At 37.3% G+C, this 67,628-nt stretch overlaps 10 protein-coding genes and 1 pseudogene across 12 annotated transcripts; 5 read left to right on the top strand and 6 right to left on the bottom strand.

The window, feature by feature from the left end:
• Positions 1–4,444: 4,444 nt before the first annotated feature.
• LOC103339516 (uncharacterized) lies at positions 4,445–8,264 on the bottom strand. Its single transcript, XM_008242809.3, has 3 exons — positions 8,172–8,264; positions 6,481–6,597; positions 4,445–6,387 (listed from the first exon to the last, which is right to left on the bottom strand). The coding sequence occupies exons 2-3, from the start codon at positions 6,503–6,505 to the stop codon at positions 4,634–4,636; spliced, it is 1,779 nt and encodes a 592-aa protein (XP_008241031.3). The 5' UTR covers positions 6,506–6,597; positions 8,172–8,264; the 3' UTR covers positions 4,445–4,633.
• A 1,048-nt stretch (positions 8,265–9,312) lies between these two features.
• LOC148914742 (protein VACUOLELESS GAMETOPHYTES-like) lies at positions 9,313–10,071 on the bottom strand (annotated as a pseudogene).
• Positions 10,072–14,829: 4,758 nt separating this feature from the next.
• LOC103339433 (squamosa promoter-binding-like protein 9) lies at positions 14,830–18,460 on the top strand. The gene is made up of 4 exons (XM_008242731.3): positions 14,830–15,219; positions 15,598–15,716; positions 17,354–17,490; positions 17,615–18,460. The coding sequence occupies exons 1-4, from the start codon at positions 14,962–14,964 to the stop codon at positions 18,250–18,252; spliced, it is 1,152 nt and encodes a 383-aa protein (XP_008240953.2). The 5' UTR covers positions 14,830–14,961; the 3' UTR covers positions 18,253–18,460.
• Positions 18,461–18,920: 460 nt separating this feature from the next.
• On the bottom strand, positions 18,921–21,434 carry LOC103339434 (D111/G-patch domain-containing protein). Its single transcript, XM_008242732.2, has 4 exons — positions 21,300–21,434; positions 20,499–21,053; positions 19,705–19,770; positions 18,921–19,547 (listed from the first exon to the last, which is right to left on the bottom strand). Exons 1-4 carry the CDS (start codon positions 21,384–21,386, stop codon positions 19,488–19,490), a joined length of 768 nt encoding a protein of 255 aa, XP_008240954.2. The 5' UTR covers positions 21,387–21,434; the 3' UTR covers positions 18,921–19,487.
• Positions 21,309–27,667, top strand: SRF2 (STRUBBELIG-receptor family 2). Its single transcript, XM_089043026.1, has 17 exons — positions 21,309–21,437; positions 22,027–22,136; positions 22,805–22,937; positions 23,030–23,101; positions 23,195–23,260; positions 23,373–23,444; positions 23,521–23,592; positions 23,880–23,951; positions 24,071–24,136; positions 24,226–24,291; positions 24,373–24,710; positions 25,258–25,502; positions 25,606–25,871; positions 26,149–26,296; positions 26,399–26,538; positions 26,634–26,790; positions 27,056–27,667. The coding sequence occupies exons 2-17, from the start codon at positions 22,043–22,045 to the stop codon at positions 27,236–27,238; spliced, it is 2,190 nt and encodes a 729-aa protein (XP_088899152.1). The 5' UTR covers positions 21,309–21,437; positions 22,027–22,042; the 3' UTR covers positions 27,239–27,667.
• On the bottom strand, positions 27,605–31,433 carry LOC103339519 (CDK5RAP3 protein homolog). Its single transcript, XM_089043027.1, has 10 exons — positions 31,273–31,433; positions 31,039–31,173; positions 30,827–30,921; positions 30,632–30,726; positions 30,379–30,514; positions 30,135–30,284; positions 29,470–30,000; positions 29,100–29,308; positions 28,349–28,481; positions 27,605–27,990 (listed from the first exon to the last, which is right to left on the bottom strand). The coding sequence occupies exons 1-10, from the start codon at positions 31,325–31,327 to the stop codon at positions 27,859–27,861; spliced, it is 1,671 nt and encodes a 556-aa protein (XP_088899153.1). The 5' UTR covers positions 31,328–31,433; the 3' UTR covers positions 27,605–27,858.
• A 114-nt stretch (positions 31,434–31,547) lies between these two features.
• Positions 31,548–34,937, top strand: LOC103339435 (outer envelope pore protein 16-3, chloroplastic/mitochondrial). The gene is made up of 3 exons (XM_089043028.1): positions 31,548–31,689; positions 32,353–32,725; positions 34,610–34,937. The coding sequence occupies exons 2-3, from the start codon at positions 32,386–32,388 to the stop codon at positions 34,756–34,758; spliced, it is 489 nt and encodes a 162-aa protein (XP_088899154.1). The 5' UTR covers positions 31,548–31,689; positions 32,353–32,385; the 3' UTR covers positions 34,759–34,937.
• Positions 34,938–36,719: 1,782 nt separating this feature from the next.
• Positions 36,720–38,685, top strand: LOC103339436 (Rhodanese/Cell cycle control phosphatase superfamily protein). Its single transcript, XM_008242735.3, has 6 exons — positions 36,720–36,879; positions 37,149–37,405; positions 37,529–37,679; positions 37,978–38,063; positions 38,157–38,261; positions 38,361–38,685. Exons 1-6 carry the CDS (start codon positions 36,827–36,829, stop codon positions 38,429–38,431), a joined length of 723 nt encoding a protein of 240 aa, XP_008240957.2. The 5' UTR covers positions 36,720–36,826; the 3' UTR covers positions 38,432–38,685.
• A 126-nt stretch (positions 38,686–38,811) lies between these two features.
• LOC103339437 (Tubulin binding cofactor C domain-containing protein) lies at positions 38,812–46,176 on the bottom strand. 2 transcript variants are annotated; one of them, XM_008242737.3, is made up of 9 exons: positions 45,497–46,176; positions 43,779–43,919; positions 42,530–42,910; positions 41,702–41,806; positions 41,326–41,466; positions 40,313–40,516; positions 39,918–40,010; positions 39,689–39,797; positions 38,812–39,311 (listed from the first exon to the last, which is right to left on the bottom strand). In XM_008242737.3, the coding sequence occupies exons 1-9, from the start codon at positions 45,971–45,973 to the stop codon at positions 39,268–39,270; spliced, it is 1,695 nt and encodes a 564-aa protein (XP_008240959.2). In that variant the 5' UTR covers positions 45,974–46,176; the 3' UTR covers positions 38,812–39,267. The 2 variants fall into 2 exon arrangements, with proteins under 2 accessions (XP_008240959.2, XP_008240958.2); XM_008242736.3 differs by having other exon boundaries at positions 39,689–39,800.
• Positions 46,177–60,010: 13,834 nt separating this feature from the next.
• On the top strand, positions 60,011–63,928 carry LOC103339438 (Calcium-dependent lipid-binding (CaLB domain) plant phosphoribosyltransferase family protein). 2 transcript variants are annotated; one of them, XM_008242738.3, is made up of 3 exons: positions 60,011–60,404; positions 60,809–60,841; positions 61,144–63,928. In XM_008242738.3, exon 3 carries the CDS (start codon positions 61,255–61,257, stop codon positions 63,577–63,579), a length of 2,325 nt encoding a protein of 774 aa, XP_008240960.1. In that variant the 5' UTR covers positions 60,011–60,404; positions 60,809–60,841; positions 61,144–61,254; the 3' UTR covers positions 63,580–63,928. The 2 variants fall into 2 exon arrangements, with proteins under 2 accessions (XP_008240960.1, XP_088898363.1); XM_089042237.1 differs by having other exon boundaries at positions 60,093–60,404; positions 60,809–60,878.
• Positions 63,929–66,207: 2,279 nt separating this feature from the next.
• On the bottom strand, positions 66,208–66,923 carry LOC103339439 (defensin Ec-AMP-D1-like). Its single transcript, XM_016796494.2, has 2 exons — positions 66,770–66,923; positions 66,208–66,639 (listed from the first exon to the last, which is right to left on the bottom strand). The coding sequence occupies exons 1-2, from the start codon at positions 66,831–66,833 to the stop codon at positions 66,446–66,448; spliced, it is 258 nt and encodes an 85-aa protein (XP_016651980.1). The 5' UTR covers positions 66,834–66,923; the 3' UTR covers positions 66,208–66,445.
• Positions 66,924–67,628: the final 705 nt, after the last annotated feature.

Here is a 67,628-nt window from a genome sequence, read left to right on the forward strand (position 1 = left end):
AAAAGTAAGATAAATTAAAGACATAAAAAAAAGAGTGGTAATTTCTCCACTCCATTTTTTTTAACTAAAAAAGGAGTGTAAGTGGATAAAATTGGAGTGGGGAAATCATTAAAAAAAAAAAAAGTTCCAGAAAGAATAACTCTCTATGGATGCTATGATGCACATCACTTGTGATTTATCAGTTGTTTAGTATGTTATATCTTATGGAACATCCAAACACCAATCCTTCCCAAGGTTTACCACACAACTGACAAGGAAGAATGCTCTCTCTCTATCTCTCTCTCTTTCTCTCTCATATCTAACATAATTATAATAAATTTGAACTAGCCACAGGGCACTTTCTTTTTCTTATTCTTCTTTCTTCTTTCTTCTTCATCTTGACTCCGGGAAGTTTCCAAACAGTTAACTCAAACAATTTCCTTTTCGGTGAATGTTTACATTACGCTCAGAACATTCAAACACCAATCCTTTGCAAGGCTTACCACACTTCTTGGCAAGGAAGAATGTTCTCTCTCTTATCGAAAGGAATGACACTCTTTCTCTTATCAACAAGAGTTCCAAGGTGTTCATGCGCATCATGCTTGTAACTGCTGCCTAACTTAACTTGCGGATACCTCCCCAAAATGTAATGAGGATGGCATTCAAAGGTTTAATTCGAAGTCAAAGTGAGAGAGAGAGTAGAAGTGGCTGTATTGACACTGGAAGCTATCACTCAAAACTAGGAGGAATGAAAGATGGAGAGGAGTCTGCAACAACCCAAAAAGATAAGAAGGATTAAAAATGAATGAAGGTGGATGACATTGATATGTGTATGCACACATGGAGAGAAATGGATGAATATTTTAGGGAGTTTTACTAAAACACGGGAGCTGAAATTATAAAAAAATCCAACACTCAAAACACTTTATAAACACACTCAAAACCATTATTATACACACTCAAAACTCATTTATAAACACACTCAAAAAATATATAATTGTTGGCTTTGAGGTTGATTTTGGGTGTGTTTCTATGTTTAAATAGTGTTTAAATTTTTTTCATAAATACATGTCTAGAATTGGGTTTATTTATAAATTTGTAAATATTTTATAGATAAGGCGAATTCGAGAGGTGTTGAAAAGAAGAGGCATATAGTGCAAAACAAGTCAATAAAATAAAGGAGAAAAGGAAGCCAAATTATTGGCGTGAAAGAGAAGAGGCACCAAATTTAATTACAAGCAGGTAACTGGTGCCATTAATGTTTTAATTAGTATCCTTCAATCCCCATACAATCACACAGTCCTCAAGAATACCACGTCCAACAAACCCATCCAAATATGCTGGTTTGTGTACCCAAAGCCTGAAACTTGCAGCTGCAGTCTCCACAAGCCTCCACAAGTCAAGCTAATATTTCCTGCTTTCACACTTCCAACATTCATTGCTTTCACACACAAACTAAGCATCAACAATGATACTATCTATTTTTTAGCTAAAATTTAGCTAAAAATATAATAAAATTATTTTAGAAGCTCCCTTAAAAAATTTCAAGTCCAACCATACTTCATAATTTAGAGAGTCATAAATACTATAATTCATTTTTGATTGGTCCATATTTATTAAAAAATAAAAATAAAAATAATTAGCATTAAATAAAGGTTTGAAATACTCATTAAATAAAGCAGCATTAAATTATAGGAAACCACTAGGAAGTCCTTTCTCTCTCCTCAGATTTAGGAGCTCATAGAGAACTCCCTATTTTAGGAGGTGGATATTGAGCACAGTTAGAGTTGCATTTTTACAATTCCTCCCTAAAATTTGTCTAAAGAGGTGGTTTAGGAAGCCCATTGTAGATGCTCTAACAGAATTTGCTGCTAAGCCATCTCTCTTTCCATCACTAATAAGTTGGTCAGGTCGTTCATTAATCAATCACAAAATTAAAAACAAATGAAATATGTACGTGTATATATATATATATATATATATATATATCACAAGAGTTTTTCCGTACCTTACTTAAATTAAGGATGAATAGGGAATTGCATAAGACTTATAGCTCAAGTGATTAAGAGTAGTTATTCTTGTCACCAACATCATGTGTTACAATCCACCCTCCATAGTATTTTTTGTATAAACTATAAAAAAGAGAGGAAATGAATGAACTGCGAATTCTGCACGGTTAAGCAAATCAATGGGTGTGAAGAGAGAAAAATGTAGAAGTAGCTGTTATAGCAACAAGAAGGAGAGACAGACAGAAAGAAAGGAAGCTCACTCTCTCAATAAAACATCCCTGTTGCTTTCTTGCTTTATAGGTAATGGAATTTTTATAGTAATTTTGTTCAAATTGTTGTGTCTTCGTCGTCTTATTCTACAAAGAAGCTCATACAAAGTTGTGTAACTTTTAGTTTGCATAATACCTTGTTTGAGATTTATTCCAATGGAAAATGCAAGACAAACCGATTTTCTTGGAAGACATGCCACAATCTTGCATGCATAGGCTAGAGAAAGCAGAACCTCAAAGAGAGCCTAAAGATTTTGCATAGTCGAACTTCGGACCAGTTTCGCTTTCCTCCAATGTAATCAGGATCCTACGTTGTGTTCAGTTTGGGTTTGATCTTATGCAAAGTCAATTGAACATAGTTGTGCCTTCGATCTATATGGAACATAGTTACTTCTTACTTGGACTCACCTTTAGAAGTTAGAATTTCGTCATTTCTACCCACACCTCTGGAACGTGGAGTGAACTTGTCCAAATATGAAGATGGAGCTGAAAAGGAGAACCCTACTATTTTCAACAGTTTTGTAGGAAGTTTGCAATATTTAACTTGCACATGACCATATATCGGTAACTAACAATTTTATTTTATATCCCTGTTTAAAAACTTATACCGCAAGTACAAAATATGAAACCAGAATAAATTCATTTGAAAAATTAGACATTAAAATTTGCACTTTTCCAGTGTAATATTAGTCGTTGTCATCGTCACCGTCCTCATCCTCGTCATCTTCGTTATCGTCACATTCTATATATGTGGAAATTTATATTACACTTAGAACATTCAAACACCAATCCTTCACAAGGTTGACTACACTTCTTACAAGGAAGAATCCGCTCTCTCTTATCGGAAGGAATTTCACTCTTTCTCTTGTCAACAAGGGTGACAAGGTGTGGGTGAGTCGGATGCTTGTAACTATCTCCTAACTTGACTTGCGGATACCTCCCGAGAATGCAATGAGGATAAATATCAAAGTCACAATCCGAGCAGGAGTAGAACCAGAGTTCGGGATCTCGTTTGCCTTAGCATATTTCACAATAATATTCATCTAACTCGTTTTTCACTCTATTATAGGTGAGCTTGAGAGGATGATTGTCGTACTTGTGCCTAGCTGTTGGAGGTAATTTAACACATGAAATACAGAGATGGAAGTCGTAAAAAAATTACGGGTCCGCTATTGCTTTGGCATTCATGTAGCTTATTGTTGCTTGTGCATCACCTTCCAATACTACTTGTCGACGCTCGAAATCCATCATGTTATATAGATCCTTACTGGTGAATCCCACTTTCATGTATCCACCTGCTTGGTCAACCATGTAGCCGTATATCCGATTGGTTTTAATAGAGGCTTTTTTCTTATACATAGATTGTGCCATGTCAGATTCCGTAACACACCAGTGTGAATGAAGAAAAGGCACCTCACGTGAATTAGCAAGTCGGTGGCTGTGCTTCTTTACAAATTTAGTCACAATATAAGCATCCCATTTAGGACAATACTTCACAGCAAATGTAGCGTGAAAATTCTCTCTAGTCTCTTTCCTTGGTGTATGAACTATATTATCTCTATTCATCCATTTCTTCGATCTACTCCCTTATTTTGAGCACACCCATTGTCTTCCCATCACAACCCCACCCTCACTATGTCTCAAACGACTTCTTCTTATGCTAAAACCAATTGCAAGAGCATACTTGCAGTAAAATCTTTCTGCTTCCTCAAATTTTGCAAACTCTTTCTCCGCTAAATCAGCAATGCTCATATTTTGGAAGTTTAACCCATCATACTGAAACTATCCGCTTTTCTCAGTAATTTCTTCTGTTCTACTGTCCAAAATCTGTAAAAATGAGACATTTTCAATTTCTTCAAGTGACTCAGCCTTTGCAAAATAACCTTCACTCTTAGGTACAAAGTTTTGGCCCTGAATTCCATTCGTTTTACTTGCTTCTGCATCCATTTCCTGAAAATAGGCAACATGTCTTTCATGGTATAATTAATATGAAAATAAATGGATACACATCAATTGCATTTAGTAGAAATATAAACATACAATTAAATTATGAAGGATTAGTCCTTACTGAGAGATTCTACAATTCATAATTGTGCACATATAATGGCAATTGCGCGACAAGAATGCAAAGAGACTGTTCTGTTTGTCAATTGCAAAACTATAATGCAATTAAAAGTAACTGTTTGTCAATTGCATTGACAAATCACATATGTTCTCAAAATTTAAGAGGCTACCAATAACATGGCAATATGGATACAATAATTGCAAAATAGGACTACCCAATTGGTAATTGGATTCAAAATGAAATATTGAAGTACCTCTTACATTTCCATTACCAAAATGCAAGGCTACAAATATCATGGCTTTGCATTACAATTAAAGAATTCTACAAAAACCATGTATGTCGTTACTGTCCTCATCCTTGTCATCGTCACATTTTCTGTGGAAATTTATATTACACTTAGAACATTCAAACATCAATCCTTCACAAGGTTGACTACACTCCTTACAAGGAAGAATCTGCTCTCTCTTATCGGAAGGAATTTCACTCTTTCTCTTGTCAACAAGGGTGACAAGGTGTGGGTGAGTCGGATGCTTGTAACTATCTCCTAACTTGACCTGCGGATACCTCCCGAGAATGCAATGAGGATGACTATCAAAGTCACAATCCGAGCAGGAGTAGAACCAGAGTTCGGGATCTCGTTTGCCTTCGCATATTTCACAATAATATTCATCTAACTTGTTTTTAACACTGTTATAGGTGAGCTTGAGAGGATGATTGTCGTACTTGTGCCTCGCTGTTGGAGGTAATTTAACACATGAAATACAGAGATGGAAATTGCATCTCCTACAACTGAACCAATACCTTTTTTTAGGGGTGCCACAACCCCTACATTTATAAGTGCTTCCATCTTGTAAGTTGAACTGGAGGGTGTGAACATGAGCCTCATGTTTAAGAGCCTTCTGCTTGGATAGAATAGCGCACTGAAGGTCCACGCCCGAAGTTGATTTAATATTTTTTCTAAGGTATATGAAGCCTTGGCTAAACGTAGAGCATATTGAACACTTGAACACCCCACCAATCGAATGATCCCTTGGATGGAGTTCCCACGGGGCAATGGTATTTGCGAAATGCATCTTTTTAGGTGACTGTGCACAAGCTGTATGTAGAAAGAAAGGGCACGACTCTTGTTTTGTACAGCTATAAAAGGCATCAATTTTGGTGATGGGTCGCATGCAGCCATTACAAGTGATTATTCTATCATCATCATCACCATTATCTTGATGATCACTATTGATGAGGGCTAAGACATGTGGATGGCTGAAGTGATCGATTTGCAACTGAATTTGATTGTTGATTATTCTATCATCATCAGCAGCAGCACTATCTTCAACTGCATCATAACGTCGTGTTGCGCAGTCACTGTGGGCGACATAACTGCAACATTCATGTTCACAATAATAAACTGCACGGCTTTTGTCCATGTTTTTATAACAGAGGTCACAGAAATTTTGGATTTTCGGGAAAGTATCTTCAAACCACCAGGTGAGCTTTAGGCGGTGTTGGTGCTGGGCCGTTTTGATGTGGGTTGGTAACCTAGAACAACATCCATGGACCAGGAGCTGGCAGATGCTGCAGAGGTACATAGCGGTGCCATATTTACTGTTAGTACTACTAGTACTAACACTTTTTTTGCCGCAGGCTTCACAAGGTAATTGCGCTGGCTTCCTATGAAGGGTGAATTTGTGGTCATGAAAGTCAAGAATGTTGCGCCAATTGGAAGCACATTGGAGGTCAATGTTGAACTCACATTGGAAACAACTGTAACTGAACCTCGAGATGCAACCTTGATGACATGCACTGCAACTATTTTTCCTGGCGCTTGTGTCAAGAGTAAGCGGGTGCTTGCGGTGGATCGGGTGGTGGATCTCACCCGTTAGCTCGGCACATGATTTATGGAGATCGAAGCCACTGCTACTCTCTTCGTAACAAATGTTGCAAGTGTAGCTAGGCCCAAGCACTGGGTCACCGCACCCATCGCAGTAAAAACGTTTACCATCATTCTTCCTCTGCACTTCCATCATGGGATGCTGGTGATTCAAATGTTGATTCTGATCAATCTTTCTCCCTGTCATCAACAAATTTAAACTTCTTGTTATAAATTTTGACAGCCATTGACCTGACCAGAATATATATTACTATTGTTATTCCGTATCTCTACCTGGATTAATCGGACTCAGAGCCATTTCGCCACGCCTCCGCACCTTCGGCCCAACTGCTAGCCGCACCACCAAATTGGCAGATCCCCAAATAATTCTTAATAAAGCCACCAAATTCTCTGACCAAAAAAAAAAGCCACCAAATTTTGAGATAAACTCCGAATAGCTTTTTGATTTATTTTATCAAAAGCCCTTTTGACAATTCCAAGTCCTTCAAGAATATGAAATGAAATCTCAAGGATCCATTTTGATTTTTTTTAAAATAAAATAGATAGCCAATTGGGCAATTGGATTTTCGAACAATGGAGGAGGAGGTTGCTTATAAGTCTCATGACCCGAAGATATAACGTTTCAACAAAGTATTAAATTTTCTTCTTGGAAGAGAATTCCACAAGTCCGCCGTGGGCGATGGATTTGGGAGAAGTTGAGAGAAAATTGAAAAGTTGAAAACAAATATTCATTAAGTTAAAAATGTTAAAAATAAAATTTAAAAATCGGTGTCCATTTTAAATGACATGGCATGTGATTGTAAATTAATAATTTTTTAAATTGAAAAATATTTAGAAACTCAAGGATCCATTTTAAGTGACATGGCATATTAAAAATTATATATATAAGTATTTACCTATAAAAATTTATAAAATGCTCATTCGGTGACACAATAGTGGAAAAATTGATGAAAAACAAAGTGCACCCAGTTCGATTCACGTAATAGACAATCTTGAGACAACATAATATATTATTCCCCTCTCACCCTCCCTAGCGAATGACAAAAAAATTATAAAATAAGGATATAATAAATTAATAATTTTTTGAATTGAAAAATATTTAGAAACTAGAAAATATGACGCCCACATTTCCTTAAAAGAAGGAAACTATTTCCCTTCAAATAAGACAGCCATATTCACCTCTTGCCACGACTCTTCGATTTATAAATCGATTGTTGGATCAATGCATATTTGGTATTTATTTGAATTCAACCTTTTAAATTTAAAAACAGAATTTGAGTCCAAAATACAAAAAATCTGTTTGGTAGACCAAGTTTTGAAAACCTAAACTAAAAAACACCAAAATACTTGAAAACACAAATCCCAACCATTTATTATTTTAGATATTCCCTCAAAAATATCACTACTAAGATTGGAAAGCTAAGTTTATAAATCATGTGCTGCTAAGATTCACTCCATCGAGAGTGAGGTATCTTAGGGAGAGAGATGAGAAAGCCAATTCAAAATTTTGGAATGTATTTCGAATGAGGAGAGATACCCAAAAGAAGAAGAATTGAGCTCAAGATAGTTTAAATATATTTATAAATACTAAATCTGTAGGCCACTGGGTCTTTTGACTCTTTAATATTATTAATCACATAAAATATGTTATATTAATATATTAAAACATTATGCCGTTGGTACACATTTTGTTTGGAGGTGGATATATATATATATATATTTTAAAGAATAGCATCAATATATTATTAAAGAGGAGGTAACTAGTAAAAAATAGACTAAGATTTAGAGGATTAGGCGAACATCCCTACATATAACATAAAGTTTGGAGGTGGATAAGAGCAAGTTAAAACAAATAAATAATATATATATATAATAAAATTGTAATTTGGAGACCTAGCTACTTAAAATTGGGGCCCTAAATGAAAGATGAATTGAGTATGAAGTAAAGTTCTTTTCATTCATACCTTAATTAAGCAAGAATCGCAGATTGTGGATGGATCAGAAATGGATGTTGTTCGGGAAGTCGACACCAGATGAGGTAGCAAGCTCAAAGTAAAAGATGGAGAGAGAGATGTATGTGCATGCGTCTGGCTACTTGTTGGTATATATATATATATATATATATATATGAAACAAAGATAGCTAGAGAGGAGAAGAAATCCTGAACATCTCAAAAAAGAAACAAAGATCCATTTCTTTCTTTGGCTCCTTCTTGTTCAGGGTCAGATGCTTTCGTGCTTTCAAATAAACTTTACCAAACCCATATTCCAAAACTCTACTCTACTCAAGAATGTAATATCCAAACTAAAACTGAGATTCCGTAGCAGTTTCTATTGAATTCTTCCCACATCACAATCTATCGCCCTTTTTAGAAGTTGTTGATACTCTTTTTCGGAGAGGGTCAACTTAGAGATAGGGGTTTGTCTTTAGCAAGAGAAGGGCATGGGCCTTTAGTAAAAGACTAGCCTACAGAAGACAAAACAGGAGAAGCGATCGTTAAGCTTGGCGGGTCTGAAGGTAGTCCCTTAGTCCCCAAGTTTGAAAACTAGAAGACACCTTTTTTTTTTTTTTTTTTTTTTGGGCCGGTCATGGGGTGCTGAAGGTGGCCTTGGAAGGTATGACGTCACGGGTACCTTCCGAAGGGAAGGTGTGACGTCATCGCGAGTTGCGAGTTCTTTCCAAGCTTCAAGGAGCCTTCCAAGGGAAGTTGTGATGTCATCGGCGTGTCGCGAGTCCTCGGAAGGAGCCCGAAGGGAAGGTGTGACGTCATCGCGTGTAGGAGGTTTCCTTCCAAGCTTGGAAGGAAGCCTTCCGAATGGAAGTTGTGACGTCATCATGCCTTCGAAGGAAAGTGTGGCGTCATCGCGTGTCGCGAGTCCCTCAAAGGAGCCTTGGGAAGTTGTGATGTCATCATGCCTTCCGAAGGGATGGTGTGATGTCATCGTGTGACGCGAGTCCTCCTTGCTTCGAAGGAGCCTTCCGAAAGGAAGTTGGGACGTCATCGCGGGTTGCGATTCCACTCAAAACATTCTTTTTCTTTTTCTTCTTTCTTCTTTCTTCTTGACTCGAGAAGTTTCCAAACAGTCAACTCAAACAATTTCCTTCTCAGTGAATGTTTACATTACACTCAAAACATTCAAACACTGATCCTTCGCAAGGAAGAACATTCTCTCTTTATCAAAAGGAATGACACTCTTTCTCTTATCAACAAGAGTGCCAAGCTGTTCATGAGCGTCATGCTTGTAACTGCTGCCTAACTTAACTTGCGGATACCTCCCCAAAATGCAATGAGGATGGCATTCAAAGTCACCATCCGCAGAGCTATAGAACCAATGAGTAGGATCTCGTTCTCCTTCACATATTTCACAGTAATACTCACCTAGCCCGTTTTTAACGGCACAGTACGCGAGCTTGATAGGATTATCGCCGTACTTGTACCTAGCCGTAGGAGGTAGTTTAGCACATGGAACACACTAATGGAACTCACATTTGATGCAACTGAAGCGGAATTTAGTGAGAGAAATACTGCAATCCCTTGCACCGGTCCTCTCTTGGAGGAGAGTTCAAGTAAGAGGGTGTTCATGAGCGTCATGTGAAAGAGAGTCGGAAAGAGACATGCATTGGAAGTCCAGGTATGAGTCACATTTGTTACAATAGTAACAGAAGCCTTGGCTCAAGCACTCGCACATATGACACACACTCTGTCAAATGAATTAGCTTCTTTGGAGACGAGTGGTGTAGGTGAAGCGGGTGAATCGTTGTACTAGGTAATTCAACACATGTTTTGTGGACAAAGAAATGACATTGTTGTTGGCGGACACGACGATAAAAGGCCTTGCTACTGATGGTGGTGATGGGTCCCATGCAAGCGTCACAAGTAATTGTACTTCCTCGTTATCGAGGACGAAGAGATGTTGTTCGAGGATAGAGTGCTTCAGCAGTTTCTCCACTTCTTTTTTTATAGTATTTTATCAGCTCCGCCATGGCCGACCGCACCACGAGTTGATATTTTCCTTGATTTCATGTGCTCGGGCGTCTGGTTCAACAGCTCTTTCAGATCCTGCTCCTTTAACAGATGTTTGTAGTATTCATCTTCATTAAAATCAGCATCAATATCATCAACATCAACAAGAAAATGACAATCAAACGCCTTATTTGTTTTGTCCCTGTTGAATATAGTGTGGGCAATGTAATTGCAACTATCACAATGATCTTTGGTCAGCTTTGAACTGATTGTTTGTATTGGGAATCTGTTTGATTGGTTGGTTGGTTGGGTGTCCGTTCTCTAGTCCAGGTACTCTTGTATTTATAGGAGTAAATGTGATGATGGATAATCCTGGATATTTTCTGATTTTGGACTAATCCCTCATCAATGCTCAAGTGGTAAAAAGATTTGTTAGCCGTAATTTTCAACTAAAGCAAGTCTGACTTTACTTTCCAGTTTTCATGGTCATCCAATTTATTTGGAGTCTAGTTACCAACAATGAGGAGCCATTTTAACATACCTTAACAGCTAAGAAACTATGAACTTTGGGCTAAAACTAATTCAAATAATTTGGTCCTTGGATTAAATCACCGTTGGTAGTAACTTATTTCTCAATTATCAAAATAATGTGAATTTATTTAATTTAATCCACTTTTGTTGAATAGTATGGGTCATTCACCATTTTTGGTAGACAAAGCTCAATACCATTTTGGAAAGTGAACCAAATGCTTATTTCGGGTTGGCACGCAAATTTCGGGCCCAAACGAAGAGATCTTGTAGTTTTTTTAATTGAGAGAGAGAGAGAGAGAGAGAAAGAGAGAAGGGGGAAGGGGCTGCAGGCAGTGCGAGTAGAGTAAGGGGGATTGGATTGGAGTGGGTGGTGGTTATGGCACCTTTTTTCTTTGTTTCTAAAATTATATTCTTAACGTAAATAATGAATTTTAAATCCAGCTTGTAAAAAGGTTTTTTTTTTTTTTTTGGAGGACTTTCCTATTGAGAGGGGTAATAGTATACTAAACTCACACACACTATACTGATGCTAGGACTCGAACCCAATAACTCTTTGTAAATTAGATTAATTTAGAGTAGTTTAGATATCGCTTTTAACAACAAGAAGAAATTATGATTGTGATTTTGTAAAAAAAAATTATTGAGAGAGGCATTCGAACTTGGACATATTTCATGATTAGAAAGAGAAATATCACTAAACCAAAAGTTGTTCAGTTATGTTGTGTTTTAAAAAAGAATGCTACTTGTCCGAACTTTTTCTCTAAACTTTTTCCCAACCCAATATGACCTATGTGGTAGGAAGACAAAAAGAATAAGCAAATAAATAAATAAAAACTTTCCTACACCGAGGATATATTTTAGCAATCTTTCTTCCTCACGCATCATGTTGCACATCAAATCATTGGATTAAAAGAACAACATTATAGTACCCACTTTGTGAGAAATGCCTCATAAGATAAGTAGTTATAACAAGTAAACCAACCAACCCCCTTTCTTCTGATGTCCCAATGAGGAAGCATGCTTCACCTGCTGACTGCTCAACTGCTATTAACATATTTGACCTCAAAGGACATTCACCTGCCACACCATTAACAATTAATCCCCATTATGAAATCAACCAAATATTTATTCCTGCTTTTAGGTGGAAGAGGGCAGACAGACAGCTAAAAATGAAGTGGGTCATTTGCTGATGAGTGATTCTGATAGCTTTATTTGCCCTTTTCTTCCTTCTTTTTTTTTTGTAATGGTAAGTGAAGGCTGGCTTGTTGGAGTATGCTACTGAGAATAATGGCTTCAAGTCCAACCAAACCAAACTAACAAAAACTGCAACCTTGAAATGGAACCCTTGTTGAATGCCATCAAGTTTCCACTTTTCCAAACACAGCTCTTATTTCAAGTAATTTCAATGGAAAATAATTCAGAGACCTCATGGTTCAGAAGTCCAGAGTAAGATTCTTGCCAAGATATTTGCGAAGCAGTACCTGCATGCATGTGTTCCCTAGGGTTCGGAAATGTAGGGTATGAAAAAATAATAATAATAATAATAATAATAAAGAAAATGCCAAATGCCTCACATGCCGACACCCTAAAAATGTCACATCCTATTGTACCAAAAAAAATAAAAATAAAACTGTCACTTCCTTCTCCAGCTCTGGAGTTTTCAAATTCGAATAAGTAGCAAGTCTGAAATGGAACAAACAACTCAGAGCTGAGCGCAGATTGACTAGTTTCAAATCGATATAGACAATTTCACCCTTCTTTTAACATTGGTTTTCTCATTGGAACTACAATATGTTATGAGCCTCCTTCCTTGGTAGCAGTAAATTAACGGGGCACTCAAGGCTGAGGAGATTGACTACTTCAAACGAGAGACAGGTGTGCCCTTCTTTAAGGTAACTTGTACCTTTGTTTTGTCATTGGAATAATATTTGAGCTTTTCAACAATTTCAACGTACATCTATAATTCAAGGTGAAATATTAAATCTCAATGTTGAATTATTAGATATGTCCTGTTGTGTGAGGAAGCAGTGATGATGTGGGGTGAAGGAGGGCCTTGCGTGTCCTTATATCATCCGTTGCTCTCACCTTTTAGCATAAAAATTTGTGTGAGGCGGGAATAACATTCTTTTGTTATTTTTGATCAATTACAAATTGTTACGTAAAAAAGTTATCACGAGTAGCAAATGGTGATTGACTAAGAATAGCAAAACAGTGTTATTTCTATTTTCCTCAAGTGTTTCCCCACCTTATGGGGTTTATTTTACATTAAATTTCAATAATCCAACCGGTTTACATTTTAAGTCTTTATTAATAGATCATGGTGAAATAAATAGACAACCACAATATTTTCAAAAAACATTAAAATGACTGCCTTCTAATTAAATGGTTATAAGTTTTCTGATTTTGGTGATTTTTTGCTCCAAATCATTGAACACAATACAGAGGGGTCCTAAAAAGTTGTCTCTCAAAGACATTTACTCGAGTAATCCATCAATGGAAACTCAACACCACATATATATATATATATATATCTTGTAAATGATGTATTGGGATATTCCTGGTATTATTTATATTAAAAAAGTAAAAAAGTGCATAGTCCAAACATGAAAACCAGGTTGTATGAACTGGCCCCACATGGATGGATGAACTGAAACAGCATGAATATTCACACATATGTAGCTCCATGAAGAAGGAAAAAGTGTTTATAACAGGAAGTACAGGCATTCTAGACCTACTAAAGCTGTGGCATATCAGGTGAGGCAATTCTCCTCAGAGCCCTTTTCTTCCAACTTGGATAACATAATATTCTATAATTAGAAAATTCAACCTAACTAAACTACATGCTTAATTTTATTTTTGCTAAGCCTCCCAATTGCAGTACATGGTTTGGTTTTTCCTAATCAAAATAGTTGTCTAATTTTTGTACACATTATCTTGCAATATTTGTGCACGATTGATTACGCTTTCTAATTTTCTGTATTGCAAGAATCTCCATTGAAGTTGTGTTCTTTCTGTTTATATCATGAATTTTTGCCCTATCGATATATCAATGAATTTAACTACTTTACAAAATTATATCATGAGTTTTTTCCCACTATTTATAGACTAGGTCTGCTGTGCGTAGATTCTAAAACCTATTATCTTTTATTTTCTTTAATTAACCAACTAATAACTTGCCCGAATCACTCAACTACCCACCCTATTGTACTTGTACCTAATAATAAGTAGAAAAATAAAACTCTTCTTTCTTGACTACTTGTGATTAAATTAATAGTGAAGTTTAAAAGAGATTACGTTTTTAGAGTACATTAGTGAACCACGTTGAAATCTACTAATTAAATCATTTGTACTAATGATTATTGTGATTTTTAGTGGTATAGTCCACAAACATATGGTCCCCTGCTGGATTAAAGTTCTCTTTTGGGAGTTGGTATTGACAAAATGAGGGGAAGTGAAAGCATAAGAGAACTCTTTTCTTAGTTAATCAAGAAGGGGGTAAAATCTACTAAATCATAATGTAAAACACATTAACCAAGAAAGCAGGGCCAATTTAGACATTTTGACATTTTCTAATCACAAAATTATGTGCCCCATGCATCACGCATATGGGCACCGGTATCCATAATCCATAATATCCCATCAAAAAGAAAAGCTTATAAATTCTTTTTCTTTTTTCTTTTTTCTTTTTCTTTTTATAGAGAGATATTAGAGAGAGAAATCAACCTAAGAACTCGTAGTATAAATAAATGATTTTAATGACTTGAGCTACACACCCTTCCGAATCATATGAAATCTTTGAGAAAGGAGAAGAAAGTTGTGCTAAAAACGACAGGTGAGAGTTATAATTGTCGAGCCCGTAAAAGGAGCTTCTTGTAAAGCTGAGTGCTTCAGAGACAGAGAGAACTCCATTAAAGTACACACTGCCCATTCATCCATCTCTCTCTGTTCTGCGTTTGGCTCCATTATTTTTGTACCTCTCTCTCTCTCTCAGACAAATTACACAAACAAAATCTCTCTCTCTCTCTCTCTTTCTCTCTCCGAGAGGCTCAGAGCTGGCATGGGCCACTGTCAGGTCTCTGCTTTTCACTATCCCTCCATATTCACCACCTTTATCACTCTCTCACTACTGCTTCTTTAGAAAGAGAAACTAACCTCTCTCTCTCTCTCTCTCTCTCTATATATATATATATATATATATATAATATTGAGGCACATTCATGAACCCAAAAAATATTATGAATGCACTGTAGAGGTCAACCATGGAAATGAGCTCGAGCTCCATGACCGAGTCAGGGAGCTCATCTTCCTCTTCCCCACCAAACTCCTCCACTGAGTCACTCAACGGCTTAAAATTCGGCCAGAAAATCTACTTTGAGGATGCGAGTCTCGGAGCTTCATACAAATCCGGGTCTGCCGGGTCTTCTTCTTCTTCTGGGGCTACACCGCCAAAGAAGCAAAGGGCCGGGCATTTGGCTCATCCGGGTCAGCCACCCAGGTGCCAGGTTGAAGGCTGCCAGGTGACACCAAGCTCACAAAACATACAATACACCTGACTCTACTATATTACAGCTAGCCTCAAAGATATTAATTCTCCTAGAAAGAATCATGCCAGAAAAATGGTTAAACTAGTTTTCTAACAGTTTTTCATTCTAGATCAATCTATTATTTGCAGTGTATATAAATTGTATCAATCATCATTTTTTTTTTAACTTTTTATACAAGCGATAATTTACTCTAAATTAATCTAATCTTGAGAAGGGATTCAAACTTGGGTGCGGACTCACTGTCTTGGTCAACTGACCTAACGCACTCTATGTTCAATCATCATTCTTTATTGAATGAAACAGTGGAGTAATTTCAGTGTTCTTACCCAAAACATCAACATTTGTGAGCAGGTAGATCTGAGTGATGCCAAAGCTTACTATTCCAGGCACAAAGTGTGTGGCTTGCACTCTAAGACCCCTAAGGTCATTGTTGCTGGTCTTGAACAGAGGTTTTGCCAACAATGTAGCAGGTCAGCAAGCACTTGACTTTTTTCTAATAAAGTTTTTGAATTTCATTGTTGGCTATTTTTTAAATTTCATTGTTCGACTTTCAAGTTTTATAAATTTTCTGGCAAACTAACATCTTTGGTGCTTGGTGGGGTTGTAGCTTGTGTTTCTGGTGGTTGTTGGTTTTTGTTTGTAATCTAGCTGTGCTACTTTCCAATTTGTCAAATTCTATTTGTGAGTGAGTATTGTGTTATATATCTTGTTCTTGGTGATTGTTATTCTGAGTGTTAGCTGCTTTGGACCTTGATGAAGGCTTTTCGGCTTTACTTGTTTTCTTAAATGATGCATTTGGAAGTGTTGCATTTCAATGCTTCACTTGCAAGCCTCGTATGCTAAAGTTATGGTGAGATTATTTTCATGAGCTGCATTGAGGATTGAGAACCAGCAACACAGTTCTCACACTGTAAATTGTGACTAATGAATCGCTTGCAGCAATAGTGAATAGACTAACAACTTGGGTTGAAACAGATATAACCAATGTTTCAAATTTCTTAAAGTTCTTGTGATCAATTTGATAGCCTGTGAGAATCATGTCATTCTGAACAGATTTCATTTGCGAGTATAAGATTTGAATTTAGCAGTAAAAATACCTGTGGTACTAGATGGTTTTAGGATTATCTGGTCTCTATGATGGTTCTGATATTTTGGTATAAAATTACAATTGTGATATGTTTTTTGGCATTGGCAATCTTTCAAAAATGAATCTTACATGCCTATGCTGCTATACCAAGTGTGAAACATTCTTCTAAATTACAGCAGGAAGTGCGAGCTATACCGGCATGACATAAAATTTCGAGATTTGCTTCATCAATTCTCTGTCGAGTGACAGAAAACTTGTACATTGTATCGTCTCTTTAATGGTTTATTCTTTGAGATCTTAACATGACCCTTTCAAACTAGCAGCATATGAGTAGGGTATTAAGTTCATGATACTTCCCTATGTTTTACTTTGTTCATCAATATTTTTTCATTGTATTTGAGTTTGGAGGTTGAAAATGGTTGTGTTTTTGTATTATTAGGCCCCGTTCGGTAATGTTTTAAGGGGTTGTTTTCATTTTCAAAAAACAAAAATGAGGCAAAAACACGTGTACTTGTAGAAAATAGAAAAAAGTTGTTTTCATTGTCATGGGAAACATGTTCATAAAAAGAACTCACATATTATTATTTCAAATTGTACTACCAGACACGTTTTCATTGTTTTTGTTTTCTGAATATGTTTTCTAATTAATCTACCAGACGCATTTTCATTTCCTGAAAATGCAAATTCGTTTTCTTGTTTTCATTCTCTGAAAATATTCTAAGAAAACATTCTTCGAAAATATTACCGGATGGGCCCTTAGTATTGTTAAAGGTCTTGGTCTTTCTGCTGAGGGCTTTTCTTTTTTGTACTAGAACATCTAGCATCCAGTGAATTTCAGGTCTCAACGGTTGTGTCACAAGCACAACCTATGTATGCCCTTTTTAGAAGAATCTAGATCCCTGGCTTAGCCAAACTAAACACTAATTAAATGTCTGCTTTTGCTTTTGTTAATGTACAAATTTCTTCAAGTCTTTGATTCAGGCCCTACATTAATGGTAAATAATTTTCTTTCCCTCACAGATTTCATCAGCTTCCTGAATTTGACCAAGGAAAACGTAGTTGCCGTAGACGCCTGGCTGGTCATAATGAGCGCCGGAGAAAGCCACAACCTGGATCCGTATCTACGCGTTTTGGCCAACTTTCTTCGTCTCTCTTTGGTTAGACATACCTCATCATAGTTGAATTTCCCTTTAAAATACATTTCTGCGCTCTCTATGTTTTTTCAGTTTCCTCTTAGGCTACGTATAAAAAGGCAATAAAATGTTTTACTTGAAATGATAGAAAACAGCAACAGAGTTGGAAGCTTTCTGATGGACTTTACTGCATACCGAAGGCCTGCTGATAGGGATGCATGGGCGACCACGAGAACTTCTGAGCGAGTACCTGTTAATCAAAATGCCAATGGCACGGGGAAGTTTCTTCAACATCCATGGCAGAGCAACTCTGTTACTACATCCGGCCGTTATCTACAGGGTTCAGCAGGCGGGACTAGTTATCCTGATCCTGGAATTCCTCCTCGAGAATGCGTCACAGGAGTCGCTGACTCAAGCTGTGCTCTCTCTCTTCTGTCAAATCAACCATGGGGCTCTAGAAACCGACCATCGGGTGTTGGGATGAATGCCTACTTGAATACCTGGATGAACACCCAAGGGGTAGCTGTGACTCAACCAATGGCTCATGCTGGGACCTCCAATCACTTTCCAACCACTTCGTTGGGTTTCAAGGGAAATGAGGCTGGTAGCAGCTCACATGAAATGCTTCCCGATCTGGGTCTCGGTCAAATCTCACAGCCTCTCAGTCGTCAGTACTCTGGTGTGCTTGAGCTGTCTCAACAGAACAGGAGGCAGCAGCACATGGAACTTGGACACACCAGGGGCTATGACTCCTCCACCAACCAGCAGATGCACTGGTCACTTTAAAAGGGGTCCCTCATTCTCTAGTTCTTGAGGATGCCTTAGTGTGACTTAAAAAACTTTGGAACTTTTCTTGCAGGTTTTTATGTCTTGTTGGGTAGCAACCCAAACTGATCATGCTTTCTATGTTAAGAATACGAATATTGTAATCTAGGTTAGCCTCGAAGGCTTGAACTGTCTACCTAGCAATAAAGCTACGATTTGGATGAGTAGAGTCATTCTATAGTGAGGGCATTATTGAAGGCCCTTAGATGAGGTCCTATCTCTAACCGTTGGATCAAACTAACCAATTTAATCTAACGGTTAAGAGATAGGTTATCATCTAAGGAAGGCCCTCACTATATAATTCTTGCCCTATTAGTATTGGTGGTTAGTTTGTGAATTACTGTGAAGCACTTTGGGCTAAAATTGTGCCGTCGGGTGTTGATGCTTGCAATATGGCTGTGGCTCATAGTTCAGCTTAATTTTCGAACAGGTTCGCACTAAATGTTCTCTTCTATTTTTTATTTCAAACACCATAGATTTACAGGTTGAATCTTAAGACTGGTGGGCCCTAAATTTGTCCAGATAAAAACCTACAATGTTTCATGAGTTATACTGTAATCCAATTTGGCAAACAAATATTAGAGATTTCATAGCCACATAGATTAATTTGCAAAACCATTGGGCAAACCTTTCCAAATATAAATAAAGTACGCAAGTTTATTGTTGAGCACCGAGCTTCTAAATACATGTACGACTCCTGCTCTGAGGAAATTCCACAAGTTCTTTTTTCGGTTACAAGGCGGGATGAACCCTAAAAACAAAAAAGAACTAACAAAGAACAACACTTACTTCAGGGCAAAGCCCCGCCTAATCTGTCATCCACAAGTTCTATAATTGTGTACATATGGTTATTTATCCACACACCCGGGAGATATTTCAAACAGAACTCACAGAGGTGTGATTTAGTACAATCTCGATTATAAGGATTTTCCCAACATAGTTATGAGGGTTAGCTGCTGCAACTTTCAATTGAATATCTGAGTGAGCAACTTCAGTTCCTTCCTACTGGTTTTTCACTCAGAGAATTGCACATTGGAGGATAGGAACTTACGTAGTCAATCGGCAGCAAGAATGAAAAAAAAAATCTTCATAACAAGCAAGTGCATCCATCTCCAAAGAAGAGGTGCATTACCTCTCAGTATTCTCTGTTCAAAAAGGAAGAAGGTCTGGGTGTCCACAGCATTAGGGAACTTAGATCAGTGGTCATCTTCATCAGCTCCAGGGCAGTGGGATAATAGTGCCTCCATTGATTCATACTGAAATAAACAGCAGAATCTTTAGCATGACAATCGAAAATGTTGTAATTGCAGTTCAGATTTGAAAACAAGCAATTTAGCTCAAATTTCCCTCTTGGAAGTAAATGATAATTCCTAAATCTTTGTAAGAGTTTAACAAGTCCATTACTGGGCTTACCTGACATCCACAAAAGAGGCAGTATCGATGCTCATCTCTCAGTTTCATCAATATCTCTAGCAAATCCTGCAGGCAGAAAGTAACCATCATCACAGGTTTTTTCCTGGCATAACTAATATTTCAACTTTCCCAAATAACATCGAGCAGTAATAATCCAAAGGCATTAGGACAAGGAAGAAACAGAAAGGGATGGAAATACGTCTACAAGGCCTGGAAATAGACCCAACTCCTGATACACCCAAGAAAGAGTATCTAGCATAGCAGCACTACAATAATCTGGATACTATCAACTCACATATCCTCAAATTAGCTCTTGGTTGTTAAATTATTCAAAGCTGAAACTTTCAAACCTAGTTATTACAAAGACAACCTAAAAGTTTATCCTAAGCCCAGTATAAGTCTCCAGTTGTTGACCACCAACTATATACGAAAAATTTGATTCCGGCAGGAAGATCAATGACACAATCAACAAGACTTTGGTTTAAATTCCACAATATGCAACATTATATAAAGGCCACATTTGCTTTATCATGTTATCTAGGATTCTAGTGAAACTCATAGATGACGGGACTTGTTCTCAGTTAAATTTCCAATTTAAGAGAGCCGGCACTAACTGAAAAATAACCCAAAAACAGTTTCAATTTGGATGGAAATCATCATAATCCATCTAATGTTCTTCATTATGCATGTCAACAATGCATTTAATCCAAAATTTCAGTCATATTACATTAAAATGATGCTCACTAAACCAATTATGCACTAAAATAAAAAGGACAACAATTCAAGAAACATACCTCTTCTGTAATTTCTTCCTCTTCCTCTTCCTCTTCCTCTTCCTCCCCTTCACCCTCCTCTTCTTCATCCTCATTCTTCTCAGGCGGCACAACTTCCTTATTCTCCAATTGATCCAAAGCCGCCTGCGCCTTGTTAAAATTGACCACAACTCTCCGACTCCGCCACTGTGACTTTTTCCTAGACCCAAACTCCTCCATCATAACCTCCTCGTTCCTCCTCTCTGCCCAAGTCCTTATTTCTTCTCTCTTCCTCTTCTCCTTATGTGGGTCCTCCCGCCCAATTCCAGCCCGTGAGCGCCGAATGTCAATCTTCACTGGCTCAGCCTGGCCTGATCCCTCCTTGCCAAGAGCTGAGCCTGGGGTATACCCCATTTGTTTTAAAAGTTTGAATCCTATGTTGGATTGTGGAATAGGAGCAGTCTCTATTTTGGCCAAGGTTTTCTCATCCTCTTCCTGCTGCTTTCTCTCCCTATCGAGTTTACGCTGTTCTTGCCAGTTTAGTGCTTTGGATTTTTTCTTAGAGGGTTGAATACTTTGGTTTTTGCTATTAGAAATCTGAAATATAGATAGGTACATTACTGTTAGAGCTTTTGTTCACCAAAAATGAAGAATTAGCTCAAAAACACAAAACTCATGCTCCATGATGCAAACAAACCATTCATGACAATTGAGAAAGAAACTAACAAACCCAGAAACAAAATAAAAGCTACAAAAACGAGTCAGAACTAGGTCTCATGATTCTTATGATGCATTTTCTAGGGAACCAAACAGAAAATTAACCCTACAAGTTAAAAACCCTACCTTTTTGGATAAAAGTCCTGGAGGGCCGGAGGCTTCTGGAGTCAGGAACTGAGAGAGGTCCCCCATGTAATCATCTTCTTCCGACATAGCCAGAGAGCTCGAGCACCCGCACAACGATTCACTAAGCAAAAACGAACAGTAAGCCTTTGAATTATTTTCCTTTTATTTTCATTTTTTTTAAATAAAGAAAAAACAAAAATCAATTTTCTGAAGAACCCAAGACTATTGGGCTTGGGCCGGGTTTTTATTAGGCCCAGTTTTGTAACAAACTCCGGAGAAGTGGCACGTGCGAAAATAACGAAACTAACGGTTTTGTGCTGATGTGGGGTCCAGCTATTCAACGATTGTCAAACTCGTTAAGACATTGTATCAGTCTCTCTCTGGCTCTCTGCAACCTCCACAGCACACATTCCAAACCCTCTCTGCTTTACAATATCTCTCTCTCTCTCTCTCTCTCTCTCTCTCTGTGCCTGTTGCTTCCTCCAAAGGTTCATTTATAAACCCTAAGCATTTCTATATTCAATCTACAGCTTCGACGTCGTTTTTGTCTTTAGCTTTTTTTGAGAATTGTGTTCTTGATTGCGATTTCGGTTAGTTCTACACTCTTTCTTGAACACACTGTTCCGTTTGGTTTCCGAGAAAATGAGGGAAAATGAAAGAAAATGCGTTTAACTTTAGTTTATGTTACACTGTTTCTGAAACGATTTCTTCCGTTTGATTACCGCAGTCTGATTCTCGAGGATATGGCTAAACAGAGCCCATGTGTGTGCTTCGCGGTAATTGTCATCTCCGCCATTCTGGTTTCAGAGGCTGGGGCATTTACTGATCCGCGTGATGGTATGATCCTTCCTTTTTTTCTTCTTGATTTTCTTGGCGTTCTATATGGAGTCTTTTTCACTGTTAAAGTTGATAGATGTTGTAGAAACTGATCGTTGGTGAAGATCGTTGTTCAGATATAGAGTGTTCGTTATCCTCTGTTTGGTCACTGAGAAAGTGTAGGAAAAGTAGAAAAGAAATAGAGTAGAATTTTGAGCTTTAAATTCTCGGTTATTCAGGACGGGGGGAAAAGGGGGCAACAAAGTTTTAATTTTAATGTGTTCGAAGCAAAAGAATCAGAATTTAGAAGGCTCGAATTTTGTGCCGATTAATTTTCCAGGGTTTTACGAGCAACCAAACAGCAAGACCGCAGCTTTGGGCGGGAAAATTACGGAACGGTCTTTTGCTCAAAACGACCTGTCGTCTTTGAACAGTATTAGAAAGAGTAATTTTTGTGGTGGTTTGAAGAAATAATAATTCATAATTAATCAATTGGACTTTCTTACTTCTCCCAGTTTACCAACAAAAATTAAAATTAAAAATCAATTGGACTACCATGTTGTGCATTCTGCTGAGAAGGGCAGAAATTTTTTATTTTTTATTTTTTTTTCTTCTGGAATAAAATATGCATTTAGAATAATCTTAGCTGTACTGGTTTCAAGTTTATTATTTCACTCTGTGCATTGCAGTCACTGGTCTTCAAGATCTTTACAGAGCCCTTAACCACCCACCACAGCTGAAGGGATGGAGATCGGACGGCGGGGATCCTTGTGGTGAATCATGGCGTGGAGTGTCATGTTCTGGGTCATCTTTAATATACCTGTAATGCACACAGCTCCATTAACTTTGCACCTTTTCAGACTTGGGCTACCTTAACAATGTACCAAACTTAATTCTTCTCTCACCTTATGCAGTAAACTTCATGGTCTGAGTCTCTCAGGGTATCTTACTGGCGAGCTCTATAACTTCTTCAATCTGAAACAATTGTAAGTGATCATTCTGCTGTTTTTTAGCTTTACATATGCCGGTGCAAGCACAACTTTTGCTGATTCATTTTCATCTGGTTTCGAATCTTCTAGGGACGTTAGTTCGAATAACATTGTGGGTGAAATTCCATATGTCTTACCCCCTAATGCTACTCATATGTAAGTATGATGCTTAGTTCAGATAACTGATTGGTTAAATTTCATATTTTAGATCATCTACTTTTTCTTTTTCTTTTTTAATTGTGATAATTCAGCTTTCTCACATGTACAGAAATATGGCATGCAACTATATGACCCAAAATATTCCCCATTCTTTACCTACCATGAAAAGCCTCCGACATTTGTGAGTTGCTTATTCCCTGACTGATTTATGGTTCATGATTGTTCTGTCATAAACTGAAATTTTTCCTTCCTTGCAGGAATCTAAGCCACAATTTGTTATCTGGACCTATTGGCAATGTATTTACCGGCCTACAGAATTTAAGAGAACTGTATGCTTCTTTTCATGTAACTCTTTTAATGTTGGGCTTCAAGTGAAATTGAAATGAGGGTTTTAACTTTGATCCTTTAAGTTGATGTGGAATAAAAGATGCTCAACTTTTAATCTTCTTTGTTGGTATATCACGGGTTTGTTGATTTCTATTTTTGTTCTCTAAATCGCAGCATGTTGTCATTGGATGAATTCTGATCTGGTTGAGATATCAAATTACAAGATTGGACAATGGTCAGGCTGCAATATAATATGCCTTTCTTACTGGTGAGTTTTTGTTTTCTGCAGGGATTTGTCGTATAATAACTTCACTGGAGATCTACCAAGTTCATTTGGATCCTTGACAAATCTCACTGGATTGTGAGTTTTTGTTTTGTTTTAAACTTTTTTTCCCTATGTTGCAGTGCTTTCATTCTTGGGATAGTCTATTTCTACAATTACGTGTCATTGATTCACATATCCATTGGGTGCATCTGCAGGTACTTGCAGAATAACAAATTTACTGGATCAGTTGCTTATCTAGCTGAGCTTCCGCTAACTGATATGTAGGTTTCTACCTACCTGCCTTTTGCTGTGTTTTGCATTTTTGTTTATCTGTTTTCTTATTGCTTGCTTGCACATTTTCTGTTGACAGGAACATTCAAGATAATTATTTCAGCGGTATCATTCCAAATCATTTTCAGTCCATACCAAATTTATGGTAAGTGATCAGTTGTTATTACAACTCCTCCTCCTGCAAAGGAAAAAAAATAAGTAAACATATACATTTATCTTCTTTCAGGTTTGGGGGAAATAATTTTCATGTAGGGGATAACTCTCCACCCTGGGACTTCCCTCTGCAAACCCAGGCAACTGCCATTGAACAGAACATCCCTGCCCCTCCAGCAGCTCAGTCAAGTGCCATTGCGAAGAACCCCTCTAAGAAATTAGGTGGACACAAGAAGAAAAGGATTGGCCCTGGAGGAATAGCGTTTTTGGTTGGTGGAGGAACTCTAGTGGCATCATGTGTGGCCCTTTACATTGCAGTTCGAATCAATCAATCGCGTGCACAGAGGCTTATAACCTTGGGGAGCAGTAATAGCTCAATGCATTCTCTCTCAGTCAGAAATACTGCCAGAGGTAAACTCTCACTCACTTTCATACTGATCCTGTATACAATCTGTCAGTAAATAATTGTAGTAATCTTTATAATTTAACCAACAGGCCTGAAATCTGTACTCTTGCAATCAATTAAAGTAAAGATTATTGCCCTGCTAGTTTAGTCCAAAGCACATTTACCTTAGCTCTCATCTATAAACGAGCCAACCGCTGCAAGCTCAATCCTATGCTTAGCTCAGAAATGAAGTTCTTCTTGTAATATATTGTATCATCTCACTGATTCGATATCATTTTAGCTTTGAAAGTGAATGCGTAGGTGGTGGTATCATCTGTATATGCCCTTTCAGACATGGTGTTTAAACCTGAAATCCAGGTTTAAAGACATTCCTTGTAACTAATGGCACAAACCTCCTCTTGATATCAACATGTCTACTGGCAATAAATTTTGACATGAACTTGTCTTAATCCACTTCTGCTGCATAGCTTCTCCTTGCCTTTTCTTTTTCAGTTTTTATTTTAAATTTTTGATCTGCTCCCTGCCTTGTTATATATGGCTCTTCTACTGCAGAAGAAAGCCCACAAATATTGGCCTTCAGGTCACCCATTCTACCTCCTAGGCGACTACCTCTTGCTTACAGAATGCAGAAAAATCCTAGAAGGAAAAGTTTCTCTGATAAGTACAGATTCCCAATGAGAGCAAAGCAGTACACTGTGGCAGAGCTTCAATTAGCTACAAACAGCTTCTGTCAAGAAAACTTTCTGGGTGAAGGATCTCTTGGTTCGGTTTACAAGGCCTTGTTTCCTAACGGCCAAGTATAAACCTGAAATTTCCTTAGACTAATTATTTCTACTTATAGCCACAGTGAATTCCTATGGAACTCGTGAGAATTATTTGACTGTTATTCCTTTGTTTCAGATTTTGGCTGTGAAGAACATCAACATGGCAGGATTGTCTTTCAATGAAGAAGAACAATTCTTGTATGTCATTTGGACTGCTTCGCGTTTGACTCACCCAAACATAGTACCACTGGTTGGCTATTGTGTAGAGCATGGACAGCATCTTGTTGTGTATGAGTATGTTAGAAATTTATCCCTTCATGATGCTCTGCACAGTGATGAATACAAGCCTTTGTCATGGGGCCTTCGTCTCCAGATTGCTCTTGATGTTGCACAAGCTTTAGAGTAAGTATTGTATTCTCCAGCAAGTTCATATCCTTTAGTCCACACCTAGTGGAACAACGTTTCGAATAAATAATTACTGAGTCGCAAACTGTAACTATTATCCCTTTTTTCCAATGAAATGTGGATTTTAATTGCAATATACATCACGAATCATGATCTTGAAAGTTAGAAAGTTTTAAAGAGTTCTTAGTTCCTAGGTAGCAATTGATCCCTTCTATGTGAGGGAAATAATGTAGTTATCCTCGTTACTAATCTGTTTGGTTTATTTGGATTTCAGCTATTTGCACTCCACATTCACACCACCAGTTGCTCATAGCAACTTGAAGAGTGCCAATATCTTACTTGATGAAGAACTTGCTCCTCGAATCTGTGACTGTGGGCTTGCAATTTTGAGGCCACTTACAAGCAATAGGCTTAAGCTAAAGGTATATACTTTTAATCAGTCCTACTTCTATGCTGATACAAAACAATTGGTAATAAACTGACACAGGTTAAACTGCTTAACTTCATATTTCTGATGCAAACAGGCTTCAGAAAATGCTATCGGTGACACTGGCTACATTGCACCTGAGCATGGCCAACCAGGCATTGATAGCACAAAGTGTGACATCTATGCCTATGGAGTGTTGCTTTTGGAGCTACTAACAGGAAGGAAACCTTTCGATAAGTACGCATGGTTCATATGCATTTTTCCCATTTCTCAACATTATTATTGTCTTGTTTCTTGATTGTGAACGTATGCTGCTATTTTGATATACATAGTTCAAGACCAAGGGAGGAGCAATCACTGGTGAAATGGGCTTCATTCCGGCTTCATGACAGTGAGAGTCTTGCTGAGATGATTGATCCCGGCATTATAAGGACATTTTCCTCCAAGGCTATCTCCCAGTTTGCTGACATTGTCTCCCTCTGTATACAGGTACAAGCACATACTTTAAATTTATGCATTAAGAGAATCTCTGTTGTCTTAGGGAAGTCCAAAACCAAAAACCGATTCTAGTACTGTTATTACTTGAAGCTATTAGTTGAAAGCTGTGTTTTTAGAAGTCATTTTTCTGTTGAAGTTGCTTATGCACTGAACAAACGTTAGCTTCTATCTGATAACATGTAATTGCTTTGATGGGTGTTTCTTACCTGTTGAAAAAATTTGATTTTTTTTGTTTGTGTCACTGAAACTTGAACAGCCCGTGAAGGAATTCCGACCGCCAATGTCTGAGGTTGTGGGATCTCTATCAAGACTAATCCAGAAACTGAATTACATGGGGAAAGGTAAAGGAGTAGATGGTTATGGTGTTCAAGTTGACCCTTTCGAGAGATCTTTCCGTTCAACCAACAGCCAGTTCATGGGCTCACCTTCAATGAGCTAGTTGTCCATTTGATCGCTACACACAAACTGGATCTGCTGCGTTGGATGTTTGCTACAAGATTGTGTTCTCTCCCATGACAAATGCTGTATATTCTTTTGTACAGGCCTTCTTTTCATGCATTGGCGTATTTGGCAATCTTCGCCATACGAGAAATTAAAGGGTCCAAAATATATACGTACTATTGCTCTCTGTCATTTTTGTAGACTACACAAAGCTGAAGTGACTGATTTCTGCAAAATTATATGTTGAGTTTGATAACAGTTAGGGAAACTTCTTTAATGGATTCACTGGGATTTTAAAAGACTTTTTTTTTTCTTTTTTTCCTTCAATTTTTGTAAGATCTTGAAGCAAAAAGACAACCACGACTTCAAAAAATAAAAATCAAATCAAATAAAACACAAACGCAAAGTATGGAATGTTTTACTATCATTGGAAGTTAACATCTTCGTGTGCATCAAGGCCACTATTCAAATGGTATTGATGTGTCCGATTATGTTAAACATGGATGATCTCTACAGCTATATCTTCCTTAGCCCACTAAAGTCTAAGGGGGTATTGATCTTTCCAACTATATTAACAGATCTTCCATGAAACATGGATGAAAGGAAGCAACCATCTTCCTATGCACCAAGGCCACTAGTCAAAAGGGTATTGATCTCTCCAATTATATTAACAGGTCTTCCATCGAATATGGATGAAAGGGTGCTTTCACACAGCTTCTTCAGCTCCCGTGTTTTTGCAAGAGCCGCTTCCTGTAATAGAACCAGGAGTTAGTATTTTCCGCCAAAAATTCAAACTGACATTAACAAAGAGAAAGTGGATGATTGCTTTTCTCTGAATAATAGTATTTTTACACAAACAGAAGCAAGATAGGACCAGAGGCCCAGAAGTCAAAAACAACATAAAATGACTGATTCTAGAGTAGCTATCTTTCAGCAGTCAGAGTTAAGGGGAAGGGGAAAGAAAGAAACAGACGTATGATCATAACTACATGGCAAACATAAATTTCCTAATTTTATACCAGAAGAACCAAAAGAATTGACCACTAAAACTGGGAGACTTCAACCCTCCCACTCCCAATATATGTAAGGGTACAAAGCTATCAATAACCTGCTTAGGCCAGGAAGAAGATAATGAATTTTGCAGCTCCATGCGTTTGGCAGCTATGCCCTTCAAACCATCTTTCAACTTAACTTCATGATGCTTCTTTTCTTCCAATGAACTCACTAATCTGTCTAGAAACCTGAAATTAAGGTTGACATAAGTATCCTACTTCAGTTCACAGAACAGAAACAAAACCAAAAAACCCGATTAAGTAGTAAAGAATTATAGTATATGGATAATGGCAAGGCTACTTAAGTAACATGCTAAATATTGCAGCTAGAATGGAAGAGGAATTTAACCTATACCTATTCATTAAAACCACAATTAAAATAAAATTATCCGAAATAGGATTAGCCAATTCTAGAAAGCTGCAACAAGAAGCCAATTTAAACGTTTAAAATTTTTTATTAAAAAACTTATTTGATGGTATAAAGGATCTTTCTGATGTAATGTAACAAACAATTAGGAGTAACCATGCAAAGATAGAAAGAGAAACAAGATCAAGCAAGTACAGTCTCCAGATTTATGGCCTCATTATTTCTTGTACTGACAAAAAGTTACATTCAAGCTGCTAATATACGCAAATTGTCTGTGTGCCGCACAAATTTGGCAGGGAATTTTGTTCAATTTAACTAAATACTGCCACTGATTCTGTTTTTGGGAACATTCTATGATTTTCTTGTTTGAAATTCAAAATATAAACACCTAAAACGAATTTAAAAAAGACACAAATCAAGAAAAAAATATTTTGTATTACCTTTTGGAGTTGAGAATCATAATCAAGTCCCTTGTCTTCCTATTTGTCAGAAGTGAAATGGCCAAAGAAACATCAGATAGCATTGCCTCGATGGCATCATGAGCATATTGCTGCAGCACAAAGGGAGCAACTGCCTGGACTTGATGTTGCAAGGACAAAGTTTCTTCATTCTTCAACTCAACCAATCGCTGATTTAAAAAAGCTTTCACCTGATAGCAGAATATTAATAGAGAACATGAATTCATGTAAAGGAAGCTTCGTGATCAGACCACAGATATAAAACAGGAACTAGCAGGATCTTTCAGTCAAAAACCGAAGAACAAATGGAACAAATAGATCCAATGCAGCCATATGAAAAATTGTCATATACCTCATTCAGATCATCAAGAATCTTGTTCCTGTACTCTGTCTCCAAAAGTTGGCTCCTGCCTTCCTTGATTTCAGTTGTTTCAGTTGAAGTATCAAGACCAGATGTTTGATTGTCTACGATTACATTAGGAAAATTGACATCATCAATCACATCAACCTGAGGAGTCTCAACACTAATATCCCAAGATATCTCTGACACGGAGATCTCTGGGATCTGATCAGATTTTACAGCTTCATTTGGAGCACTCTGCAAGATCTCACTCGCATTAACCATTTCATAAGGACCCAAACCATTACCAGTATCCTCTGTTTCTTCCAAAGTACCAATATCCCAATCAATCTGAGAACTATCCACAGAAAAATCCCAGTCTATACTATCTGCATTAATGTCTACATCCACTTTCACATTGTTTGTCTCATCATTGCTTGATTGAACATTCCCAGAATCAACAACCTCTGAGCCTATAGGGACAGTCAATGATGGGGGATGTTCACGTAAATCTTTCAAGTTTGTCAACACGACCAAAGACCTCTGTGATCACATTCACAAATAACAGAGTTGATTTATGATATTAGTCACAATGATCTCAAATTTCCATCAACATCTACAAACAATAAAGAAGTTATTCTTCATATCATGAAACAAATAAAAAATTATCGCCTTACATCCTTGTCCGTGTGAGCATCTCTAACAAAGTTTGAATAATACTCCAGAGCCCTTGACACAGAATCACCATTTAAAACTTCCAAAATCTTGCTAAATGTACTTGGAAGTGATTTCGCAGTCTCTAAAAGTTCCAACCTCACATTTTTTCCCTAAAGAAAAGAACCAGACAGACAGATACCAAATTTAAGAAGGAAAACCTATCAAGCCAAATGAGAAAACAAGTAGGGGGGTCCAAGATATAACCTGCAGTCCAAGTTCTTGACAAGCCTCTACATACTTGGCTGCTGATAGAGCTGCACTTCTCTTAATATCAGCTTCCTTGTGCTCTAGTTCTGCTAATTGTTGCTGAATCTTTTGCACCTGCTTTTTCTGATATGGACTTCATAACAGGAGAAAAAGAATAATCAATACAAATCACATATAAATACCCTTAAGTTTTAACTATTCTTCTTATCATGAAGTAACCAAGCAGGCAATGACAAAACCACAATCTTACATCTCATAGTTCACATTCTGAACCATTATTTGAGCAGCCTCGCCAAGATATACATAATCTTTCTCAAAAGAACGTACAATTGATTCCCAAGCACCCTACCCAAACAAAACACAAAATTTATACACGCATATATATTCATATTAGAATTCAAGTATGTTTGTGCAAAGGAGAAAGAGAGAGAGTTGAAGGTCTTACAGCAGCACCGGATAGCCGGCCGAATATATTCCGGGTTTCTGGAGCTGACTTCGCAAGAATATCATATATCTGTTTGGCCTCCAAGTAACCAATTCCTAGAAATAGCATTTTAGTTAACCCATTGAGACGAAATTACGAATTCTCAAGCACCCAATTCCCAATAGAATCACAAATTCACAATTCGAAAATGGATTAAGTTTGAAAAAACCAACCATCAGCCTCTAAGCTACTGAAATAGGGATTGATATCTTTAGGAAGGGAAGCGAATTCCTTGGAAATCCGAGCTCTCGCTGCTGCCAATCGCTTTCTCCAGTCTCCAGGTATTCTCTTCCGATCAACCAGCCATTCTTCAATTCAATCCCAACGAACAAAATTATCAATCCCCAAAAAAACATAAATATAAAAAAATCTGAAAGGAAAAATTGAGTTCCGGTGGTTCTATGTACCTCCGAGACGAGAAAATGTGATGTCGATTGGGAGTTTGCCAATGTCTTCTGGCATTTTCCGGGAAAACGTTTTCTAGGGAAAGCAGTTTCCCTTCTTCTCAGAATCTCAGCTCTGTGTGATTTGAGAAATGGGTGAAAGACTGTAAAGTCTGAAATGAAAGCGGTTGCAGGAGGTTTACGGGTAAACGGGTCGGGGCCCAAATGAAAAACAACACGGTTTACGGACTGCCGTCGTATAGGAGGCCCAATTTTGAGGGAGGGGCAAAATGGTCATTGCACACAGTAATGGTAATCTGGTGCAGCAAGGAGCAGATGCCATTTTCGACCATTTTTGCTGATAGTCTTTGTTTCTTGTGTGTCTTCGTGGTGAGAGCACAGAGTAGAAACTCGCCAGCTTCTCATTTTTCTCCTGAAAAGGTAATTTTCATTTTTCGCCTGAGCTTCTGCTTTCGTTTTGGCTCTTTCATGGATTCAGATGCTCCTCGATCATATGCATATACATATTTAGGGTTTAGATTTATCAATTTTTAAATTTGTTTTGTTGATGGTTGGATCTTCATTTCGGGCGTTAGCATTTACTCAAATTAGCTTCGATTTTGTGTTAATAGTCACATAATATTTGGGTTTTGTGGAATTTGTGTTTGATTGCATCTATGTGGATGAATTCTTCTTCTTTTTTTTTTCTTTTTTTTCTGGAATTGATTATCAAACAATGCCTTATTATGAAACAAAATAAGATTTTACTCATTCTTCTGTAATTTTCTTTTTTTGGCCCAAATTTTCATGTTAGGATTTATTTTTTTTCTTTCCCAAATGCTTAGTTTGTTAGTGTGGAAGAATTTTTTTTTAAGAAATGAAATATGGGTGAGTAGAACTGCTAAATGTATGTCACTTACTGCCCATCAAGGGATATGAATGCTTCTATAGAATTTGAACCCAGTAAAGCTTATATGTTAAAAACAGAGAGAGCAAAGGAAAACACAGTCTCCTTCTTTGCCTTGCATGTTAGAAGTTGAAAGATTCCCTTTGGGAAAGGTTTAATTAGGCCTAAGTGCTGATATATGTATTACTTTCATGCAGTTTTTGTCAGTGCCCAGTTAGTACTAGACAGTCATGGACTCCTTGGACCCCGCGGAGCGCAGGTACTTGGAGGATGAGGATAGTCCTACCATGAAGACAATTAAGGGTGCAACAAATGGATTTGTTACTGGAACTATTTTTGGGACCATAGTTGCTACTTGGTATGATGTGCCTCGTGTTGAGAGAAGTGTCGCTCTTCCAGGGCTGATAAGGACCCTTAAGATGATGGGAAACTACGGGATCACATTTGCTGCAATTGGGGGAGTGTACATTGGTGTTGAGCAGATCGTGCAGAATTACAGGATGAAGAGAGACTTTATCAATGGAGCTGTTGGTGGTTTTGTTGCTGGGTCGACTATTCTTGGTTACAAAGGTGTGGATTTCTTTTGATGCCTAATTTCTTCCTTCAACTTTTAATTCCTGCTGCCATGAGTGGTAATCTGTGGTAATTACTATACTTGGTCACAACTAAAAGCTAATTCAGACATAATCTTTTTCAAATATTCCAGGTCAGTCTTTCTTTTTCTTTTTATTTATTGGTAATTCTTCGAACCAAATTGGATTTTACTTTTCCAAAAATAGGGATTAAGTTTTTAGGAGAAATATTTGTGTTCAATGTTCTCTTTGTTGAAGTATGTCATAAGCTTCATGTATAATCTTCATAAATGGTTAGTTTTGACTGATAAGACTATGGGATTGAGGTGGCTTGTGCTATAGAAATAGAGACCAATAAATTTGACACATATGCTGGTTAGAAAGGAGTGTGTATAACTTATCCAAAATTTATTGGATCCTGCTACAAACTATCTATTACATGCATCTAATATTTCCAACAAAAAGAAAGGCATGTTGGTGGTGAAAATCATGTGGAGCTGGCTCTGATGACGTCACCCTTTAAGCTAGATGATTGTTATGTATGATAACTACTGTATGATTTGTATGGATACACGAGAAAAAGTTCTTAGATATGTGAGGGTCAAATTGCATTTAGGTAGAAAATATTTTCTGTAATGATGATAGATGTATTATGTGTTTTGGACTAATGTTGAGTGAGAGAGTGAGAACATTGCTGAGACCATATAAATGATATGGAATAGGTAGTTTGTTGTTTCATGTTATACAAATGTCAGCAGAGAGCAGGAACTATCTTTGAGGTTTGAATTTTTTGGAAGAATAAATTGCTGGCAGCAACCTATCTCATTTAGCCTTTGGTGATATATTTTGTGTAAATCGTGTAATTATCAACAGTGACTTGGCTAAGGTTTGACTATATTTTTAATACATGGACGCAGAATTTAATGGAACTTTGAGAATGTTAGTGGTGAGAACTTTTCCTTTGCTGAAAAGTTTATTTAAGATCCCCAGTCCAACTAAGAGAAACTGTCTCAATAATTCACTTTCATGTGAACCTCATTAGTTGCTCTGGAATTAGTACATGTATAGTTTTATTTCTTCCTATCCTAATATTGCTTAAACCTTAAAAGAAGATATCCATTTATGGGTAAAATCTAGGGTTAGGATCAACAGCTCCTTTAATTTTCCAAAGCACATTTAATGGCTCAAATTATCTCTGTATTGTCGACAATTTTTAGCCTTGTTTCTCAAACATGCACTGGGCGTTTAGATGAAAGCACATTGAATGGCTAAGATTAGTTGGGTAAACAAAATTAGTTTTCAAGATGTTTTTCCAGTGATTCTCATATTCTAAGAGCTAATATGAGCCATTCAATGTACTTTCATCTAAAGGTCCAAAACTTGTGTTGCTATTATATAAATTTAAGGGGCTGAGTCTATTTTGAATTTGAAGAGCATACACTGAGTTCTTACTTAGCAGAGTACACTTGCAATAATCGAGATGGATTGGTTTGAAAGAAGCAAAACATCCTTGTGTCTGGGAATCACACTACTAGCACTTCTCACTTTCTTTCAGCTCATACAGAATGCATAAATGACCTATAGATCTCCATTCATTAATGAAATTTGTAGTTTATTTTCTAATCCTCCTAATTTAATGTGTCTGTCTGCTTGCCCAAATATTCTTTCCACTCAATGAACGTTCTTATCATTATTGGTTTGATCTTATCTTCATTTTGATTATTGAGCATGTAGAGTTGACGTATTTGGGGGTAAATGAATCCGGACTTTGGACTCTAGGTTCTAAATTGATATATGGATATTTACTGTGCTAGCTGGTAGTTGTTCTCATAAGCCTCCAATGTTCTCAATTATGTTAAATTATTTGCTGTCCATTGGACAGGAAAGAGCATTTCAACTGCAATTTCTGCTGGGGCAGCCTTAGCGGTCACTTCTTCACTCATTGATGCTGGAGGTCAGACAACAAGAATCGATAACGGCAAGGAGTACTATCCTTACACCACCAAGAAAAGATCCACTGCCGATTCATAAAAACTTACCAGTGCTTCTCTTGGAGGAAGATATTGGCAAAGCTAACGAAAAGAGAAGACTGTTTCATGAATTGGATGTATTTCTGGAGATGTAATCGTACTCTTAGTTCTCTTTCTCTGTTGTCCAAATTTAAGTTTTTGACCTTGAATGGATGTCTTGAATAAATCTGCTTTTTTTCATATTTGCGTTCAAATATGCCGTTAGTAAGTTGAGCGAACATATGTTATTTTGTAAGAAAATTCAATAATAATTGGACTGGTTTCAATTCCAATTATTGACAGTTGTTAAGCATCGCTGTGAACTAATGACAACGGATTTTGCAATTAACTCACGACCTCTTCCAACGAAATGAAGATTAATCAGACCAAATGATCATCCAACGAAATGAAGATTAATCAGACCAAATGATCATCGACGGTGTGTATTTACTTCCAACTAACTGGAGATTAATGCCATTTTTCCCCTCTTGTCACCACCACCATCTATGAATTTGAGAAAGTAACACCATCCTAAAACTGAGAGGAAATACTTTAACCTTTAAACCAGAAAATTAGAGGTGAAGTTTCTTCAATTCACCCACCAATTCCCATCGATCTTATTGCCTTGTACATAACCTCAAATACAAAAGTTTACTTTAATAAGATATGACAAGTTTACATTAGAGTTCAAACTTTGTTGTCCCAAAAAACTGAAAATAAACAGATGAAAAAAAGACTAAAAAAACACACCCAAAAAAAAAAAAAAAAAAAAGTTGCCCTCTTCTCAAGAACAAGAAGAGTACATAATCTCTCTACATATGATAGAGCTTGGAGTTGACAGGAAAGTGTGGAACCAGAATCGGCACTGGAGCTTCAGTTTGAACAAAATTAGGACTCAAAGTCAGAGGCTGCCTCTCTGGGGCTGTGGCAGCTGCTGATCCTTGGTTGAATACACGAGCACCATGAAGGCAGCAACAGATTGATGATAAAAATCCCATCCTCTCTCTCTTTCTCTCTCCCTTCGATCTCTCTCTACAATTTATACATCAAGTTTGAGTTTTATATACATCATCCTCCTTCATTATAAAATGAAGAGACCCTGTATGTAGGTATCGTCAATGACTTTGTTTCTACTGGTCTTTTCCGTTGTTATTAGTCAATCTTCTTGACTTATCGACAGAAAATACACTTCTTTGTTTCGTATAAAATGGGAAAGATATAAAAAATGAAAATTAATACTAAAAAGAATATCCAATATTACCATGAGTTGAAACATTTTTCTATTTAAGAGTTGATCCTTAACCCAAACGCTGCCTACATACTGCCTACCAAATTCAAGAAAGAAAAAATCTCAGTTGCTAAGACAACTTGTCTGTTCTTTAGACTTGAATTTAATTCATTTTTTTTATAATTTAAATTATCTTTAGTAATAAAAACACATAAATTCAAGAAAATAGGACTATTTATTATGTAATTAATATGTGTCACGTGATAAGAACAGTTTTACAAAAATTATCGCTAGCTTCTTTCTCTCAACTTTCTATTGTGATAATGGATCGTGATATTTCCTAGAATAGATTAAGGCTTACCAACTAAGTATAGTGGTGCTTCTTTTTTAAATGTTAGAAGAAGAAGAATGGTTCGTTTAGTTCGATTAAAGAGAAACCAATGAGTGTGGTTTGGTTCACTTTAAGATTCAAGGGAAACTAATGAAACAATTCCGCGTGTAAAAAAATAAATCCAAATTTGAAAAAATTTGTCTGATTTGGTGAATTGCCAGTCCAAGACTCTTAAAACCGAATTCAAACTGGTTTACTTCCGACCAATCTGATTTGGTGAATTTGAATAAATCATGTCATGAGATCAGTTACTGAGAGTTGTATAAATTTCTCTAATAAAAAGAACCCGCAAAAAGATCCGGTGCAACATATCTAATATCCGAAACCAGTTGCCACGTGGCACCAACCCATTGCCCTCCCCAAATTTCTTGGGCCATTCTGGGATGTTTTTTCATTGAGTGGACAGTGAGCGGAGAGAGACAGAGAGAGAAGAGACACAAGGCTTCTTCTAGCTTCCAGGGAACCACAACGATGGCAGCCTTGGCAGGGATTGGCTCTTGTTGTTCAACTCTCTCTTCCACAAGGTAAAGCATTGCCTGTCTTGTTTTATGTACAACAATTCTACACATCTTCAACTTCCTTTTTAGAAAGACTAGCTCAACAATCTCAACACTTCTCAAATTCTCGGTGGTGGGTTTTCTTGTTTGGTTGCTGAGAAAGTGTAGAAAACTAAAAGCAGACTAAAACTCATCTCTCTCTTCTTTTCAAGCATTATGAGATACATAGAAGCATTCAACTGCTGAGCCAGATAATGTTTATTTCTTTATTTTATTTTATAATCCTTCTTTTGCAGCAATTTCCGCACATCTTGGTTGAAATTTGAGACTCAAACTCATGGTGGAAGAACCATCTTAGGGACATCATACCGTCGTCGAACTTTGGCCATTAGAGCAAAAGTGAATTTTGTGACTGCAGAAGAAGCAAAAGAACTTATTGCAGTTGATGGATACACAGTTGTTGATGTTCGGGACAAATCTCAATTTGAACGAGCTCATATCAAATCATGCCATCATGTCCCTCTTTTCATTGCAAACGAAGACAATGACCCCGGTAATTGAGGGATTTTTTGTTTCTTTCTATTTTCTTCAACTGAACATATAATGGTTTTTGTTTGGAACCCCACAAAACAACATGGGATTTTGTTCTTGCTAATGATTCAGATGTAATGGGCAGGCACAATCATAAAGAGGACTCTCCACAACAACTTTTCTGGTCTGTTCTATGGGTTGCCTTTCACTAAACCCAACCCTGAATTTGTACAATCTGTTAAATCCCAGTTTTCACCTCAGAGTAAACTGTTACTGGTGTGCCAGGAAGGATTGAGGTTAGTTTTTTATGTATGCTAGCTGCTAAGTTTTTGGCTTAATATATTTGTAAATGTATCTATCACTAAGAGAATCGTACCTGCTCTGGGGATGCACTGTGGCTGTATTCCGAGCCAATCATGCATTGTGGCTGTATACAGAGAAAGTTAAGCACATGACAGTGCTTGATTGGCTTGGGATATCGTCACAATGGCATTCCCGTTGCATAGTTCTTCTCGTCACTGAGGCATTGAGGCAAAGGTTTTGCCCATTCTAAACTATTTTGATAGGATTATTCTGTTTCTTTCTAATGTCAAGGTCTACTGCTGCTGCCAATAAGTTGGAGCAAGCCGGGTTCGAAAACATAGCATGTATAACATCAGGACTTCAATCCGTAAAACCAGGTAATCAGGATTTTGATCCCATTGCTTTTGCTCTCTCCGGATTATCTTCTATGTGAAGTTAACAGATGCTATGGCTTCTCTTTCCTATACCAGGAGCATTTGATTCTGTTGGTTCCGCGGAGTTGCAAAATGCCGGCAAAGCCGGTTTAGTCACCGTTCAAGGGAAGATTTCAGCTGTACTTGGAACAGTACTAATCTGTAAGTTCTTTTGTTCTGTACACCCTTATGAACACTTGTGCTGTTGTGTTGGTCCTTGAGATGAGATTCGCTTGTTTCTTCTACTTGATCAAATGCCAGGTGCATACTTATTCATCACTTTCTTCCCCGATCAAGCCGAGAAGATACTCCAAATTTTCCAAACCACCTAGCCGCCACAAGATGCTTACATTTATCATAAAGTTTTGCAGTTCTCTCCAACCCCATCAAGTGATTTGAGTAAGTGGAGATTTTTCAGGCATCTGCAACACAACATCCAAGGGACCATAGCTTGCATCGATGCATAAAGGCTGTACATTTTTCAGTGTAAATTTGGTGGAAACTCACCGGAAAATTTGATTAATTCGAACTCTCATTTATCTAGTCAAAAATGAAATCTAAATAAAAGTAACTTTATTTCTGTCCAGTGAAATCTCATAACTACAGATTCAAAGACCAATATATATAAGGTTCAGATCAAGAGAAATCGTTATGCTTATTCAACAAGCTTTGCTACCTTATTCAAGTTCCACAACAATAAGATCATGAGGACTGTCTACAACACCGCAGGATCACGTTCCATTTTTATATATATAAAAAATGATATAAAGAACTAAGTCACTCTAGCAACATAATCTAAAAACGAAACCTCGCAACAAAGGAACAAAACTCAAGGTTAGAGTAGAGATCCAACATTCTAGATCCACATGAAAAATAAAAAAGGAAAATTCACAAGGCTGTGAACCTAGGTTAACAAAATATTACAGTAAGATTATTCTTTCCAAAAAAAAAATATTACAATGGGAGATTAGAGAATGTTATTCCGATTCCATCCTGTGCACCGTATCAATGCATAATTATGCAGGGTACCATTCCAAAGTACAAAGGGTTGATTCGCCCTGTGGCACCATCAGAAACAGCAAGGTGGCCATGGTAGGATTGAAAGATAAAACCAGAAAGCTTCTTTCTATACCACTCTTGGTTGTTCCACAGCATTATGACGCAAAAATCATTCTCCTTGTAGGCAATAAAGCTGACGGATATTTCCAGAAGCTGTCACAGGCATTAAATAAGCTTGTCAAACCACATTATACCCATCATCATAACAAGAAAAGCTCATGATATTATATTAGATGAGATGCATATAAACACACTTCTGAGTCTAGACGGATCAAGTCATAGTTTAAGTAAAGCTACATAAAAAAGGGCTAGAAGAAAACTAAATTCCATAAGATTTCTTGTTTTGCCAGATTTATTAGGTGCACATTCGCTTGAAAATGCTGACAACAAAGCAGTTCTTGAGAGATCAAAGCGTAAGATATGTTAGTTTACTTTGCTGTGCAAAATAGCGCACAGTTGATGTTCCAAACAAATACTATATAGAGCACGTGTGTGTCAGCTTGACGAAACTATATAAAAATGATCATTACCATACAACCAGTCTTTAAAATATACATGGAGAGCAGTGGATAATTCCCGTTTTCTGTTTTCTTCGAGAGGTGCTTCCCTCAATAATTGCTTTACCTCCCCTAAATTGTTCTGCTGGAGAAAAACATAAAACAATGAAAAGATAAAAACATGACCTCACAAATATCAGGAAATTCTTGGTTAAAATAAAATAAAAATTAATGTCAGTATACTCAGCTATAGTAAACATACATTTCTCTGCTGGGATGCCACATAAATATCTGGTAATGGAAATGGGTTGTCTTTTGTGGAGCCCTCTGATTCACCTCCATACCAGTTTGGAATCTGTACATCAAGGAAGCATATAGGATGTGAGTAGATAATTCAGAAAGAAATTGAATGACTCTATAGCAACTACAAGACCATCTCAACCCTCCTCCCAACCACCCGAAAAAAATAATTAGAAAATACAAGTGTGATTGCCCAAAAGAACATGACTTTGCCTAAAGAGATTGTTGGTAGAGCCTTTCCAAGGTTTTCTTCAGTTTAATTATGAAAAACTATTATTTCCAAGAACTAAGGACAACTTTTAATACACTATTCAAATCTACAAATAAACAGCCTATAGTAAAAATTATAAAATATACCAAAAAATTTGTGAACTGCTCAGGGTCTAAGTGTGAACCAGACTCAGCTTGAGCATCAGAGACACCTGCTGGATGAGATAACGAATCATGTGGATCAACCACTCCAAGTGCCAGGGGTTCATTCCATCTGTTGATAGTAGCATCAATCCCAACTTCATTCATGTGCTCCTCCAACTGACCATAAAATGTATTGTAGGGTGCCACCTGATAAAAAAGCAGGAGGTAAAAACAAAAATCTTCTTTATTAGAACTTGAAGAATAAAACACAGAAAACTATCATCACAATGTAATATAATATGTCATATGATCACGAATTTAATGATAGGTAACAGTAAAGATTATCAATTTTGTTACTCTTAGAGTCATATTGTATTCGATTTGAAGTCAGAGGTTTAACATAGCAAAAGAAACCGATGCAAACAGGACCATGTTTCAGAATTAAACCATAACAACTAAATGCGTACAAGACTGTCAGCAAAGATCAGTTACAAAGACCGGGCTAAGAGGGTGTGTGTGTATTAGTATGTTCACTGTAACTTCGCACATAGGGCTGTGACATTTCATTTAATATTGAGAAATTTTATAAAAAAAATTCCAGGAAATCCTTCGATGCTCCAGTGTTACACGCATGTCAAGAAGAACTATTAGATTTGGTGGCATGCGATCGAATGTAGAATGAAAATAAGTCTTACGGTGCACTGCTGATGATATCAATCTCAATAAGACAAGCATAGTGACCAATAACATGTCAATGAAACATATTAAATATGTTGCATACAGTAGGATATATGGGATCACAGAAAAGAAATTAAAGAAATTACATGGCGATGGTAGTTTTACAAACAATCAGATAGGTTCAACAATTAACCAAAAAATCCGCATTAAGATCAGATGCAGAAGATAAAGCATAACAGTACCTGGGGAAACTCAATCAAATGTAAATTATACCGTACAAAGCCTTAGAACCAGCTAGTAACACAATTGTGCATCACCTTTAAGGCGTGAAAACTCACCTGTAACTTATGGTTATCACCAACAATAAGTGGTCTCTGGTTTACCCCAAGAAAAAACATGCATTCACGGCAGTTAGCAATGCAGATACGTTTTGCTGCTGTAATCACATGAACTCGCTCACAGTGTTCAATTCTTACAGCCTGTAAGAAACATTAGATCGTCTAAGATATAATATTCAAGTCAACAGGTGTCAAAAGGACCCACACCCATTGCATACAAAACAGTAATTACCAGGTTGATCACTTCACATTACAGTAATAAGTCATTAGAGAGAGAGGTAAGGGCTTAAAAAGAAAACTTAGATGATTTTCCAGCAATAGAACCATTGCAACAGTCAATAATTCAAAGCACAAACACAAATCCCTTTGGTGTTACCTTTCCAACAGCTCCAAGAACAATAGTAGCATCGGAGCATCCATAAACTGTGGCATATCTCAGAGGTGCTAATATGTAGATAACTGAATCGTGGCAATTTAAAACCTGCAATTGTAAACAAATTAATAGCAAACTGATAAATTTCATAAATAAAAAATTGCAAGCCGATGAACCTATTACAATCTCAGTTCACAATTTTTGCACACATCATGAAGGAGAACACATTGAGAAAATCATAACAAGAATGCTGTCATTAAAAAAGTGCATTAGCTTCCCTCCAATATGCTACAATGAGGCTCAAAATCATTTCACTGAGCCTTATAATTAAGATTAGGATCAACTTGAATGAGAAGCTACCTCCCTATACACAACAGACTTGAAGAAAGGTGAAGCAAATGCATCTATAAAATAATTCCAAATAAGTTAGTCAATTTGGAAACAAAAATTTGCAAGCATAACATTGGCAAAACCTTTCAAGCTTCTATATCCATCACACACAGAAGCATAGCATGGGCATTAGCACAGCCCAAAACCATGAGTGACCAAGAATGAATCCCCATGGAGACATGCAACATGCAATCATTACATACAACTCACACCTTGATAATCGTTTGACATAACAAATAGAATTTTCACCTAAAAATGAGTTGAGTTTTCTTGTTAGGAAAAAAAAGAGTTATTTTCTCCATTTTATTCCTTCTGGTTCTGCAGTTCTTGATAAGCGTTTAAATACAAAATATCGCCTAAATGCAGACATCGGAAAACAAATGGACATTACATTTTATGTATTAATTAAAAGAAAAGGTATAATATGCCTTATAAACAAACCTTTACAGAAGAGCCTTTAAGATCAGATGCTTGCTTTATAAGTGATGACTTGGAGATCCCTTCAATAAAACTTGGACCTCTAACACATATTGAGCCCTTGTTTGTACTCGTGCAGGCATCAGCCATGGGAACATCTTGATCTGAGGAACTGGGTGGGCCATTTTCTTTTGGAGAAATTCTTTCAGAAATATTTTCCAACGAAGAAACTATATTCTGCAGAACCCAATCATGAACTTGTGCGGCAGGAACAGGAACAGCAGGCATATCAGGATCCGAATTTGCAAAAAAAGGAGCATATTGGCCCAAGTGATATCCTTCAGATCCTTTATCACCAAAGTAAAACAGAAAGCCAAGGTGCTCAAACTTCTCCATGGTCAAAACCTAAAACCATAGGGTTAAATCAGATAATTACAAGCAGGCTTGGCAGATACTAACAAGAAAGGACAATTACAATATTCCATAATGCTAATAACATAAGAACTCATATATGAAATTATATAAAAATGATTGAGAGTCGCATGTGAGACAAATTCCTGGAAGGGTTTTTCTTTTCTCAATTGACAAAAAACTACCTACGATACTTGGTTGGTGCAAATCAAAGGTAGGTCTGATGAAAATCCTGAAACATTGGATATCATGTTAGGCAATCACCACAGTAGGTAGTCCCAACTAGGAACATAGGTGGTTATGGCCCAACTCATTGTCATCTAGATTAACTATTCCGCCAGTACATACTCTACCAGGTGCAATGGCCACATAAAAGAACAAAAGAAAAGGAAATGTATGTCCTTTTTTTTTTTTTTTTTTTTTGTGTGACTGTAAGTGGCAGCAATATCTTAACTATGTATTGGATGAACTAAATTACATTTCCACTTTCATTAACCTTAAATATGTCTTAGGTGAGATGAATGATAACCAATGTTCAGTACATAGCATGAAAGGGGAATGTAAGGTTCATGCCTCAAGACTTAGCATGGAGAAATTACTTTCCACAAACACAAATGCATATGAGGCTATAATTGGTGTTGAACTCTTGAGTCATGACACACCAAAACATGAATTAAAGGATGGGGTGGTGCTCACAGTGGGAAGAAACTTTTTCTATCAAATTGGACAAAAGGACTATCAGGCAAAAGGAAAGAGAAAGGTTACCATTACTTCTAATGTGTATGATTCACTCTGTGGTAGCCAGAATAACAATGGTGAAAATTTAATTAAAAGAAAGAAACTAAGTATTAATTCCACAAACCAGAGATTCTTCGCCTTCCCCCTCCACAGGTTCTGCTAAAAGAGAGACAATGTTGGCCAAATGCTTTTGCAGATATGACAACTGATGGGCCTCTTCATCAGCCTGTGATGGCACAAACCGACGGCTATTGCTACGCACAAGCTGCCATGTGTTCGCATTCCAAGGTTGATATAAGTTTAATTCAACACAAAGAAATTGTCTCAAATGACAGTAACAAGAAACTAAATACGAGAAAAGAACAATTTCAGTACAAAGACAGTAATGAATTATATAGTATCTGGATATAAAAAATGTTGTACTATATACTACAGGAATTCATCTGAATGAAACTAACTCAACAAAACCTTGTTCTAACAGTTTAGAATCAACCACATAAGTTGCATTGTCAAACATTACGAGTACATAAAACTAATGAAACAAAGGCAGCTACAATGTACCACTGCCATGCTGAAGGAATCCAAATATGCACATCCTACATGATAAAACCCGGAGGTCCGCTCACTACAGCACGACATTCGATGCTTGGAATTTTACTTTTAAGTTCTGCTCAATCCAATAGAAATAGAAAAGAAGGCAACAAATTGTTGCATCCCACATGAGTTCCTTAGTTTTTTTTTTTTTTTTTTAAATCGTGATCATGTATTGGGTCGCAAATTATGTAAGCATTGATGCGTTGTCACATAAGCTATTTGGGACTAGAAATATTATAGCTAAAATAATAATATAGATAATAAAAAAAGGCCACCCAAAAAGTCTAAATATCATTCCATCACAATAGTTAAGCAATAAAATGTCACATTATCAACATTCTCCTCTAAATTACAAATAAACAACTTCAATTGAATAATTGAATATAAACAAACTGATTCGAATAAATTACGGAATATACATAAGAACTTATGAAATTACTAAAGATTCAATTTATGAAATTGTCCAAAACATACAACCACAAAACAGAAAATTTAAATAATAATAAATTAATAAAGATGAATAAACACGTGTTTGCTGAAAATCCTGTTCAAGTAGTACCCCAAGTCACAACACAGAGAAGAAGCAACATCTATTGACTCGAAACATCAAAGTGTGGCGTTCAATTTTATGGATTTGTGTCAATTTTTTGGTAAATTTGAGGTTCAGAGTTTGTTTTCTTAAAGTGACAGTCATATAGCGACAGCCATTTGATACTTTCGCGATGATAGTCTGCTATGTCGGAAAAAATTTCTGCGACGCTATGAAGCTCAATCCGCTATTTAAAACACTGACCCTATGCACACAATCGATCATAAAGTTCAACCAGCTCCCATGAAAATTAATATAAGATAAACTAATATGAGCAAAAAGGTTACATAAACCAAGAGATCATACCAAATTCAAATAAAAACCCTCATTCTAATCCACATTGTATTCCATCCAAACAATATTTTCACACCAACAAATAAACACATACAAAGTCAACCAATTGATCTGAATATTCACAAGGCTACAACCCCACTTCAAAGAAACCAACCTCTAATATGTAACTAATCAAATTTTATACAAATTCCAAAACCAACGACCAAAGTAAACAATGAATCGCGGCAAACCCATTTCAATTTGCCCCAAACTTATCATACCGTCCCAAATTCACTACTGTAATCTAAAATAACACCAGCATTGCTTGCACAATGGACCACCAAAAAACAAAAAGAAAAAATATCAATTCAGGAACGACTTATCACCTGCAATGGCGATAAAGCGGACAAATACCCATCGAAAGCCGAGGTCGAAGGCCAAACATCTGCGACGGCAGCCGAGTCCTTGTGCGTCCTCGGCAGCAACTTCTTGTACGACTGAATGTAGAGGAACAGAACCAGATCATTCACATCGGCGCCGACCTCATCAACCACGTCCGGCTTGGATTTGAGGAGCGGGTCGGACTCCGAATGAAGAACAGAGGCAAGGGTATCGAGGACGAGCCTGGCATGATCAATGGAGATCTGAAGCACCTCGGAGATCGCGGCCGAGTTGACCCGGTGACTCGAAGACTGCTCGATCAGCTTCTGCTTCAGGGGAATTAGGGTTTGCGTCGGGTCGGTGAAGATGAGCTTGGGGATGGGCAAAAGCCCGTGCTCGAATGGCTCGCGCCTCGGGTGAATCAGAAGGGCCGGGTCTTTGGTGGAAGACGACGACGTTGAGGGCTCAATTGGGTCGCTCATGGTTTTTTCGAGAGGCAGCAAAACGCAGAGTTTTCTATAGACAGATTTGTGAGTTGCAGATCTTCCAGAAATGAATAATGAGAGAGAGAGAGAGGTTGGGGGAGAGAGTGAGGGAGGAGATCAGGTATGGTTGGGTACAGGAAGACTAGACTTCGTGTGCGCTTTTGATTGGGTGCTGCTAGAGTTTGCTGGTAGCGTCGCCAATAATCTGTTGAATTGTGGCCAACCCCGAAGGGGTAAGTGGAGAACAAGTGGATTAGAATCGGTGGGGTCCGTTAATATATATCGGGCAACGCATGAGCGTTTGGATGATATCAACTATCTCTAGTATCAAACCCCTTTTGACCGTAAAGTTGCAAGAAATATTTAAGGGTCTCTATATTTTAAGATTTTTGGGAGTTTTAAGCTGTGTGGGTTCGATCTAGTTTTGGATTGTTTTCACTTAAACTGGAACTCGAGGCTTATTGGGAGTGCTTTTGAAAGGATGAAAAGCATTTGATGACAATCAAAAGCATCTCTAACAATATTTGGCAGAAAAGTTCAGAAGCGTGTTCTGGATAATCACTTGTTATATTCTTCTTCAGGAAGCACTCTCGATTTTTTTATTAAACTTTATACATTTTTATAACAAAAGCGCTTGTGCTAGAAGGCATTTATGAATAAAAATACTTCTTAAAGAAGTTATTCCAAATGAACCCTAAATTAATCAACTATGGAGTGCGATTTTAGGGGTATTTCTTTTTCCAGTGTTTACAAATGTCTCAACTATTTTACGATTTAGAATTGAGCCCAATATTTTTTTTTATAATGATTGAGCCCAATTACTTATAAAAATCATGTGAGGAGATGTCTTTCAATATTGAGAAAAGATGAACCACTATAGCATCTCTAATGAGGAGATGTAAAATTGGGATGTAAATCAAATTTTTGCTCCAATGGTGAGATGTGTAATTTGTTGATGTATACAAACTTGTCATTAAGGCCATTTTGAATATCTTTCATCTCTATCTATAGATGGCATGTTGAAATTAATATGGGCAGTCCATGATTGGAATGTTGGAGGAAAGGAATGGAAGTTGGTGTTAGCTTTCTTTTCAATTTAGTTGGATGCACGTCAATTTGGACTACAAGTAAACGTGTCAAATAGATCAGGCCCGCCCTAACACGGCACAAGTGCGGCCCGATTAAGTAAGGTCTAACATAGCCCAGTTAAATCGAAACCCAACTAACCAGCCCGTTACATTTAATCGGGCTGAAACAGCAGCCTTATTAAAACCTTTGTAGGAAAACCAGGCGAAGAAATAGTACCACGCATGTCAAAGACTAACAAGATAATCTAAATCAGGTCACGATGGACCACGTACTAAACAAAAAACAGAAAAACCCACTCCAAAAGCACAGTAACACCATCCAACTGCCGAAAGAAACCCACGATAGAGCCATAGTCCTTCGTACAGCTGCATAGGTAAAGTATCTTGACCCAGGATCTGAGGTAGACAGAGACACCAGAGAACAAGACATCGAACATAACACAATAAGCACGCTTAAAAAGAAAAGAAAACCAAAAACAAAAACCCAAACTTCCTCACACTGACAAAGGAAACCTCATATGAAAACATAGCTCATAAGGTAGTCGAAGTCGCACTGGTATGCTGGGAATGAGATCACAGAGGGAGAACATGCAACAAGAAGACAAACCTAGCCTAGGCTACTTAACCTGAAGTAAATATCAGGCAGCAATGCATTCGCAGGATGCCAAGTTGAAGAATGCTTCTCTGAACAGCTTAAGGGAGGTCCCTAAGAGACCAGTCTCCATAGGTAGAACAACACGAGTACAACTACACAAACGTTTAGGAGCCACTACATCCACTTCATAAGTCAAAACCTCACTATCAATGGAAGCTTTCACAGAGCTTTTGCACTTTACGCTAGACGAATTAAAAACACTTCGGTTGATAGGTTGATTTGAAAGAACTTGGGCCATGAGATTAAAGATAAAACCAATAAAGCGATTAGAGACATTAGAGGACCCAATGACCACACCAATGAGTTCGCATCACGTAAGAACCAGACGACTTCCAAAAAAGAGTTTAATCCCATCAACAGTTTCATCAAGAGCAATAACCGAGGAGGACATGGTAGCGGCTTAAACCCCTGAAGAGAAAATACGTCGCAAAAACCCTAAGATCCACCACTCGATATGCAAAGAAGGTTGAGGAAGAGGGTCGACGATGACGCACGAAGACGAGGGCACGAGAAGACGACGTAGGCAGGAAGGCGAAGTCGATGGCGCTGTTGTAGAGAGAGCGAGCGAAAGGAAGTGATGAAGGCAACAAGAACGATGAAACTGGACAGCGAGGTCGAAGGCATGAGGGCAGAAAGACTAACTAAGGAAGGTAGACGAAACTAAAGAGAAGGTGACAGTGCACAGACCAAACCCTAACCCTAGCCTGTGTCTCTCCTAGCTAGAGAGAGAGAGAGTCCCTTGTTCACATTTGATTACCAAGCAATACGGTTTAATTAAACTAATCCAATCATACTACTACATATCCTATCCACGTAACTACACAATGACATTGATTGAAAATTCTATTAAATTATATTTGTTATAGTGAAAAATGATACATAATATTATTGTATTTATATCTTAAATTCAAGTCTATTTTTTCTCTAATAATATTTTTTAAAATTCAATATTTTATATATAAATAAAATAATGAATTTATTTTTAAAGTTTTAATTTTTTAAACCTGAACAATTGTCTATAATTTTTTTAACCTAAACAATAGTGTAACTCTTTTGTATTTATATGTACTTCAAATAAAGTCATTGGTATCTTTTTCTAACAAATAATAAATCTTGTTAGTATATACATAATTGACAAAGACTGAAATGAAATTGTTAAAAAAATGCAATACAAAGCCTAAATGGATGGGCTAGCCCAGCCTAGTCCGTTTGAAATCTCTAATACAAATGTCTACACGACAAAATATTTTTTAACCAATCATGTTGTCAAAGTTAATTAATTCTTTACCAATTTACAAGTACTTCTTGAGGAAATCATATCTTCAATAATTATTAAGCACAAAATATTTATTTTAGGGACCATTATCTCAAAATTTATATATTGAGAGCCTAGTCTTAACATTAGCAACATATACAATGGCCATGTTAAATCTTATCCCAACGATGACCTTTGTTTTGGCTATACTTTTTAGGTAATTTCCTTGCAAGACTAGTCATTTTGATTGTGTTTAACTTATTAATTTTATATTTAATGATGGAGAACTTGTCCATACAAACTAATGTAGGGAAAGCTAAAGTTGTTGGAATAATTATAGGTGTAGGAGGGGCTATGCTTTTTAGCTTCTTCAAAGGCATATAGATTAACATTTGGTCTACACATGTTAATCTTCTCCATAATCATGGCCAGCACAACAACCATGAGGCATCAATATCACCCAAAAAAAAAAAAAAAATTGCAAGTATTTTGTCAAGATTCAAGCTATCTTTGAGCAGCTGTGTATCCTATGCTTTGTGGTTGATAGTTCAAGTTACTTTTCTTTATTTCATTTGTTTTCTTATTAATGGTGTTTTTATTTCTCAATTTTTTTTGTTTGTTATGTATTCATTTCAATTTATCATTGCAAGAAAACTTGAATAAGAAATTCTCATACCCATTCTCACATATGGCTCTAATGTCTTTGATGGGTTCAATTCAATTTGTTTGTACCATATATGATTGGCCTATCATCCCATGACATGTGGAAAGAACATGACACCAAACGGGGACCAGAAGCCCATGTTGGCCAGCCTAGGCTCGTAATCGGCAGGTGCCCTTGACATCCACTGCCGATTCCGTACTAGCAAGCCTAGTCGAGCACATTTGCACTTGATGGTTGGTAGGTGCCCTCGGCACCCCATGCTGATATAGCCTATTGGAAGGTATCTTGCAGGAGTTTCTCAAGTTCCTCACTAGTGTATTCGTTAGGACACATGGCAATCTCCCAGGCTATCCCCACTAGTCCCACATCAAAAGTTTGCACCAAGTAAACACCCCCAGACCTCTATAAATAAGGTCCATTGTCCCCAGGGTAAAATGTAACTGCAACTTGACATTTATGCCCTCACTTTGTCAGTAATTAACCCTTCACTCCTTCAGCTAACTTTAGCATCGAAGGAATTTCGGTGGATACCACACCAATGCCTTAAGTCTGACCTACTCTTTTTCATTCTCTCCTTGCAGATAGCCTTTTACTTGTCGAAGGGAAACCCTTACCGAATGTAGATCACATCTTTGAGTTTGGGCCCACTATTGGTCATCCAGTTTTGAGCACAAATACAATTGGTAATGTTTTCCTTATAAGTGGAGAAGGATTGGAACTAGTGGAAATTAGGCTAGGATATTAGACTTCGCACAGTTTCTTATTCAGTAAATATTGAAGAGTAACTATTTGATAATTTTTTAATATTAATATCAGAAACTTTTCTTTGACAATGGATAGAGGTGTCAACCAAATCGAGCCGAGTAAAGCACAACACAGGTTGACCCAATTAAGTAAGGCCCAACACAGCATGACTCATATCTTTAGACGAGTTGGGACAAGGTAATTCGGCCGAATGGGCCAGGTCAACTAGAGACCCATTAGGAACCGTGCCAGCCTAAAACCCAACCTGCCATCCCAGTTTAAGCCCATTTATTAAATTATTTATGTTTGAGTCATAATATTATTTTATTTATACCTTAAATTTAAGTCTATTTTTGTTAATAATATATTTTAAAGTTCAATGCTTTTTTTATAAATAAATAATAATTTTCTTTTTAAAGTTTTAATCTTTTAAATCTGAATATTAGTTTAGTCATTTTCTATTTAAATGTTGTTGAGGCCCAAAAAATCTAAGGTTGGACCCAAATATATTCTCGGCCCATTACGACACCTTACTAAAAGGAAACACAATTTGGGCATGCTAGAGTTGGTCGTACGCGCTCGCATGAGTTAACTTCCACGTGCCAGGCCAAGCAAATATGTAACATGTCATGCCAAAAAAGGCATAACAAGCCTATAAAATTTACCGGCTCTATGAACCCATGTTTATTATCCCGTCAATCATCATTTTGGCCCGGTCATAGCCCTTTACAATACGGCAAAATTCAAGCACAAGCACGTCAAACAACATGCAATGCCAAGCGGAAAACCTTTATCTTGCACCTAGTCACGCTATAAGCTTAAGTGGGCTCAAGCTACACAAATGTCAAGGGCTTACTAAGTGGGTTGTCGTATGGATGATTACGAGCATTCATGAGGCCCATTAATGGGCCAAGAAGTGGAAGTTTTGAGTTGCTTGGGAGCCCCAAAGCTCGAGCCCATTTCTTGAACCCAAATATGTTGGTAAGCATGAAATAGAGAAAAATGGCTCATCACCTTAGTAAATTGGCCAATCACCTTAGTAAATTAGCCCATCACCTCAGGAAGTGGCCCAACAACTTAGTAAATTAGGCCATCGCCTTAGGAAGTGGCCCAAAAACTTTTAAAAAAATATCTCAAAAAGCCTCCAGCACATGGCCAAAGCCAAATCCAAGATAGACCATCTATAAAACCGAAGGATATTTGCATGTGCAGGCTACTAGGAGTAAAACACCTTTCAAACCAACACCTTTTCTTTCCCTTACCAACTATTGCCATAAAATAAGGGAGGAAAGAAGGAGAAAGTATTGCTAGAGATAAGAGATTGCCACAAGGACAGCTACAGGAAGACTCTAGAGCTCCAAAAAATCTTGCGTATGTGTGTTTGGATTAGGGGGATTTCACAAAATGGGGATGAATCGAAGGAAGAGAAGAGGAATAGAGGGGGAGACTTGGCAGATTTTAGGAAGAACCAGCTAGGGTTTCTTGGGAAGGAAGAACTTTCACGCCTATAAAAGAGAGCATTGCCTACCCAGCAAATCCCCACATCTAAAGAGAACAAGTATCCCCTCTCACTACTGGAACCGTTCAATTTCGAGCTCTATCCTCCCATCTCCTTCCTTTTTCTCATTTGGCAAACCCTCCAAGAGCACGAAGAAGCTTTCGTCAAGTTACTGCAAAATTTGCTCAAGTCTCCTATGCTTCCACCCCCCATCTTTTCCTCTCTTCCCTCAACAAGTCTTCCGAAAATTCCCTCTCTCATTACTTTGAACCTCTGTTTCTCATGTGATATCCAAGCTTTCTCTCTCTAATGCTAAATTTATGAATGCTCACCTCCCATGCCCAAACTTCTCAAACCAAGCCAAATTATTCATCTGTAAGTAGCTGTTGATTTTGCTGGTGAAAGAAACCAAAGTGCTTCCTAAGGCTTCACGAACCTTTCGAAGCACTTTTGGGGCCTGATTCTTGAACTCAGACACAGGAGCAACTCCACCCATTTGCTATTTACAGCAGCTCAGGCCTATCTATAGATGCGGGAACAAAAAAGCCCCTACAAATGTACTTCAAGTAAAGTCAATGAACTCTTTTTCCAACAAGTAAATCTTGTTACTACATAAATAATTGACAAAAGACTGAAATGAAATTGTAAAAAAAAATTACAAAAAAAATAAAAAATGCAATACATAAGTTGAGCTAGGAGTAGGCCCATATTGGCTAGTCTAGTGGCTCGACATGAACCCGGCCCGATCCTATATGGGCTAGGACTGGACTTAAAAAATTTCATAAATGGACGGGCCATCACGACATGATCCGTTTGACATTCCTAGTTACAAGCCTATGTAATTCCTATTTTTACATGTTTTCTCTTTCTTTTCTCCTCCTTTTTCAACTCGCCGGGTCCTTCAAGTTGGTATGTATTTTCATATACAAATTGACACGCCCTGACTCAGGATGCGACAAAAACCTCGAATTAGAAATAAATAAAGTTATATTACTCTCATCTAATTCAACCCTAACTGGTTTAGTCATTATCTTACCCACTAATTTATTTGAAACTTATAAAGTGTGATGAATGAGCAAATCACTGCTCAGTAAAGACATAAACCTTAGAGCATGAGTATCCACAATCATGCTCATTATTTTTTAGTTAAAATTTAGCTAAAAACACTAGAAAACTATTTTAGGAGCTCCTTATAAAATTTCAACTCAAACCATACTCCCCAGTTTTGGGAATCATAAATGATTCATTTCTTTTTTTAGTTTACTATAAATGCTCAATCTTCATATAAATAAAAAATAGTTAGCATTAAATAAATACTTAAAATAGCATTAAAGTAGCAGCATTTAATTATAGGGAGTCATTAGGAGTCCTTTCTCTCTCCTCAAATTTAGGAGCTCCTAGAGGCCTTCCTATTTTAGGAGTTGGATATGGAGCATGGTTGAAGGTGGATTTTCTAACTTCCTCCCTAAATTTTATCTAAGGATGTGATTTAGGAAATCCATAGTGGATACTCTTACCATAATAAATTGATAAAATTAAATGAAGTGACATACAATCATACAATATTAATAATAATGCATGAGTGTAATGTGAACTATCTTTGTCTATTCTCGTTAATTTATATAATTGAACAAATAAACCTTGCACGTCACATACCATGCTTATACCACTTGGTCTCGATGTCCATTTATATTAATTAAGACCCTTCTCAATATTCCCATTATTTCCCTTTTTTGTTAGTCATCTTACCTAACTCCTTGTCGTCAGTCTCGAATTACTCGATAAAAATCATGTGGACTTTGGGCTTTCATAAGACTTGGTACCTTAACAATTGTAACACCCCAACCCAATTTAACCGTTTTTATTCAATTTACTCAATTCTAAATTTACAATTTTTCCTTTAGGGGTAGGGTCACTTTAGTCACTTTTCGATCCGTAAGGATTTGGGGATTTGAGTGGCACCATTGCGTAGAGCTCGCTCTCATGAGTTCATAGACATGTAGCCTAAATTGGAGTTTTAACGAAGAAGTTGTGGTCAACAGAAGTGCAGTGGCACAATTGTAATTTTTTTGAAGTTGGATTTTAAAAATAGATCAGCTCTTTCTCTCTCTCTCTCTACCCAACCCAATACTTTTCGTAGCTCGAAACCACCGGGATAGTCAACGGTATTGACTAGAAGTTTTGGAAGAAACCTCTCTCATCGCCGACAATGTTTCTGGCCGTCTTAGGTCACACACCACTTAGATCACGTAGATCTCTACTCCCTCTTGCTTTCCTCTAGGTCGCGCAATAGCAATGGTGGCTATCACCATCGTTTCGAGGCCAAGAAGTTTCGGCCAAATTTGCATTGTTCTGGCAAGTTTTTGGCCATGGTCCAACCAAAATGCTCCCATAGTTATACTTGTTCTTTTGGTATAGCTATTGTAGGGTGTTTCAAGAATTTTTCATTGCTAGGATTTTCTCAAGACACCCCGCGCTGCTGGAGGCTGGTGGCAGCACGTATGCCACTATGTGTCGGTCTATTGTGTTCTAAACACTCCTCTTGTCGTCATGAGCATGATGATATGCTAGGATTTAGAATTGGTTACTGTTTGACAGTTGAACGGATATTGCACATATTATGCGATATCCTGGCTCGATAGGTTCGGATCATTCGATCGCTTTCAATTTCAAACATGTTTTTCTATGTACCTCTAGGATTGGATCTAAAATCATAGATCGTGGCCTTGCAGGCCCGGTTGACCATTTTGAGAAGTTTGACCACTCGATTGACTTTGAGTCTTCCGAGGTCGTTTCACCTTTCGAAAAGAATTAGTATGGCTTTAGAAACTCCATGTTAATCGTACACACTTGGAGTCCTGGGAAAGTTAGGAATTTGATTTGAAGTTATTGTTTGAAGTGCTTTATTTAATTAAGTCCTCGTGTTCTTCAAAATAGGTACTCAAGCTCCACGGGCTCAACATGCAAGACCCTCTCAGGGTCAAGCAACTTTGGATTATCTGTGAGTGGACTTTGTTTTTAAATGATCATTGTTTTTCAAAAATGGAATGTCATGCATTTATATGTTTGATTATTTTGACTATTGGATTATGAAATTATTATATTGTCATAACTTTGGTTTTGTATCGTTGTGAGAGTTTGGTATCTATATTATATATAAATATTTGGGTATGGAGTTATGGATGCTATTATTGTCTGGATGTCTATGTATATGGGATTGGGTACATTGGGATTATTTGGGAAATTAGATATGGTCATGGTATATGAGTTGGGATGTGGGATATGTTATATTGTAGTGTTGATAGCACCACCCTATGTACCTCATCGACACTTGGATACTTGGATATGTCAAAAACCCGGGTACCTTTAGCGGGGTGTTTCGTAGGCCCTTGGTGGGGCAGTCTATGCTCGTAGGACTTAGTTCAATCGCACAAGTATTGAAGATTGTACTGTGCATGTCTAGGAGCCCAGTCCGTCGGTTGGACAACTCGTTCCCTAACCACATGATTATTGACTTCCATGTGGTCTAGTCAAACAATCCCCCTATTGGATTGTTTCCCTGGTACAAGTTTGGTAGTAGTCATACCTATATGTATACTTTTATATATATATACAAATTTATTCTTATTTACTGGTGAGGATTCTTCCTCACTTGCTGTGCCTATAGGCATGTATTTTGGAAGAGAGTGGTCTAGAAATGCATAAAGGTCCAGTTTGAGTTTATATTATAAATGGTTTAGGATTATGGGATACCTTGATTTTAAAGCCGGTTATGTATATAAATGGTTTTTGTTGCATGTTTTGGCATCACTTTCCAAAACGGTGGGGGTTAGTATGTTTGTTTTTGTTTGGGCCAAAATCTGGCCCACTCAGCCCAACACTAAAGAGCCTATAAATAACAAAAGGCCACCAAGCCCACATCCAGACTTTGCAAACAGGAATCGAAGGCCCAAAAAACCAAAAGGACCCAGTCCGGAATCTATCAAGACATAACAAAACTTGGGCCTCGGAAAAAACAGAGAGAGAGAAATCAGCCCATAGCTCCAGACATTCAGATTGGGCCTTCCATGATAGAAAAAGAAGGAAAGCCCAAGACCAAATCAAAGGGCCTATGATTTTTTCAAAATGGCAAATCAACCACTAAAGCTGATCAAAAGAAAACAAAAATCTTTTTGGAAAGCCTATTTTTAGAAATCACGTGGCTACCTGACTTAGAAAAAGTCAACAATTCCAACTATCATAGAAGAAGTTATTGGGAATTAAATGAAAACAGGTAATTAAGCAAAAAGACTTCTCTAGAAACTCTGGGGCTAAAAGATCAGAATCCTTTTTATTCAATTTCGCGTCAGAGAAAGGTGATCCTTCTAAGAGATAACCAGGAAAACAGGGAGTTGTTCAAACTGGAAAATCAAACTAAATATCACGGTTTGAGCTCTCACAAAGGGGCATTTGGAATTAAAGAGGGGTTAGGTTCTCTTTCAAAAACAGAGAAGTGATTTATCTTAAAAAAAAACTAACTATTGAGAGTCTATCTGCTAGAATTGATAAAACCCCTTCTTCTTTGTATTTTTTAAAAAAAAAAGGAAGATCTTTTGAGAATTTTGCCGCCCATTATTAAAAGAAAGAAATCCTAATCCAAAGCATTTCTTATAAATATAAGAGAGGGTGAACAGAGCAAAAGACACACGAAAAAACTCAACTCAACAATCAATCAAACAATCAAAAACCAACCAAAGGCAAACTCAAAATGATCACTTGATCACTGAGAACCTTCAAAACAAACTGAAGCAACCAAAAGCTCATTTGAGCCTCAAAAGAAACCAGCTATAGATCACAAGTTCCAAGTTCAGACTTAGAGAAATAAGTCATTCAAAACCAGACTTCTCTCTTACAAATTTGGTTCAGCAAAAGTCAAAACAAGCAAAGTTTGAGTTTTCACAAATATGAAAACCTCAACAAATTTATGGATAGCCATGATTAAGCAAAACAGGTACCATAGTGCAGTTCCGACTCAGTAATCCTCAAGTCCGACCATTTACGCCTGCTGGACCAAAGAAGTTGCAGTTCTGCCAGTTCGAAAAGCCTTCCAGGGCTTGAAGTAGATTAAAGCTATGCCAAAATTGAACTTTGGTATCAATTTACAGCTAAAGCTAAGCAGTTGAAGTTGTTGACATTTCAATCCAGCATAGATACACCCAATCCAGCTCAGATAAGAAGCTTTTATCCAGGCAGAAATGGAATTTTAGCCATCTTTTTGTCTTTCTAAAGTTGATTTTTCCCTCTCTAAGTTCTGTAAAAGGCATTCTGCCTAAACAGTCTACTTTATTATCACTTATTTTGGCCAAAACTACTAATCTTGTATTGAGATCAATTGTGAAGTCCTCACAAGTCTAAGGCAAGAAAAGAATTTACTTGGGAGATAATCCTCACCCAAATTCACAATCGCTTGTTTAGAAATCAGTAACATGGGGAGCAAGTCATCCATTTCGAAGAAGTCTGCTAGGGTTTTCATTACTAGCCGTGACACGCTCACACACCAAAGAAAGTTGGCTTATTGACCAGTCAATGGTTTTCAAGACAATGAGGAACTTTGCCTTTCCATCACAGGAGCAAACATAAAAACGGGTGAATAGTTTTCAATTATGTTAAAACTTTGTTTTTTTCACTCACAATTTTCTATTTTGTGCCCCCCATGCAGTAGCTTGACGTCATCCGAACAACCAAACTGAGCCTTCCTCTTCTCATGCCTCGACTTAATTGTAGGACACTTGTTGTCCATTTTTTTGAAACTTCTAATTTGGTTGTTTAACCGGAGATATTTAAACTGCTTTGATATTGCCTGTGTAGGGTTGAATTTAAAGCCGGAGGCCTATTTTGTAATATGTGTGCTATTGCATTGTCTATGCTGGCAATTGGAGTATTATTTTATGTTGTTTTTCACAGGTGGAACAATTTGGTAAAGTTCATTTTTCATGGAAGATTCTGCCAAAATTTTAGTAGGAGTCTCGACCCATTTTTCCTTTGTTTTGGAGAAGAATATGTTTTTAGTAAGTGGGCCTAATGAAAAATCGCAAGATTCGTCACGAATTTTGAGGAATTTGAGGTGGTTCCTATCATAAATAGTTTGAATCAACTACACAAAATATCCTTTCCATTACCCTCATTTCCATAATTTCTTTTTCAACTCAAGAACTCCAAGCAAATCTCATAACATAATGAAATTCTTAATATAATTTTTATGTTTATGTTTCACATGCATATAAAAGTGTAATAAATCAATCGTCACCAATAAACATGTGAGCATGCCAACATTAACTAGTAACACATTAATACCCAAAACAAACCATAATATAACATCAGTAACACTAATCCAATTATAATATCAAGCGCGCACACACATCAATAACACTAATCAAATTATAATTTTATACTTGAGATTTCAAATTTGAAAGTTAAAACAAAAACATCAACTATTTCACACTTTGTATCATCGTGTGAAACCAAGAAATAGAAAGTGCAATCTTAATTATATTATGCATCCATACATTTTCCTGGCTTTGCAACCGACTCAAAGCCTTGTTCCGTTGGCCATTGCGAAGGGTGCCCTTGGCAAGGTCATGCATGCCCTGTGCCTATGGAGAAGATTGAGCGGCCAAACCCTCCTCCATTGACACGCATATATTTGTCCAAACGACTTCAGCTCAGCTGTGTCATGTGCTGGTGTGCAACAAAAAGCAAAGGAATACGAGCTTCTGGCCGTGGAAGACACCTTGGACATGACTAACCATTACAAGCCCTTTTGTCTTTATAATAAGGCGTGACTTTGGATGACCCACAGCTTCATACAAGTTCTGTACAACCAGGTTAGCTGAGAGACACGTGCAAGTTACAATACCTGGCCCAAGGGATATATGCTCATTCATTAGGCTCCGTGGTCCACTTTGATAGAGAAATGGCTCCTCCATGCTTGACGTTTTAATATATATATATTTTTTCTTCCCTATTGAAAAATCCACAGAACAATCGACATCCAAGTTGAAATTGAATGAATCCCATTCAATGTAACTCAAATGGTCCAAGTATTTTAAAATGCATTTGCTCTTGCATTCAATATTTCATTAACTATTGTAACCAAATTTATTGTCATTAAATCCAAACCGAGTTGTTCAGGCGCGAGTATTTTTATAAAAAGATCACGCATTTGTTCATATCTCTCATATTTTCAGTGCTATCTTTTATAAACTTTATATTTACCAACCAAAAAATAAAAACAAATCCAAACTGAATGTGTCAAAATGAAAATTACTATATTTACCAAACTTGTTAAGGTATGCAAACAACAACCTAATTCTCCTCAAACTGTAAAAAAAAGCCCAGAGGAAACTCCACTGGGCCCAAACAAACTCCACCTGAACTAAAACTCACCAATTGCCAACTAGTCTAATCACAACATAGAGATCCCATTCCCCACATGGTTAAATAGTCCAACAGAGCATCCAAAGACACATTATGAAAAGACCTCCCATCAACCTTTAACCCATTTCTCGACATGTTAATGTGATGAGTCTTTTGGCTGTACAACCAATGTACCGGTGTATTATACTTTTTAGCTCTCGAGTTGTGTATTATACTTTTTAATTCTCGGATTAAAAGATTAAAATTTGACCGTTGATAAAATAACGCACCGTACGTTGAATGTACTACATAATTACACTAATGTGAAATGACAAATAGTAATCTTTGTAGTCTTTTTGTAGTGCAATGTACTTTTTAACCATTGAGTTAAAGGATTAAAAAGATTATAATTTGGCCGTTGATAAAACAACGCACTTGTGCATTGAATGTGCCACATAATTACATAATGCCAAGTGACAAATCACTCAACAACCAATTAGGTATATAAATATATATATTTTTTTAAACTGATCTAGTGCTCTATAAAAACAGAAAAAAAGACATTAATCTGCTGTAATTCCGTAGTGTTGTGCAGCATGTCCCTTCTTATTCCAATTCCCATCACAAACAAATGGTGTCACACGTGCGAAGACCGACAACAGTCTCCTACACATGCTTGACCAGTACATTTTCCAACCTCATCAACCCCACCAGACACACAGTGAGCAGCAGACCCACAAACACAGAGTGAGAAAAAGCAAAAGAAGAAGAAGGAAAAAAAAAAAAAAAACAAGAAGAGAAAAAAGGCTGACTAGTCTCTCTCTGTATATCTCTCACATATTCAACAGATCCCACCCAAAAGCAAAAGCGCTCAACTTTTCTCTCTCTCTCTCTCTCTCTCTACAGTCTCTCTCTTTAGAATGCAAAACATTGCTTCTTCTTAGTTCATCCTTATCTTTTTGATTTTTCAGCCTCACCAAACCCAATGATACCCATTTCCACCGCTTCAATCTGAGGAGGAGCGTTTCATTTATTTTCCTTTTCCTCTTGGTTTGTTTGAAAATATGAGCTTTTTTGGGTTTTGGGTTTTTTCTTTGAAGCCCTGCTGAGTGTTCTTCCTTCTCAAGAGGTAAACTCTCTCTCTCTCAACCGCTTAGCATTCCCCTGCGCCGACATTGTTAGGGTTCTTTCTGATGCTTTATGTTGTCTTCACACTTTTGTTTATTTTTCTGTTTTCTTCATTTTCTTGCTCCCAGTTTGTTTTTTTTTCTGGGAAAGCTTATGAAAACAAAAGAAAATTTTTTGGAGACTGCAAATTTTAAGTTCCGAATAGGAAAGTAATGTTTTGGATTTAGTCATGGATATGTTTGCTTTCGGTAGTCGCAGAAAAGGAAAATTATTAGTATCAAAGCATGTTCAATTTTTCCTGCTTTTCGTCATTTTTCTCGGTAGCCAAACACAATATATAAAAACACATCGAGTCTCGCACTCTGCTATTTGTGTTTTGTAACTTTGGGTTGTTTGTTGTTTCAGATCTGAAGCTTGGGTTTCTCCGCCCCTACGAAGGTTACTCTTAAAACTTGGACCTTTCATATTCTGTTATGTATGCATCCAATATTTAAAGATCTAAGTTATTCTTTCTGATTTAGTGTTATTTATGAAATGTTTTGTGCTGTTAGTTTCAGATGGCTTTTCGTTTAGAGTAATGGATATGGTAATTTGTAGTTAACAATAACACCCTGTTTCGTGTTATTAATTTAGTTTAGATAGTGCCCTTTTTTTTAATGAATATTCCGAGATTTAGGTGGCTTGGCTTTTGGTTTTCCTTATAACTAACGGCTATTAAACTATTTTTTCCGATGTTTTAGGTTCCTGGAACTTTTGAATTAATTCAAAAACAGTTAATCTTATTCTATCCAACCGTTCAACTTCAACTTCAATCTTTGCCATTTGGGTCTCTCTGTTTTTGAACCCACAAGATGCAGAGACCACCCCCAGAAGACTTTGCTTTGAAGGAGACCAAACCCCACCTCGGTGGGGGGAGGATCTCCGGTGATAAGCTCACGAGCACCTATGATCTTGTTGAGCAGATGCAGTATCTCTATGTCCGGGTTGTCAAGGCGAAGGACTTGCCTGCGAAAGATGTTACTGGTAGTTGTGACCCTTATGTTGAAGTTAGGCTTGGAAATTATAAGGGTGCCACTCGACATTTCGAGAAGAAGTCGAATCCGGAGTGGAACCAGGTTTTTGCATTCTCGAAAGATCGGATTCAGGCTTCGGTTCTTGAGGTCATTGTGAAGGACAAGGATGTTGTGAAGGATGATTTCATGGGTCGTGTTTCTTTTGACCTGAATGAGATTCCAAAACGGGTACCTCCTGATAGTCCTTTAGCACCGCAATGGTATAGATTGGAGGATAGGAAGGGGGACAAGGTTAGGGGAGAGCTAATGTTGGCTGTTTGGATGGGCACCCAAGCAGATGAAGCTTTTCCTGAAGCATGGCATTCAGATGCTGCTACAGTTAGTGGGGCTGACAGTCTCTCAAATATTCGGTCAAAGGTGTATCTCTCTCCTAAGCTTTGGTATTTGAGGGTTAATGTGATTGAAGCTCAGGATTTGCAACCGAGTGATAAAGGTAGGTATCCTGAAGTTTATGTGAAGGCTATCCTGGGAAATCAGGCTTTGAGAACTAGGATTTCTCCAAGCAGGAGTATAAATCCTATGTGGAATGAAGATTTAATGTTCGTAGCATCAGAACCATTTGAGGAGCCCCTGATTTTGAGTGTGGAGGACAGAGTAGCACCTAATAAAGATGAAGTTCTAGGAAGGTGTGCAATTCCCCTGCAGTATGTGAACCGAAGGTATGATCATAAACCTGTGAACACTAGTTGGCACAATCTTGAGAAACATGTTATTGTAGAAGGGGAAAAGAAGAAAGAAATTAAGTTTGCAAGCAGAATTCATATGAGGATCTGTCTGGAAGGTGGTTACCATGTCCTTGATGAATCAACACACTATAGTAGTGATCTTCGACCAACAGCAAAACCGCTGTGGAAGTCCAGCATTGGGGTTCTTGAAGTGGGAATTCTGAATGCTCAGGGGTTGATGCCAATGAAGACGAAAGATGGGAGGGGTACAACAGATGCTTATTGTGTGGCGAAATACGGGCAGAAGTGGGTTCGAACAAGAACCATTATTGATAGCTTTACTCCCAGGTGGAATGAGCAATATACATGGGAGGTTTTTGATCCTTGTACTGTCATAACTATTGGGGTATTTGATAACTGTCATTTGCATGGGGGAGATAAGGCTGGAGGGGCCAGGGATGCAAGAATTGGGAAGGTAAGGATTCGTCTCTCCACCCTTGAAACTGATCGGGTGTACACACACTCGTACCCACTTTTAGTTCTGCACCCAAATGGTGTAAAGAAGATGGGTGAAATTCATATGGCTGTGAGGTTCACTTGCTCTTCTTTGCTTAACATGATGCACATGTACTCCCAGCCACTGTTGCCAAAAATGCACTATATTCATCCATTAACTGTAAGCCAGCTCGATAGCTTGAGGCACCAGGCCACTCAGATTGTATCAATGAGGCTGAGCCGTGCTGAACCACCACTGAGGAAAGAAGTGGTAGAGTATATGCTGGATGTGGGCTCTCACATGTGGAGTATGCGAAGAAGCAAAGCTAACTTTTTCAGGATTATGAATGTTTTGGGTGGGGTAATTGCAGTTGGAAAATGGTTTGATCAGATCTGTACTTGGAAAAACCCCATTACAACTGTACTCATCCACATCTTGTTTATAATTCTGGTCATGTACCCAGAGCTCATATTACCTACAATTTTCCTCTACCTCTTCTTGATTGGAGTTTGGTATTATAGATGGAGACCAAGGCATCCTCCTCACATGGACACTCGTCTGTCTCATGCAGATTCTGCACATCCTGATGAACTTGATGAAGAATTTGATACATTCCCTACTTCACGGCCTTCTGACATAGTAAGGATGAGATATGATAGGTTGAGGAGTATTGCTGGGAGAATCCAGACAGTGGTTGGTGACTTGGCTACTCAAGGGGAGAGACTGCAATCTTTGCTAAGTTGGAGAGACCCGAGAGCAACATCACTGTTTGTGCTTTTCTGTCTGATTGCTGCCATTGTTTTGTATGTTACACCATTCCAGGTTGTGGCTCTTCTCGCTGGATTCTATGTGTTGAGGCACCCAAGATTCCGTCATAAGCTTCCTTCTGTGCCGCTGAATTTCTTCAGGAGGTTGCCGGCTAGAACTGACTGCATGTTGTGAGGAAGACTTTTATCTTCAGTTGCCTTTGAGTGGCACGACATTCTATTTTCCGCCATTTCGTGTTAAGTTAATGAAGAAGATGCTGTACCTCATTGAGCCGTTTTGTTTTGAATGCTCAGCAGCAAGCAATGAACATGGAGAACATGTTCTGGTATGATGTATGTATGACCTTGTCTTGAAGGTGGTAGTTTTTTAAAATTGTCAGTTGATTATGCCATCAATAGGATTTCTGTTTAAAACTTTAATTTAAGGCGACTAGCTCATGTTCATTTGTAATTTTGTAGGCTGTGATTGGAATGCTGAACCATTATGTGCTTATTTACATCTGTAGTATTTTTCTTTCAACTCATCTTTTGGTTTAAGTTCATCAGGTTGAGCTTTTACTTTTGGTGCCTTTCTTGTGATAGCTTGATGGGTTACATCTTTTTTTTTTTAACGTATGATCTTTTGGTATAGAGAATATTCCGTTTTGCCCAAACTAATTGACATATCCTGAGGATGTTAGTAGTTATGGTATTATGTGTAGGGTTGAGTGTTTGGTTCAAATTGGCAGTCTGGTGAAATTGGTGACAATTTGACAAGAGATGATTATGAACCATCAATGGTAATTGCCAAACTTGAATGTTTTGCATATATATATATATATATATATATATATTCATTCCAATAGGGAATGATGCATAATGAGTATGCTTTTGCCATTGCCAACTAAAGTAGTACTTTTTTCCCAACAAAGTATAGGCCACCTAACTTCACTTTGGATGGCTAACCTCAACATGTGGTCTTATTAAATTTCAACATCTCTCTCTGGTTTGGTGTGATTTTATGGACGTAGATCTGTTCCAGAATTTATTATATGGTCATCTGGAATTTGGGGACAGCGATTTAATAATATATGCAACTACCTACATCTGCGTATTATATATAGCAGAACCAATATAAATGCATGTGGTCTATGGTGTGTTGACAGTGACACACATGATTAGGGAAAAACAGGGACAGTTGGTTTAGTTCAACTTTGATCCTATTTTACTCCAATAGAAAATTCAAGTAATGGGGACAGACAAAGATTGCTCCTGCAATTATGGGTTTTTCTTAATCTTTAATTTTTTATTTTTTTTAATCTCCTTTCCTTTGAATACAGTGCTTAGTAAATGCTTTGCTTAAAGAACAAATATTATGAGTTGAGTGCTGCAAATGATCCTGAAATATTTCCACTCTTTTGTATTTTCTTTCATACAAGCTATACTGGGAAGGGAGAATCGGACTTCGGATGCATGGGAAAATGCTCTTTAACTTGTGAACATTTACACACTACAAGAAAATAGTTTTATTAGATGGTGTAAAGCTGCATAATGGTAGAGAAAAGTTACCTGGTGTTTAAAGTAAAAAATGTTAAAAGTCGAGCATTTTCACCCTCTTTACCGGAGCCTGTCTAATATTCCACAACAGTTTTGAGAATACTAGGACCAATATCAGAAGGCCTATGAGGTAAAATGGGCATTGATTCCTTGAATTCTATGGCCTTTTCTGATTTCTAGGTAGGTGGGGTGGACCCTTGTGTGCTTTATTTTTTCTTTACAGCCTGTGTAACCAATACTTTTCTACGTCTTTTGTTTTATATGTTCAGAAGATGCTATATAAATATAGAACCCAATTTGTTTCTGAGTTTTTCTCTCTCTGTTTTCTTATCTCCAATGGATCCCAAGTAGATCCCATGGTATTATGGATCCATCTCACAGGATATGGGTACAAAGTTGAACTGAAAATAAACTTTAGTTAGTAAAAGCTGAAACTCGATAAACTTCGAATAGTAATGTAATCCATACTCATTGAGATAAAAACCTAAGTTGACATGACATGTACAAATTACTTGCCACATCATAATTTTGATCTTAAAGCATTAATTGAAATGTATTGCAATCACCAATTTAAACCCTACCTGCCTAAACACAACTGTAATTGTTAGTTTGGGCTGAAACTACAAAAATTAGGGGAATAACATAGTTTGGGCTGGCTAGGCTTTAGCCAAGCCCAAAGGTTTTTCAATTTCTCTTGCACTTTTAGCGCACAGCCTGACCAATTCTATATCTCAGCCCATCTTGTATTGAAGTCATTCGGAAGTTTGAAGCATAAAAGTAATTATAAAAGTATTAGGGCTTAGCTAAGTTGGCTAGAACACGGCCCTACTCTGCACCCGAGTTTAAATATTTATTCTCGTAATTTAGATTGTGTAAAGATAAGGTACTACTTGATGCATTTATAAAAGTAATTCCAGTACATGCCATATAATATAATCAGAAATGTAGTCTAATTTTACTCTTATTCAAATGTGGCCGTATAACACAAAGCAAATGCAGAGACGTAAGCTACAAGCTTATAGCACTAAACTGAAGGTACGCAAGAAAAAAAGTTAATTAACAAAGATATCTAGTTAACGCTTTAGAAAATTGAACTTCTAACCAAAATGAATGCGTAGAGTTTATGTAGCTGTATACCTAGATTGAGCTCATGCCTAAGCATGTATACACGGAGAGAGCCTAATAATATTACTTTATGTTAGCATATTCAACATTTAACGCATTGGTAAATTTTTTAGAGTAATGCTAGAAAGATTACATTTGTGTATTATAGGGAAAAAAAGAAGGTATTATTGTATTAAGAAATGAATGATATTATTTTTTTATTTTATTGATTACAAAATAACTCACGCCTGGTTAGCGCATAAGAACAAAAATAAGGACACAACCCCAAAATTTATATTAGGGTTAGTCATTTGTTCTCTTAAACAAAACAAAAAAAAGGGCAATATAAATTTTCATTCTTCTCAATCCCATGCACCAAAATAAGTTAGTGTGTTATATCACTAACATTTCTTAGTGCATGTACATCTCAGCCTGAAGCCAGCACATTTGCCTTCCAAGAAGCCCTCTTTTTTGCAAGTATCTGCACAGTTGCTTGATCGGAAGCAAAGTCCCTTGAATTTCGTGCTCAGAGACTCACAAGTCCTCGACTTTTCCTTTGTTGCGGCCTTGCCCTCAGCAACCATTGGACCCGTCCCTGCCAAAGATGCATTGATAAATTAACGAGAGAAGGTGGATTCAAACTTGAAATGTCTTTCAGTATTGGAAAGAAATATACCACTATTCAAATATAAAGATAGAATTAAAATGAGGAAAGAGAAAAATACCAATAGCCACAAAGAGCAGGACGAGGATGAAGACAGTTGAAAACATACGTCCGGATCGCTCCATCTTGAATTGTGTGTGTGTATTTGCACGCCTATGAAAAAGAGAGAGAGAGAGAGAGAGAGGGTTGTTGAATGTTGATTCAAGATGTCTTGATTCAAAGGTGAACCTTCCAAGGCTTTTTATATGGAGTTGTTATGAAGCAAATTAAGCGCATTGCCGTGAAGGGCGGTCCTCGGTAAAAATAGAGAGTTGAAGGGAAAATTTCAGCTCCATGAACACCTCCTTATTTTGGCTCACCATTTTTTAGCATCCTACATTTGAGGAGAGCTCTATTCTCCTCCCTAAAATTTAAACAGTTCTTTTGTTAAAATTGGTCCTTGCAATACATAATCCTTGAAGCAAGATCGAACGATCATATCTTCAGTTTAAAAAAAAAAAAAAAAATTCATGACTAATGTTCTAAAAATGTTAATTATATTTCCGTTGTCCACTTAACAGTGAATCATGAAAGCCATGGCAAATTCCTGTTACATGTTTGGTTGATGTAAAGAAGTTAACGAATTAATAATGTAACATGAAAAAAAAAATTACAAATTGCGACGTTGACAACTTAATAATGTAACGCTATAATTTTCAAAAATTAAATTATTAATGTTAAATATTTGATGAGAGAAATAGACACATGGTTATATTAAAACAATGATGAAGAAGAAAAATTCTTTATGCTATCTTACTGATGGAGTAGACGACATTCTATTGGTTTTAGTTCTGCTTGAAATCTAATTTTACATTCTATTGGCAGATAATTTGGAGGGTGGTTCTGCTTTGGATGTAAAATTATTATTTGCCAAATTGCAT

The sequence above is a fragment of the Prunus mume genome, linkage group LG8 (assembly GCF_029339155.1).
Source record: "Prunus mume cultivar Tortuosa linkage group LG8, ASM2933915v1, whole genome shotgun sequence".
NCBI lineage: Eukaryota > Viridiplantae > Streptophyta > Magnoliopsida > Rosales > Rosaceae > Prunus > Prunus mume.

Excerpts from the sequence above, each read along its gene's own strand:
- LOC103339516 (XM_008242809.3), bottom strand. The coding sequence starts at position 6,505 with ATGGCTCTGAGTCCGATTAATCCAG. Across the intron at positions 6,388-6,480 it reads TCTGAGTCCGATTAATCCAG|GGAGAAAGATTGATCAGAAT; the intron begins GTAGAGATACGG and ends TGTTGATGACAG.
- LOC103339433 (XM_008242731.3), top strand. The coding sequence starts at position 14,962 with ATGGAAATGAGCTCGAGCTCCATGACCGAGTCAGGGAGCTCATCTTCC. Across the intron at positions 15,220-15,597 it reads GCCAGGTTGAAGGCTGCCAG|GTAGATCTGAGTGATGCCAA; the intron begins GTGACACCAAGC and ends ATTTGTGAGCAG. Across the intron at positions 15,717-17,353 it reads TTTTGCCAACAATGTAGCAG|ATTTCATCAGCTTCCTGAAT; the intron begins GTCAGCAAGCAC and ends TTTCCCTCACAG.
- LOC103339434 (XM_008242732.2), bottom strand. The coding sequence starts at position 21,386 with ATGTCGGAAGAAGATGATTACATGGGGGACCTCTCTCAGTTCCTGACT. Across the intron at positions 21,054-21,299 it reads CAGGACTTTTATCCAAAAAG|ATTTCTAATAGCAAAAACCA; the intron begins GTAGGGTTTTTA and ends TCTATATTTCAG. Across the intron at positions 19,548-19,704 it reads GCCTCTTTTGTGGATGTCAG|TATGAATCAATGGAGGCACT; the intron begins GTAAGCCCAGTA and ends TGTTTATTTCAG.
- SRF2 (XM_089043026.1), top strand. The coding sequence starts at position 22,043 with ATGGCTAAACAGAGCCCATGTGTGTGCTTCGCGGTAATTGTCATCTCC. Across the intron at positions 23,261-23,372 it reads CCCCCTAATGCTACTCATAT|AAATATGGCATGCAACTATA; the intron begins GTAAGTATGATG and ends TCACATGTACAG. Across the intron at positions 24,137-24,225 it reads GAGCTTCCGCTAACTGATAT|GAACATTCAAGATAATTATT; the intron begins GTAGGTTTCTAC and ends TTCTGTTGACAG.
- LOC103339519 (XM_089043027.1), bottom strand. The coding sequence starts at position 31,327 with ATGCCAGAAGACATTGGCAAACTCCCAATCGACATCACATTTTCTCGT. Across the intron at positions 29,309-29,469 it reads TTCTTGATGATCTGAATGAG|GTGAAAGCTTTTTTAAATCA; the intron begins GTATATGACAAT and ends TTCTGCTATCAG. Across the intron at positions 28,482-29,099 it reads ATGATTCTCAACTCCAAAAG|GTTTCTAGACAGATTAGTGA; the intron begins GTAATACAAAAT and ends CCTTAATTTCAG.
- LOC103339435 (XM_089043028.1), top strand. The coding sequence starts at position 32,386 with ATGGACTCCTTGGACCCCGCGGAGCGCAGGTACTTGGAGGATGAGGAT. Across the intron at positions 32,726-34,609 it reads GACTATTCTTGGTTACAAAG|GAAAGAGCATTTCAACTGCA; the intron begins GTGTGGATTTCT and ends TCCATTGGACAG.
- LOC103339436 (XM_008242735.3), top strand. The coding sequence starts at position 36,827 with ATGGCAGCCTTGGCAGGGATTGGCTCTTGTTGTTCAACTCTCTCTTCC. Across the intron at positions 36,880-37,148 it reads TCAACTCTCTCTTCCACAAG|CAATTTCCGCACATCTTGGT; the intron begins GTAAAGCATTGC and ends CTTCTTTTGCAG. Across the intron at positions 38,262-38,360 it reads ACTTGGAACAGTACTAATCT|GTGCATACTTATTCATCACT; the intron begins GTAAGTTCTTTT and ends ATCAAATGCCAG.
- LOC103339437 (XM_008242736.3), bottom strand. The coding sequence starts at position 45,973 with ATGAGCGACCCAATTGAGCCCTCAACGTCGTCGTCTTCCACCAAAGAC. Across the intron at positions 41,467-41,701 it reads TTCTTGGAGCTGTTGGAAAG|GCTGTAAGAATTGAACACTG; the intron begins GTAACACCAAAG and ends TGTTTCTTACAG. Across the intron at positions 40,517-41,325 it reads GTGATAACCATAAGTTACAG|GTGGCACCCTACAATACATT; the intron begins GTGAGTTTTCAC and ends CTTTTTTATCAG.
- LOC103339438 (XM_008242738.3), top strand. The coding sequence starts at position 61,255 with ATGCAGAGACCACCCCCAGAAGACTTTGCTTTGAAGGAGACCAAACCC.
- LOC103339439 (XM_016796494.2), bottom strand. The coding sequence starts at position 66,833 with ATGGAGCGATCCGGACGTATGTTTTCAACTGTCTTCATCCTCGTCCTG. Across the intron at positions 66,640-66,769 it reads CCTGCTCTTTGTGGCTATTG|GGACGGGTCCAATGGTTGCT; the intron begins GTATTTTTCTCT and ends CATCTTTGGCAG.